General features: G+C 35.6%; 2 protein-coding genes across 3 annotated transcripts; one reads left to right on the forward strand and one right to left on the reverse strand.

The window, feature by feature from the left end:
* Positions 1-41,365: 41,365 nt before the first annotated feature.
* On the reverse strand, positions 41,366-43,960 carry LOC123559503 (ladderlectin-like). Its single transcript, XM_045351387.2, has 5 exons — positions 43,865-43,960; positions 43,587-43,678; positions 42,864-42,954; positions 41,999-42,221; positions 41,366-41,463 (listed from the first exon to the last, which is right to left on the reverse strand). The coding sequence occupies exons 1-5, from the start codon at positions 43,941-43,943 to the stop codon at positions 41,433-41,435; spliced, it is 516 nt and encodes a 171-aa protein (XP_045207322.2). The 5' UTR covers positions 43,944-43,960; the 3' UTR covers positions 41,366-41,432.
* A 3,094-nt stretch (positions 43,961-47,054) lies between these two features.
* Positions 47,055-58,208, forward strand: LOC123538578 (uncharacterized). 2 transcript variants are annotated; one of them, XM_053524451.1, is made up of 8 exons: positions 47,055-47,300; positions 48,098-48,217; positions 51,769-51,888; positions 53,511-53,684; positions 55,548-55,669; positions 56,962-57,089; positions 57,294-57,481; positions 57,775-58,208. In XM_053524451.1, exons 1-8 carry the CDS (start codon positions 47,291-47,293, stop codon positions 57,825-57,827), a joined length of 915 nt encoding a protein of 304 aa, XP_053380426.1. In that variant the 5' UTR covers positions 47,055-47,290; the 3' UTR covers positions 57,828-58,208. The 2 variants fall into 2 exon arrangements, with proteins under 2 accessions (XP_053380426.1, XP_053380427.1); XM_053524452.1 differs by lacking the exons at positions 47,055-47,300; positions 48,098-48,217 and adding an exon at positions 49,002-49,802.
* Positions 58,209-72,089: the final 13,881 nt, after the last annotated feature.

A 72,089-nucleotide genomic window follows, 5' to 3' on the forward strand; every position in this document is an offset into this window, starting at 1 on the left:
TGATAATTTATATATTTTGTTATCCATTACAATATTGTAAGTTTAGCTGGAAGGAATTAAGATGTTTTTGATAACTTTCATACTAATGCTGAATTGCCTTTGTCTCATCGGGTACTGTTTAACTATCCGTTGGTTGCCTTGTTCAAGCATAAGATGTCTGTTACAATTACTTGTAGTACTTAGCTCTTGTTACAGTTTTCGATTTTAAATGTAAAGAAAACAGCTGTGAAGGAGATTAGAATATATGGCGTGTCTGGCCTTATTATTTCTTATCCTTAAATCATCGTAAGTTCCAATTTATCTAGTATGGCGAGTGATGTGAGCATAACAAATAATTTGATGTCATCTGTTCACCACAAAGTGACGTAATTTGTTTTTGGTATAAAAAGTTAGGTACACTTTATTTATTTATTTTTTTAATTAATTAATTTTCAGCCTTAGATTTATTGTAATTGTACAACTGCAGTTAGCAGTATTGAATGTTTCTTTTATTGCAAATAAATATGATTGTTCCAGTAGTTGCGTCCTCATACTTTCGCCGAATTAGTGTAATGAAGATGGAATTGGTTGAGCAAGGCAGCTCAAGACAGAGCAATTAGAGCTTAAGAGGAAATTATCTACAATGTTAACAACAGTAGCCGACATTTATGTTTCATAAAAGCCAATATTTTATTCATAATTTCAAAATCAATTAAAATATATTTGAAGAAACAAAGATCAAGGCAGGTGCCACTGAAGATGGAGTAAATAATCTCAACAAAGGGTTAGCAAAATCTACCTGTATATGACTTAAAAGGGAAAATGCACTTGTCCGTTCAGGCAACCAGTGGAAGGGGCAAATACCACCTCCCACTTTGCCCTTTGATTTGTAATTTTAAAGCAACTGAACTTCAGATTTTACACCAAAAAAGTGCTCCAAGTAATATTTACATAAAAATATGAATTATCTATAATGATTTTATCACCTTGCCACGGTGTCAAGTTTAAATGAAAAGCTACATACTGTGCTTTAACCCGTTACTAACGGTGTAAAAATCACACTGAAAAATCGCCAAAACTAACACATAAGACGAAGTTTACATATTACCTATTTGATAGAAATTATAGAATCTGGAGTTAATTCGCCTTAAACACAAATTTGACCTATTTTAAAACGGAAACCTTATGCCTCTCTTGCCACCCGAGCATGTAACTGTGTATTACTGAATACGGGTGATGACATGTCAGTTGCATACTGTTAGTTACTAATTGCTAGACTAAGTACTGATTGGCATATGCCAATTGCTAATTACCAAATTGCTAGTTGCGAAGTTGTATCTGTGATTTGTTTTGTATCCTTGTTTTGTCAGTATAGAAATGGATATTTTAAGTAGCAACAGGAAAAAAAGCAACTCGAACTGGCAAGTAGCAACTAGCAAATAGCAACTGCTAAGTAGTATTTTGCAATTCGCAAGTAGCAACTGGCAAGTAGTAATTCCCAAGTTGAAACGTGCATGTAACAAGTGGCAAGCCGCAACTACCAAAAGTAATCTGGCAAATGGCATTCAACCAAAAATCTTTTTACCATCTTTGATAATATACTATAGAATGCCGGTCACCACATGCCAGATGCTAGTTGCTACTTGCCAGTTGCTAGTTGCCATTGGCTTGTTGCCACTTGTCACTTGCTAGTTCCTTCTTGCCAGTCCAATAAGGTAAAAAGTGCTTTTAAAATAGTTATTTTGAGTAAATAACTGAAAGAAAATGCCAGTGTCTGAATGTTTGTGAGAAAAAAGACAACATCTGTTCGTCCGTATGTACGTAATTTAAGATAAAAGCTGTATTTCCGTACATTTCCGTACGAAAAATGTCCGTGTTTTTCATTAACTACTATTTAATATATGAATCAGTATGCATAAAAAATGGTACATTATAAGACGTTCCCCCGACAAAACCGTCGGCGTTATATACAAATTACTGTTTAGACAATGCTTGGATTTAATTTATAAAAGTTATTTCATTAAAATATCTTGTTTTTGGAACATTCAACAGTTATTTGAAGGTAATGAAAAACACGGACAATTTCCGTACGGAAATGTACAGAAATACAGCTTTTATCCTAAATTACGTACGTTTTTATTTGCAGTTATTTACCCAAATAAATATTTTATAAGCACTTTTTCCATCTTGGACTGGCAAGTAGCAACTGGCAACTAGCAACTGGCAACTGGCAAGTAGCAATTAGCAACTGGCATATCGTGACCGGCATTCTATACGTATCGTATAAAACATCTTTGAATATGTCTATACCTTTTCTGCTAGACGGGTCAAATTTGAAAGAAGCCAAAAAAGTAAGTTAGTCAATTGTCAAAATAACTTATATTTATAAAGATATGATGGATAGAAAATCACCATTAGACGAGTTTGAGCAAGAATACGCAAAAATAGGTAAACAACAGAGACATACTCTGTAGATATATAATGTTACACATTACTAAACCCTGTATACTATAATCCAGTTAATACACATTTAACAATACTGTCTGCAATAAAAGTTATTCGGATTGTTTATAACATATTTTAACTTTGTATTGCCTAGCAGAAAGATGTAAGCCTATTCCCTTTCAAACACGGGATTCCTACTGTGGCAGCCGGGATTACTACTTTGTTGAACTTAGGACCCTCAAACTTGGCACAGTGGTAATTCGTGACCAGTCGATGATTCTGGGGCAAAGGTCAAGGTCACCGTGACCTTAATTGCCATAAAACCGTTATAACTGGTAACTCTAGGGTCTACAACCCTCAAACTTTGTATGGAAGTTGGTTTCGACGAGTAGATGACCTTGATGTCAAAGGTCCTGGTCATGATCACCTTGACCTTTAGTATTGTATTCAGGTGAGCAGTAAAGGGCCATCGTGGCCTTCTTGTTGTTGATTTGTCATTGTTACAATTGGAAATTACACAAAAGTGTAAAATGATTAAAATGACTGTTCAGACTTATCATGTGTATACAAGCACAAATGACAAATGCAACTTAAGACATTATTTTATTACAAATGCAAAACAGCAAGGCAATAAACCGATTCACCGGCAGCGTGCATAAAAGATGATATTTATAAGCTGTAATGCAGTGTCATATAACATGATACATGTACTGATTTACAAGTAGCGTACTTGAAAGATGCAAAAAAGTCACCTTTAAGTTAGCATTTGTTTCATTAAAATGAAATAAGCGAAGATGCATGTCCCAGGGTGCATGTACTGGCGGATATCCCTTTCCATACGCAAATGCAGTACAATTCCTACATTTTGACTATCAATTTTAAAACTAATTTTTCAGAATGATTTATCTGGTTAATTTTCGCACGAGCAATATCTTCTAGTCCGCAGACTAGGACGTTCCATTATTTGTTGTACTTTGTTTAATTATTATATGATGTACGAACAATAATAGTCCAGCCATTTCTGGTATCCAAGATTAAAATAGTGCTAGTCAACATCGTCTAACGACCTGTCCTCATTTGGCAACATACTGGCAGAAGGAGCACTTGAAAATAACTGCGACTAGAAGTACCTGAAACAAAAAAAAAATCTAAAATAAGATAAACTAGCTAATTAAATATTGTATTTAAGGCTCTAGATACTAGAGAAGTACACCTCACTCAACACCCCCCTCCCGCCCCAACGTTGAAAAACATGATTATATTTATGATTCTAGGATAGAATAAGCTTAGACTTACTTGCCAATTTTAAAGGAATAGTAAAAACTAACAGTAGGATTATGATGCTATACTGGAAAAGATCTTGGGAGTGTGTGGTGGAATTTACTGGAACGTTTTTAGTCTGAATCAGAATCCGAGTAAGGGATTGTATCCTCATCGATGTCTAATAAAGATACTTAGTTTACATAGTATGATATGTTTTCATTATATTACTTTACGGTGAAGATAAATAATGATTTTCTTACAAATGCAATACGAGCTTTATTCATTTTGCAACTCAGTCGTTATACTTCGCTATCCCTCTTTAGTTTCTTCAACAGGCGTGCATGCGTATACGGAAGCTTATCAGGGCCTCCACTAATCTAAAAGTTTCGCGTCAAGTCAACTTGTGTCTTTATGTTTATAACAAAAACATCTGATGAAGGCGTGATAATTAATACTTTATACGTAATTGTTTTTAATCATTACGCATACTTTTTTATCGAATTGCGTGAAATATTTGTCAATGCGATTAACTTCTACACGTCTAACTAGATCTTTCAGCGAAGTCGTCAAGAAACATAACAAAAAGATAAATGTATTTGGTATTTCAACATAATTTACTCGACATGTTACATCTTTTTCTCGAGAACGTTTACTTTAAGGCGATATAATTATGCATGTCACGTGATATTTAAACACGTCACGTTTTATTTCAAGATGATCATATTTAGCTCACCGAAGCTCAGGGTGAGCTATTGTGACCGCTCAATGTCTGTTGTGCATCGTCTGTCTGCCTGTCATCAATTTCTTGTCTACACGATAGCTGTTTCATTTATGAATGATATTAATCAAACTTGCACACAACTTGTACCACTACAAGATCTTCGTTCCTTTCTTGAACCAGCCATATCCCATCATGGGTTCCACAGTTATGGGCCCTGAAAGGGCAAAAATTGCCTATATTGGTCTTGTCTGCACAGTGATGGTTTCATTGTCTACCCCAGAAATATTCTAGGGAGACATATTGTTTTTCCCCGAGTTGTCTGTCTGTCCGTCTGTCTGTCCCGACGTGCCCACATGTAAATTTGGGGTTAGCGTTTCGGTTGAATTTGACATTCTGAAGTTGTGGTCATTCTGGGGTTGAATTGGTATTGTGGGGTTAAAAGTATCAAAGGAAGATAATAGGTAATATAAGGGATTACCCCACAAATCCTGTAAGTTCGTCCGTCTGTCCTTCACAAATCGTGTCCGGGCTGTATTGTTTAAACCCCTTAAAGGATTTTCAAATTACTTGGCACAAATAGTCACTGTAACAAATCATGGAGGCTGGGGGAGACATGTGTTTTTGTTACAAAAACCCTTCTTGTTTGTGAGTTGATTTTAACTAAACTTGCACATACTTTTTACCACCAAAAGATCTTTGTTCTTTTCTTGAACCAGGCATATCCCATGATTGACTCCAGAGTTATATCCCCTAAAAGGGCAAAATTTGTCTAATTTGTGATCTTGTCTGCACAGAATTATTGTTTCATTTATGAATTTATTTTTCAGCTATATTTCAATATGAACATGTGAAATTTCATAATAACACAACACTTCCCCCTCTCCCACCCCACCCCCACATCACAACCCCCTCCCCCACTGAGGTGACCACACCCCCTCTTAAAAAATCTATTGTTCAGCTATATTTTCAAAATAAACATGTGAAAATGTGAAATCTCAAAACAACAGTTCCCCGCATCCCGGCAGTCTGCACCCACTCCACCGGGGTGACATCCCTCCCACAGTTATTTTTTTTTATTTTCCAGCTCTATTTCAGTATGAACATGTGAAATTTCAAAAGAGCACTTCCACACGCCCCTGCCCCCTCCCCTCCTCCCTCCCATTCAGTTATATATGATTGTCCTTTTTAGCTCGACTAAATATATCAAACACTATCAAAGCTTTGATACTAGCTAGATCAATGTAATTTTGTATGTGAATAGATGGCAATATTGAAATTAACACAACACTTTGTTAAAATTCATGTTGCTATGGCAACAGAAATAGTCAAAATATAGTTTTCCCATATGGATCCTTTGATAACAAAAAAATATAGTAGCTAGGTTAATGTAATTTGGTATGTGAATACAGGGAAATATGGAGATTTCGTTTACCCTTCATCTGCCGTCTGTCCATCCGTCCGTGAGTCAGTTCTTCCAGCTGTCTGTCCATACTGATGTCCGGAAGTCGTGATCCCGCGATAACTTTTGAACCGAATAAGATAAGTTGATGAAACTTGGTATATGAATAGATGGGAATACATAGATTACGCACATCAATTTGTTTTTTTTCTTTGGGTCAAAATTCTGGTGGCTATGGCAACAGAAATAGTCAAAATATGGGTGGTATTACAGTTTCAAGGCGGAACCGGTAGGGGACTTTATGTGTTGCGAGCAACACCTGTGCCTTGTTTATTTAATTATGCACTGTTTGTTCTTAGAAAATCCTGGTTAACTTATTATCATGTTGCTCATGGATTATAACAGACTGAAAGGCTTACATTTTACTATCCAGTACTGCAATAGTCGAGCGCGCTATCTAGTGACAGCTCTTGTTCATGTATAATCATGATACTCAGGTGAGCGATATAACGCCATTATGGCCCTCCTGTTTATTTTTTGAAGAGTTAGAAAATGTTTTAATTTTTACCTTTCAAGGAATCAGAATATATAATTTCATTAGCTCCACTATTCAGGAGTAGTTGTGCTATTCTACTCGCCCGGCGTCAGCGTCGGCGGTGGCTTTCTTGGTTAAACGTTTTTCGGTAACCTTTGTTATTCTGTCATATCTCTGTTTATAATGCATATATCTTACTTTGACTTCACATAAACATTGGATAGCATGCATGCACATAAAGTATAAGCAGGGGCTGTGCTATTACCGAAGGTCATCAAGATATTGTACTTTGGTTATTTATATTAAGGCTACAGTTTTTCAATGACCTTTGTTTTTCTGTCATTTCTTTGTTACTAATGCTTATATTTTATTGTGACTTCACATAAACATTGGGATATACCAGTTTTAGAATGGTCAATGACATGAAGATTTTACACATAGGTTACATGTATTTTCAGGTAAATTGTTTGGGCAAGCTTAGTTTTATGGACATTTTTTTGGTAGTTTTAAATATAATTTCTTGGAACCTGAAATATTTCTTAATCATCAACATTTACATGTATGGTAACACCCCTCCCCCCAACCCCCACCCCGCGTCATTACCATATTATTTTCAACAGAATTACACCCATTTCTATGAGATACATAAAATATTTTAGCAAACTTAGTTTTCTTTATGATCATCATTTACTTTTAGTCTAAAGAACCACTGCACCAAGGACCTCCAAACTTCACATGCTGATGGTACTTATTCAGTACACAACATTAGATATTGCATTGAAACTTCAGACACTTCTTCGGGGTCAATAGCTAAGGTCAAGCGCTCAAGTCCTTTAACTCTGGCTTGCATTTTGATTTTTTTTGATTTTGACAAAATGTATCTTCAAGTTTCTGGACTATTATGTCTTGTTTCCAATATCTATTGCATATGTCAACAATTGCATTTATAAGGTTGTGAAATAATATTAAAAACTATTGATCTTATTTTTTGACAGAATTTTAACTCTTCCTTACTTGACTTTAACCCCATGAGTACTAGTTTTGTCTGTGAGCATCTATCTCCTTTGAAGATTTCATTGAGAAATATATCTGTTTTATTGTCAATTGCCGAATATTGGAGCGCACTGTCTTACGGATAGCTCTTGATCATGAATGAAAGAGACTTGTGCTTTATATTTTTACGTCAATGTCTGAAATAAAAAAAATCTAAAAACAGTAATATTTGTTATCCATAAAGTCATTAAATCATTGTCTTATGACTGTCCAGAGTGTAGATGATAGAAAGTTTTAACTCACCTGTCAGTGAGCTTTTTGATCACTTTTCGTTGTCTGTCGTGTATGCAAGAATTGGTGATAATCTTGACTAAATTTGGTCAAAAGTTGCTTCTCGATGATTTCTAGGTCAAGTTCGAATATGGGTCATGTCGGGACAAGAACTTGGTTACCCGGTCAAATCAAGGGGAAAACGTGTGTATGCAATAGGGGCTGCATTTGTTGAACCATAAATTTCACACAAACGAATACGTCACACGTGAAAAAATCGTAGCTATTAACTTTGTCATTTCTTGACAGAATTTGCTGAATATCTACAGTTTGGAAGATTTTTCATGTGGGTATGATGAAAAGAACTTGAGATACTCCTTAACGACACTTTGAGAAATTTGGCCAATCTGCCGCGAGTTTGTGCGAGATTTCGTACATCAAAACAGTACTAAGTCTGTAGAAATGGAAGGACTTCCATGATTCTTTACTGAATTTTACTACATCACCTGATTATGTGCGTACTTTGAGATAATCCGGGTCAATGGTTGGTTATCGGAGAAGATCACCCGACACAACTTGCTTTTTATGAACCAAAGGAAGTTTGGCGATACTTGTAGTGCTTTAAAATAATCTAGAGTCTAGGTCGAAGATTCCAAAAGGGAGAAAAGTCCATTTTTAGCCCACCATCTACCAGACTAAATCGCTTTTCGTCCGTTATCCATCCGTCATTCCGTCCGTCTGTTAACAGTTCTTGTTATCGCATATCCTCTTAAACTACTGAGTGAATTTTAATGAAACCTTGCCACAACGATCTCCCAGTGCCTTAGTTGGCCCTTACTGAGAATGAGGTCACTAGGTCAAATGTCAAGGTCACGGTGACCTTCAACTTAACGTTTTGGAAAAATTTTGTTATTGCATCTCCTCTAAAACTACTGAATGGATTTTGATGAAACTTTGCCACAATGACCTCCCGGTACCCTAGTTGGTCCTAATTGAGAATGAGGTCACTAGGTCAAAGGTCAAGGTCACAGTGACTTGTTGACTGAAATCCGTTTCGGCTCAATATCTGGTGAACTATTTTTCCTAGAACCTTGAAAGTTCCTAGGTTTGTTGTCATGATGTGTAGTTAAGTCCATTCTGTACATAGGTCACTAGGTTAAAGGTCACGTTCACAATGACCTGAAATATAAAATCAGTTTCTGCTCAGTAACTTGTGTACTGTTTCATTTAGGAGCTAGAAATGTCATAGGTATATTGGTCATGATGTTAAAATTAACCCCTGTCAATGTTTAGGGTCACTATATCAAGGTCATAGGTACCTGAAATTTAAAATCAGTTTCTGCTCAATAGCTGGTGAAAGTATATCAACTAGGACCTTGACCTAAACGTTTTAATCAATTTCTGTTCAAAGTCATTTTCAATAAAAAATATGTTCAACAGGGTCTGTGCTATAAAGAGAAAAATCATATAATTTTATGGAAGGAATGTAATACTGGAAGTATGCAAAAATAATCTCCTTACATCAGCAATACATGTATGTACGCACTACTCAGATGGAATCAACCATTGTGCTAAGAGGGGTGTTTTTATAAGGGAAGGGAGCTACACAAATTGTTTTTCCAAACTCTCCTGCAGTGATTACCTCCCCTTACAGTACATAAAATTATTGCCATCACAAGTGTTTTAACCAGATTTGGTTAAGGGGGCAGGACAGAAGTTTTTTTCTTAAAATTGCTTTTTTTCACTAGATTGTCATATTCCCTCACACAACTGTTAAAATAACAAATTAAACTGAATTGTGTCAAAAAGATTTTAAAAATAGATAATTTGATATGAATTTTAACTACGCCATTTTGCAACATTTTCAGCCAGTAGTAACCCCGATTTCACACATTTGGGTTAGTATTGGTTCTTCCCAGGAATGTGGTACCTTGTGACGGCAGCGATTATAATTGAATCAAGGGAAGGTAATCAATGTGTGGAGCTTGATGTTTTTAAACGTTTTCTTTCAGGATGATCTCCCTTTAATAAATGGATTTACTTTTTAAAAAATGGTATGGTTTTATTTTACAAAAACTTGGCAGCACCACAAGAGAGAGTGTCATGCACAAGACCCTGGTCCTGATGTCCAATTAAAGGTCCGGTCACACTTAGATTTCAAAAGTCATTGTAGAATGTGTTTTGAGAAAAATTTTACACCTGTCTTCATATTGTGATTTATTTTGAAACTTGGCAAAGCTATTAAGCACCGTAAGAAAATGTATCATGCACAAGACCTAGGTCTCTGGGGCCAATTTCAGGCCTGGTCATATTTGGATTTCAAATTTCTCCTTTTTACAAATATGTAAAATACATGTTTATTGCCAGAAAAATGGTACATTATAATGGTGTGATAAATCTGTAACATGATGTTCTCCACAGCCAAGTCACGTCGACTTTCCTACCTCGTGTTTCTGAAATAAATCAACAACTTAAGTTGCTAAGCAACAAGAAAGAACATTTGCCATTTTTATTCTGACATACTACCTGTGCTGCAAATGAATAGTTTAATGTCAGAATTGCATCCCATGGTTGTTTAACTTCTATGTTACTAGTAAGTCTCATTGTTAGCCTTTGAGGCATGAAGAAGAAACATTAAAGTTTTCAAAACTCATTGTAGAATCTGAGTTCTGAAATCCAAATGTGACCAGGCCTGAAATTGGCCCGAGAGACCTGGATCTTGTTAATGATACATTTTCTTACAGTGCTTAATAGCTTTGCCAAGTTTCAAAATAAATCACAATATGAAGACAGGTGTAAAATTTTTCTCAAAACACATTCTACAATGACTTTTGAAATCTAAGTGTGACCGGACCTTTAATTGGACATCAGGACCAGGGTCTTGTGCATGATACTCTCTCTTGTGATGCTGCCAAGTTTTTGTAACATAAAACCATACCATTTTTTAATCCATTTATTAAAGGGAGATCATCATACCATACATGTAAATGTTGATGATGAAGAAATAAAAAGTACCAAAAACTGTCCATAAAACTAAGCTAAATATGATCATCTTGATCAGAAAACAAAACCCAAAACATGACAACTTCTTGAACAAGAAATAAAATATTAACTAATAATGAAAGAATGGTGATAATTTTAGAAAACTTACAATCATTTAAAAACATGTCATTTTGATAATGCTTTTAATGTCTGAGAAAAAGATTACATTTCAAGACCTCTTTTTCTATATTGACTACCCTAAAACATCAATTAACGTCACAGCGAAATAAAAATGTCGACAAAACACATCCCATAACTTTTCTTAAGTAAATGATTCTAAAACTGATCACAGTTTGGCTCAAGTGAGCTAAATATGAACATTTTGAACGGGAAACAAAACCCAAAACACAAAATATGACGACTATTTCGCAGTGATCGAAATAAAAATGTCACCAAAGCACATCCCTTAACTTTACTTAAGTAAATAAATCTTAAAATGAACAGTTTTGATTCTTTAACATAAATAAAACTTAATAAAAACTAAAATATAACAACTACAATGTATTTCTGAGTGAAATAAAAATGTCACCAAAGCACATCCCATAATTTTACTTAAGTAAATGATTCTTAAACTGATCAAAGTTTGGCTCAAGTGAGCTAAATATGAACATTTTGAACAGGAAACAAAACCTAAAACACAAAATATGACAACTATTTCACAGTGATCGAAATAAAAATGTCACCAAAGCACATCCCGTAACTTTACTTAAGTAAATAAATCTTAAAATGAACAGTTTTGATTCTTTAACATAAATAAAACTTAATAAACACTAAATTTGACTAAGAGAATTGTCTCACACCATACTCCACTTACAGAAACATTGCACCAGCCTTTAGTTAACAAGTTCCAGAGTATTAACAATATATTGTCGGCAAAGAGGGCATTTCCTATTTCACGAGTGAATCTGTGCAAGCGCACATACACAACAAAACACATGACCGCATGGGATCAATGCCGTGTTTCTATCTCTGTCATAGCATATGCAGCACGTTGTTACATTGAAGCTCACCTGAAAGTAAAAATAGCATTACTGATAAAGTAATGGTACATTCCTATATTTCACCACCACGAATCGCAAGGTATTGTTGTAATATTATATTTAAGAACTTGTTATCAGCTAAGCCAATGTTTTTGTAAAAGACCTGCATGGGCCCATATCCTGACAATTATTGGGTTAAACAATGTCACTGAAGGCGACACATGGCCGCACATAGCTACTTGATAACTATTTTATGTGATGTCCTTAATGCATATAGACGAAAATCATGTGATACATGAGCCACCACACAGTTTAAAATCAATTTGTGACGCTTTCCATGCTACAAGTTTATGTTTGTTTGTTTTGGGTTAACGCCGTTTTTCAACAGTATTTCAGTTATGTACGGCGGGCAGTTAACCTAACCAGTGTTCCTGGATTCTGTACCAGTACAAACCTGTTCTCCGCAAGTAACTGTCAACTTCCCCACATGAATTATCAGAGGTGGAGGACGAGTGATTTCAGACACAATGTCTTTTATCAAATCGTCACGGAAAACATCCACCCCGCCCGAGGATCGAACTCGCGACCCCGCGATCCGTAGACCAACGCTCTCCCTACTGAGCTAAGCGGGCGGGTACTACAAGTTTAAATGTTACGTCACTGATTGGCCATGAATTCAAATGAAAATTACATGTATCAAAAGGGTATTTAATTCTCCAATGAATTTATATGTAATACGTAAAAAAAAAATAACTTCAAAAATTATGATTTTTCTGTTGATTTAAAACTATATCGTGTACTGTATTGTACACCAAGTTCTTGAATACATACATTAGGTGTTCCTGCATTTAACTGCAAAGATACAGCTGCTTGAGAGGATGTAGCAGGTTGTAAGGGTGTGGCTGGCTGAGAGGGTGTAGCTTGTTGGAAGACTTCAGCCTGCTGAGGTGCGGCTGACTGAGAGGGTGTAGCTTGTTGGAAGACTTCAGCCTGCTGAGGTGCGGCTGGCTGAGAGGGTGTAGCTCGTTGGAAGGCTTCTTCAACTTGCTGGTGTGCGGCTGGCTGAGAGGGTGTAGGATTTTGTTGCAAGGGGGTGACCTCATCATCATTATGTAGAAAGTCCTGGTAACTAAATGTATTTAGCTGATTACTGACATCTGTAGACAATCTCTGAAATTAGAAAAACACACCAAAAGGCTTCAAGTATGGTTGAACATTTTAAAACACAGTCTGCCCCTTTAATTGTAACCTGAAAACCGGTCTATCTGAGCAAAATGTCTGGATTGGGAGCACTCCTATCAGAAATAGTCTATGTGACAAGCCTTCGTAATAAAATCATCGGATAGTTTCAGCCGGTAAGTAAACAATTACAATGTGTGATCTGTCGTCACCTTTGATTTCTTCATTTAAACAGAACATCATCATAATTTAAACAAGCAAATTCGTTGAATTGATATCCGCCGTCAAACAAAGGCAATTACAGCAGTCCGTGGTGGTGGTTAAGGTCATTGACTTCAAATCACTGTAACCTCTCACTGAGCAAATAAAATCACTAGCAAAACTGAAAAAGTCATTGATTTTTATTTTTACTTTGACTTGTGACCTTGACTTCTAAGTTACACCATCTCGTTCTTTTTGTGAATATGTGTCTTATATACAGTTTATTAATTGTGCAAAGTTGTTTATATCAATAAATCAATAGCAAAAGCTAGTGTTAGGTGTTAGTTCTCAGATTTTCCAGTCACTTTTATCTAAAATGCATTTTGAAAACAAGTCAACTTTTTGGTTGGGTTTAATGTCACACAGCCACAATTTTAGGTCATATGGAGACGTTCCAGCTTTAATATCAAGTCAAGAATAAAGTACTTACTGGCCTCTTGCTGAAGTTGATGTCTGGTAAGGAATCAAAATCAGAGTCTTCATCTGTTGAAATGCTGCTCAGTGTATACTAAAATGACATGAGGAAAACTATATGTATAAAGCTACCTATAGTGTGTACCAGGTATTCGAATCAGACTGCTCGACTTAGACAAAACAAGTAATGTCACAGAGGTGACAAATGCCCCCGATTTGCACTTATTATGAAGTAAAAACTTTGACCTGATGACCCCAAAGTCAGTAGGGGTGGTGCAGCCAATGAATACCATCAGCCTGTAAAGTTTGAAAGTCCTGGGTGCACTGAGTGGTTCTGGAGTAACGGGCCTTCATGCAAAAAGTTAACACAGGGTGTGACGAACGGACAGTTGAAAAGGAAGATGCCTCCCTTTGGGGGCATAAAAATACAAGATACTTGGCGGATGTGTTAATTAACAAATACCATTATTCAATCTATTACAAAGGTAGGCAAATGATACCAAAGATATTTTAAATAATAGAAAATGTTATTAGGAATTCATGGAATTTAAAAAAAACACTGATCTTTAATTCTCTCACCTGTGCCTTGGACAGCAAATATATTCTTTTTTGTTGCGTTTGTATTTTCTGCACGCAACTGTGTAATGAAAATCCTTCCCTGTCAATAACTTCACCTTTCACAGTTCCGAGGAGAAGATCCATTTTTTCCTTCCTGCCCAATTTGGATTTTCCTTTCGGGAAGTAAATTTTAGTAGCCTTCTCTAGAATGTCGTCATATGTTGCATCATCTCTTAATACCACATTGTCAGTGGAGGATTTTTCTCCTTTGCTGGATCGAACCTGTTTATACTTAGCATCTTTGTACGAATAATTCAGCCATCCGATAGTTAGTCTAATGGTGGAATGTTGTGGGTTTCTTTTCTACAAATATAAATTAAATTCAAACAAAATGAACTAGAGGTCAGAGACCACCAATTCAAAAAAAGTACAGGGAACTTACTGGGAATGAGGTAAGTGTATACCTGGGAATAAGGTAACGTCTGTGCGTTCTGATTGGTCAGTCATGTAAACAAACCCAGGAAGTGATTATTTTTTCAAAATTGATATTTTTTTCACTGCATTTACAGTATTCTATTATACATTTTGACAAAATTTGCTACATTTTATGTGTATTGAAAAAAAGTTTTATCAAACGAATTTCTCCCGCCATGTCAATGATGTAAACAGGGGGTCATCTCATTCACACGAAAATTACTTAAATAAAGTATCACTATTCATATGTTTTTCGTCCGATATTTTGGTAGAACTAAGATGGTTCTTTAAAAACTTGTAATGAGATATACATGTTTCGATGTATGGAAGGCCGTACACGCCATAATGTTACAATGTAAGTCTATGGGAAAACAATTGGTGGTCTCTAACCTAGAAGGATTTTTGTAACAAAAACATCATCATCATCATCATCATCATCATCCGTATAATGGACAGGACTCCAAAGCTGGAATGTACTTCGTCCAGATGAGGTTCGGCGAGACAGTCACATCTCTCAAAGGCTATGTCGTTCGGCCTGACAATGGTTGAAGTCTCTGGGATTTCCACAAGACTATGAATGATCTTATGCATCATAATCAGCCTTTGGTCATGTCAGCGGGTTTGGAGCTGTTCCCAGCCGAGGCTGTGGACCATTGCAGTGACGCAACATATGTCTCCCCCAGCTGCCATGATTTGCGACAGTGACTATTTGTGCCAAGTTATTTGAAAATCCTTCAAAGGGTTAAGAACATATAGAGAGGACACAAAATAATGCCAAATGACATTTGACCCTTGCGTGTGACCTTGACCTTGAGGGTAGGTAGCTGGAACATGCGTTCTGCACATCGTCTTGATGTAGTTATCATTTGTGTCAAGTTATTTGAAAATCCTTCAAGGGGTTTAAAAGTTACAGACAAGATTTGTGAGAAAATTACCTTTGACCCTTGCGTGTGACCTTCACCTTAACGGTAACTGGCTGGAACATGTGTTTTGCAGATCGTCTAGATTTAGTAATAATTTGTGTCAAGTTATTTGAAAATACTTCAGGACGTTTGAAAGATACAGCCCGGACATGATTTGTGACTCTATGACATTTGACCCTTGCCTGTGACCTTGACCTTTATGGTAGGTGGCTGAAACATGCGTTCTGCACATCGTCTTGATACAGTGATCATTTGTGCCAAGTTATTTGAAAATCCTTCAAGGCTTTTAAAAGATACAGCCTGGACACGATTTGTGACGGACGGACAGACAGACAGACAACTCGGGGAAAAACAATATGTATCCCCTGAAAAAAAATCTCTAGGCATTCACTACACTTGAGATAAATTTAAGAACAGAGGCCAAAAGGAGAGGTTTTTGAAGGACAGCAAATAAAACAATTATGACATCATAATGATTTAAATGAGCATAAAATGAATGGCTCTGAGATATTATATGAACTTACAAGTGAGCTACTTTTTTTCCGTATGTTTTCAACCAACTTGGCAATTTCTTCCGACTCTGAAAATTTAACAGAAGAAAATTAGATCCGACAATTTAACAACACAACATCTTTCTTTCAAGAGTTATCTTATATGATTTTTTCTTACCATGGAAGACATAGTTAACGTTTCAAACCAATCTCATTAGAAGCTGCTATGGTGTATTTTTTACATAATAATTAAAGGGAAGTAATTTGACATAAATTGGTCTTAAGTTTTTTGCCCTGATTGTGTCAGTACAATGAATGACAATAATGAAATTTCATAAACATATAACTCCTATAAGTACTTACTGTTATAAATGATATGAATGAAACTAACATTTTTAAGATGATTTACAAATTGCTAAAATACGGTAACAAGCTATTTAACATTTTTATTTGTTTACTTTTACGGCACATAGTACCTTTAAGAAAATATGTCTATTCGTGTATATTTTCTGTATGGGAGAGAAACTACATTCATGCTTATCACTAAATAAAATATCGCACAAGTGATTCATGTCCCCCATGTGCATTTTTCCCCCAGAGGAATAGTTTGTTAGACTGAGAAAGGTGAAATCCATTTTTATTCCTGCACAATTAGGCGATAGTAGTCATTGCTACAAGTTTTAATTAATTAAATGGATGAGGATTTCCAGTCACAATATTTTAAGGGTCATAACTCTGGACTGGGTGAAGCAAATCCATTCTTTGTTCTGCACAATTAGGCATCAATAGTAGTCATTGGAATTATTTCCATAAAATAATGAATGAGGTCACAGTGTTTCCCAGTAAGTGCAAAAGTAAGAAAGGGCCGTAACTCTGGAACGGGTGAAGCAAATCCAAACTGTTTTTGTTCCTGCACAATTAGTTCCTAAAAATCATTAAATAATGAATGAGGAGTTCAGGTCACAGTATTTCCCAGTAAGTGTATAGTGCAAAAAGTAATAAAGGATCATAACTCTGGAACGGATGAAGCAAATCCAATTTTTTTCTCTCCTGCACAACTACCCATCGGTAGTAGTCATTGTTGAATGTTTGGATCAAATCCATCAAATAATGAGTTCAGGTCACAAAAATGTGTGACGGACAGAATGACAGACAAAGTGATTTTCCAATATGGCGCCCAACCTATGGTTGAGGGGGAGCATAATAAGTATAAATGATTCACTCCGATTATTTACCTTTATTGTTGTTAATAGTACATGTAGTAGAAGAGGATGTTCCAGCATTATCTGCAATGAATAGAAAATAAAAGAATCATTAATACTGTCTATAATCCCCAGTGCAATGCCAATTCTAAAGATCCTGTTTTGAACTGTCAATTCTATCATGACCTATTCAGTTAACTCTATAGACAAAGAAGAAAACAAGACTCTGTGTAAATGAACGTTAACACACGGCTTTTAAAAGTAGTTCATTGTTCAATTTATCCTCCATTAATTATTTTTATGAATGAAAGTGGCGTCGCTAAAAATTGTCTTCAGGGAATAATAGTGTACGTCACATAAAAGTTGACGGAACCAAATTTTTTTACTTACAGCTGAAATATAGGTTAATGCTTCTTTTTAGGTACCATACTCTGGACAGTCATATGAGCCACATGATGAGAAAACCAACATAGTAGGTTTTGTGACCAGCAGGGGTTGGTAAAAATAAACCTTGATAAAATCAGGCCGAGTTCGAAATGGGCATCTCGGGTCAAAAACTAGGTCATAGTCAAATCAAAGAAAAACCTTGTGTATGCGATAGAGGCTGTATTTTTCATTTAATCTTCATGAATATTGGTCAGAATGATAACTTTGATGAAATCTAGGCCGAGTTCGAAAATGGGTCATCTCGGGTCAAAAACTAGGTCACTAGGTCAAATCAAAGAAAAACCTTGTGTATGCGATAGAGGCGTATTTTTCAATTAATCTTCATGAATATTGGTCAGAATGATAACCTTGATGAAATCTAGGCCAAGTTCGAAAATGGGTCATCTCGGGTAAAAACTAGGTCACTAGGTCAAATCAAAGAAAAACCTTGTGTATGCGATAGAGGCTGTATTTTTCAATTGATCTTCATTAATTTTGGTCAGAATGATTGCCTTGATGAAATCTAGGCCGAGTTCGAAAATGGGTCATCTCGGGTCAAAAACTAGGTCACTAGGTCAAATCAAAGAAAAACCTTGTGTATGCGATAGAGGTGGTATTTTTCAATTGATCTTCATGAATTTTGGTCAGAGTGATTACCTTGATGAAATCTAGGCCGAGTTCGAAAATGGGTCATCTGGGTTCAAAAACTAGGTCACTAGGTCATATCACGTAAAATCCTTGTGTATGCGATAGAGGCTGTATTTTTCAATTGAACTTCATGAATTTTGGTCAGAATGGTACCCTTGATGAAATTTAGACCAAGTTCGAAAATGGGTCATCTGGGGTCAAAAACTAGGTCACTAGGTCAAATCAAAGAAAAACCTTGTGTATGCAATAGAGGCGGTATTTTTCAACTGATCTTCATGAAATTTAGCCAGAATGATTACCTTGATAAAATCTAGGCCGAGTTCGAAAATGGGTCATCTGGGGTAAAAAACTAGGTCACTAGGTTCAAATTGAAGAAAAACATTGTGTATGCAATAGAGGATGTATGTTTCAATTGATCTTCATGAAATTTGGTCAGAGTGATTGCGTTGATGAAATCTAGGTCGATTTTGAATATGGGTTATCTGAGGTCAAAAACTAGGTCACTAGGTCAAATTAAAGAAAAATCTTGTGTATGCGATAGAGACTGTTTTTTTTCAATTGATTTGTATGAAATTCGGTCAGGTTGATTGCCTTAATGAAATCTAGGTCGAATTTGAATATGGGTTATCTGAGGTCAAAAACTAGGTCACTTGGTCAAATCAAAGAAAAAACTTCTGTATGTGATAGAGGCTGTATTTTTCAGTTGATCTTCATGAATTTTGGTCAGAATGATTGCCTTGATAAAATCTAGGTCGAGTTTGAACATGGGTCATCTAGGGTCAAAAACTAGTCATATCTAAGAAAATGCTTGTTTTATCGCAAGAGACCAATTTTTTGGTCCAATCTTAATGAAAATTGGTCAGAATATTTGTTTCCATGAAATCACTAGGTCAAACATGTTTTACACTGTTACGGAGTGTTTCTTAGGTGAGCGACCTAGGGCCATCTTGGCCCTCTTGTCTTGTATAGAGGATGACACATGTTGTGGTTGCATACGTGTCCTATGGACATAATTGTAATTCTAGTAAATAATTCAAGTAAAAGGTGAATGAGAACATTTCGTTTACGATTATCATAGGTAGAATATATTTTAATGTTATATGAATTGTACATCGGATTTATTTTGTGTGAAAAGCATTATTGCTACTTCTTTCTGTAGAATCTGTAGCAAATTCTACATTGTTGGCTTACAAGTTGTTTCTATATAGAGATTTTTTTGTCTAGCTTTGTTGTTGTTTTACTATACTAGGTATTGTTGTTAGGTATTGTTGATAAGTATTGTTGTCTTTATATGTAAAATAAAATATGAAAAAGATAAACAAGTATTCATTTATGCTTTGTTATCCCCCGCCGATGAAATCGGGAGGGGGGTATTGAAATGGCGTTGTCCGTCCGTCCGTCCGCAGCCATTTCTCAGTAACTACTTGGTAGAATTTCATGAAACTTGAAATAAACATGAACCAAACTGCAATCATGCCCGTCAAGTCCTTTTTGCTCACCTGCGCGAAAGGTCCTGGTGAGCTTTTGTTGCCCCCCCCATTCTGACGCTTGAATGCGGTGTGCGTCGTCCGTCCGTAAACATTTCCTAAAAAAAATCTTGAAAAACCACTGGGCCCAGAGAATTACACCACAATTCACAGAATGATCCCTGGGTGGCCCCCTTTCAAAATTATTCAAAGAATTGAATTCCATGCAGAACTCTGGTTGCCATGGCAACCGAAAGGAAAAACTTTAAAAATCTTCTTGTCCAAATCAACAGGGCCTAGGGCTTTGATTTCTGGTATGTAGCATCATCAAGTGAGTCCTTCACCGTAATTTTCAAATTATTCCCCCTAGGGCTCAATATGGCCCCGCCCGGGTGTCAATGGTTTATATAGACCTTATTTAATTTTTTAAAAAAAGGATAACTTTTGGAAAATCTTATTGTACAAAACCACATGGTATAGGGCTTTGATATTTTGTATGTAGCATCATCTAATGGTCCTCTACCAAGATTGTTTAAATTATCCCCCTAGGCCCCGTCCCGGGGGTCACATGGTTTTAATATGAGCTATATAGGGAAACTTTGAAAATCTTCTTGTACAAATCCACATGGCCTATGGCTTTGATATTGGTTGTAGCATCATCTAGTGGTCCTCTACCAAGATTGTTCCAAATTATCCCCCTGAGGGTCCAAATATGGCCCCGCCCCGGGGGAGGTCCCAAGTTTTACTGACTTTATTGGAAAAAAAGTTTAAAAATCTTCTTGTCTGAAACCACAACTCTTAGACTGTTGATCTTTGGTTTGTAGGCATTGTCTTTGATCTCTACAAGATGGTTCAAATATCCCCTAGGGTCAAATATGGCCGCCCGGGGGTCAATGGGTTTTTATCGGAGTTATTTAAAGGGAAAAACTTTGAAATCTTCTTGTACAAACCACATGCCCTTGGCTTTGATATTTGGTATGTAACATCATGTAGTGGTGCCTCTACCAAGATATTCAAATTATTCCACTTAGGGTCAAATATGGCCGCCCCGGGGGTCCCAAATTTCATTCTAGACTATACATAGGAATTAAGCTTTAAAAATCTTCTTTTCAGAAAAATACCATACGGCTAGGCTTTGATATTATTTGGTATGATGCATTGTCTAGTAGTCCTCTATCAAATTTGTTTTCAAATTATGCCCCTGGGTTAAAAAGAGGCCCCATGGGGTCACTTATTTTGTTATGTGAGTATATAGGAAAAATACTTAAAAATTTCTGATCCCTATTTCAACGGACCTATTTGATTTATATAACCTGATGAACCAAGAATATGGTGTCACTTGATTGTGACCTTGACCTACTGACCTACTTTCTTGTTTTTTAAGATACAGCCTTGAAATATTGATGACTTACACACTTTTGCACACAGATTAGCAGTATATCACAAAACAACAGATTCTTTTAGTAAATGAACAGCACCATGACAAACAACTTATATGTCCAATACATGTTTACTGTTAAAAAAATGTGAACAATTGTCAAAAACGATGTTTTACCTAGTTATGTAAAAGTTTAAACTACTCGCATGATGTTGCAAATGCATCAAAACGAAGACCTGTGAACAGCTTTTTAAAAATTGGTGGTTTTTTTAAAGCCGATGAACTGTCCAGATGTGTGGCCCTTCCATGCAGTCCTTTCGGAATTTTACATATATCAGCAAATTGGTCAATGGTATTGTAGAATAATATATTGTTATACGCTTTTAGAAATTTTCATGTAAAACACAATGCTTTCTTTCTGATGATTTGATGGACGTTTCGAACTTTTTTTCTCCAAAAAACATAGTTCCTATACTTAAACGAATTTCATTGACCATGAATGTGACCACTGATTTCCCTCTGTTTGAATTATGCCCATGGGAGGTGGAAAAGAAGGCCCCGCCCAGGGTCCACTTGATATATGAGTTTTATAGGAAAAAATACTTCAAAAAAGTATCAGAACATGTTTCCTGGAATGTTTATTTATTAATTACCCGATGACGCCATTATGTAAGGGGTCACCCGATATGACATTGACCTACTGAGCTACTTTCTTGTTTTTTAAGAGACAGCCTTGAATTTGGATGATATGTAAGTTTTAATACACTAATCTTAGAACTGACTTTCAGTGACCATGAATATGACCTACTTACCTTCTTTCTTGTTTTTGAAGCTTTAGCAAAGAAATTTGTTCAAGGGAGCAACTTAACTCAGGTGAGCGATATAGGGCCATCATGGCCCTCTTGTTTTTTTGATTGGTCAATTTCCCTCAGAGTTACTGCCCTTGATTTAATGAAAATGTCCGTATGCAGCATTTGTCAGTAATATAGATGATTTCACCAACTTGAAAATAGACATGAACCAAGGATACGTGATGATGCCCTTTCAAGTTTTTTTTTCGATTGGTCATTTCTCTTAGAGGTTATTGCTCTTGATTTAATGAAAAATGCACCAAAAATATCAATCCGAGCCATTTCTCAGTTACTAGCAGGTAGAATTTCATCAACTTGAAAATACTATGAACCAACATCCTTGATGATACCCGTCATTTCCTTTTTTTTTTTATTAGGTCAATTTTCTTGTTAGTGCCCTGTAATTGTTTAAAAATCACAGCTCTGTACTATAACAAACCAACAATTGGAAGAATTTCATTAAACTCCTTTCATTCTTTTCCATGAAATTTATTATAACACTGTGATGTTGTATGTACCTACACCCCCCTGGTCGGCCACCTTACCTGGTCTCAACCCCCTCCTCCTCCCCCCCTTTACCCCCCCCCCCCCCCCCCCCCACAACACACCCAATTTATTATATTTATTTATGTATTTATTTTTTCATTTTTTAGTTTCTATCAATATTTATAATCAACATGTAAACTGTTGTATCTTCACGCCCCCACCAAAAAAAAAAACATTTCATTTTCTGTTTTATTTGCTATTTGACTAATGAAATTATTTGCTTCTTGGTAACTTTCTTAACTTTTTTGCTGGATTATTTTTTTTGCCGTTCCTCACCACTGACCCTTTCGGCGGGGGATACCAATTCATCGAATTTGCTTGTTAATGTTTACATGCCCAAGAATTGTGTAATCAGTGTTCTATCCAACTAATGAGCCAACATTTAAGTGGTCCACTGTCAAGTCTGCTGCCTTACGAGTAATAATGACCAAAACAGCTAACTTTCAAGTAACTATTTTGACTTATTTTAGTGATCGCATCGCAGTTAAGGAATGCAATTATGACCAATAACTGTCCAAGCTTGTGTTTATTATTCTTCTTGCGTTACCATAAATGTTTGTTTTGTTGTGTTTTGTTGTGTGTTTTTTTTTTTTTTTTTTCGAAAAAAAAGCCAAAAATGCATAATACGGTAGACTGTGTGGTTTTCAGTCAATAACTGAAAAATGTTCGGTCCTAAAATGGTAGGATTTGTTTGTTATCAGAATATGACATGTATTTTTGGGGGGACAGCAGATTATTGTCAGCTTACAAACTGCCTATGTTCAGAACATGGCCGTTAATAATTGTTTGGCTTCCTGAAACTTTTCAAGAAAATAATAGAGCCCATTCGTCATAATGTCTGTTTTGATAATTTTGTCCGAGCTATTTCAGAGAAACCTCAATCTGGGATTCTTGGAAACTTACAAAGAACCTTCGAAAATTATGAGGAGATGAGCATGTCCTGGGTACATCCTGTTTGAATTATTTATATCTTGGTTCTTTAAGATGATTGCCTACGGTCAGTAGTGACACCTATTTTTTTTAGCTCGACTATTCGAAGAATAGTCTAGCTATTCTACTCACCCTGGCGTCGGCGTCGGCGTCACACCTTGGTTAAGTTTTTGCCTGCAAGTCATAAGCTATATTTAAGGCATATAGCTTTGAAACATTTTTTTTTCTAGGTCAATTACAACTCTCTGGGTCAAGGTTCTATACACTCTAACATTTATTTGAGCATATTATGCCATTTTTGGACCTTATGAAATTCTGGTTTAATGTTTTACATGCAAGTTACTGTCTCAAATAATGCAGATTTGATAATTGAAACTTAACATTTGTCTTTGGGGTTATAAACTCGTTGATAGCACCAAGCCATAAACTCAGACCATCATTTTTGGCCAAATTATGCCCCCTTTTTGACTTCTTAGAATACATCTGGTGTACGTCTTGCGTGCAAGTACATTACAACTATTCTACATGGCATCTAGACTTTGATACTTATTATTTTCTTTTTCTAGATCAATTACCTACCTCACTGGGTCAAGTCCCATAGCTCTGACATGTATTTGGCCAAATAATGCCCCTTTTGGACTTGGAAACTTCTGGTTAAGTTTTGCGTGCAAGTACATACAGCTAATTACTAACAGCATATAGATTTGAAAAGGTATTTTTTTTTATAGATCAATTACCTACCTCACTGGGTCAAGTCCCATAACTCTGCATGTAATTTTGTTTTTAGGCAAATTATGCCCCTTTTGGACTTAGAAATCTGGTTAAAAGTTTTACATGCACGTTACTATCTCCAAAAACTACTACCAGATATTGAATTGAAACTTCACATGTTTCTTCGGGCTATAAAACTAGTTGATAGAATCAAGTTCCCATAACTCTGACTTGCTTTTTGGGCAAATGAAGTCCCGTTTGGACTTAGAAATCCTGGTAGAAGTTTTGTGTGCAGTTACATTCAGCTCTTACCAAAAAAGGACATTATAGCTTTGAAACTTATTTATTCTTTTTCTAGGGTCAAATACCAACCTCATGGGTCAGGTCCATAACTTTAACGGTATTTTGAGCAAATTTGCCCCCCTTTTGGATCTTCCTTAGAAAGTTCTGGTTAAAGTTTTACATGCAAGTTACTGTCCCAGAACTAATGGCGATAATTGAATTGAAACTTACATGTTTCTTCGGGGTTATAAAACTAGTTGATAGCATCAAGTCCCATAACTCTATATGCATTTTGGTTCAAAATATGTCCCTTTCGAAACTTTAAACGCTTTTGTTATGTACGTTGTGCGGGTAATCATTTCCTGCTACTGTGACAATATTTCGAATGGTCGAGCTTGGCTGTCTTACGGACAGCTCTTGTTTTGTGTGGGGGTCAGAAGGTCAAAAGGCTCATTTGAACAAGAGGGTCGGGATAAGCTATTGTGATGGATTTGTGTCTGTCGTCTGGCTTTAGCTTTTTACCTTTAAATGATTTCTTCTAATGAACCGCTTGATTGATCATTAACAAATTTGGAGTTAAACATGCTTGGTGCCTGCTTTTTCATTTTCTTTTTTTGGCAGTTTCTGTGATATGTAGGCTCCGTTACCTCAGATCCCCTTTGTTTAGTATTGCCCATTGTTTTCTCATTTAGGACAAACACATTTTTTAACTGGAGACCATACGCCGCTTTTCATGAAATTACACAAAGGTGTAGCATTGAACGTTCCATGAAATTGTGCACCGCCGTATGAACAAATCTGCGGATGTCTCTAAATTGTTTTGATGTTGTTTTTTTTTGTACTTTTAACATGTGTAAATGTTGAGTTCTGTTCAACCCGGGGCTAGAGGGTGTGGACGGCAGCATGCATTTCTACTACCGTCCATGAACAGGCTCACTCAAACCGAGCCTGCAACATTTTCGTTTTTGTTGTGTTGAGCGACCTGTGGAGTTCCCACTTTTACTATTTTGTGAGGTCTTCTCCCAAGCTTGTCAAAATGGTTCCATCTGACTGATTTTCGCGACCCCAAGAAATAAGAAAAAGCGTTTTTAACAACTTCTCATGAACTACTAGAACGACCATCACAAAACTTTGGAAGTAGCATCCTAGTAGATTCTCTCTCAAATTTGTTAAAATGCTCCCGATTGGCAAATTTTATGATTTACCACAGCTAAAAGTAGAAAACGAGATCTAAATGACTTCTTATGAAAGGTTTAGTGGATATTCTCAAAAATTTTGTAAATATCGTACTTATAAGGTCCTCTCTAACATTTCTGCAAAATATGACATTAAAAGTAGGATGTTCACCTGTTTAAACTGATCTTCTTGTCTTCTTAAAACCAAAGCATGGTTATTGAAATAGATGCCATTAATCCTTTTACATGTACCTGTCTACATGCTATTAGAGTAAGATTCTTTTCCACTCTTCCTAGACATTCTTACAGCTATGATGTATGGACAGAAGTACATCAATTTTTCATACACTTTCCAACATTTTGATGGACCTTGGCACAGATGTTCACCATCATCACCATGTACCCCGGATAATCCTACTTGTCAAGCGACCTAACTCAGTGCCAACATGGCATGACAGAAAGACGATGTTTGTAGTTAATTTCCTTGTCTTTTTTTCGTGTGTTTTATGTGAGTATGCAATGTTAGCGTAAAAACTTTTGATAGTCCATATATCTGTATTGATAACATGTTTTGTGTTACTAAATATTTTCAATCGAAATGTCAATGATGTGGCTGGAAAATCATTAAAATGTACTCAAAAAGTCTTCAAAATGAACATGTTTTATGTTTTAACTGTTTTTTTTAAAGTACCAGAAGATATTGCAAGTAAGACTTCTTATAAATGCATTCAGTTATAAATATTCTCCCTTTCCACATGTTTAATTGTATCAAAGTTGAAATCGATTTTTATAGCTTGTAAAAATTGTCTTGATATATGAGGGTGGGTTTAATTTGCGGATTAATTCTAACTGGGAATAGGAAACCGTGCTGGATAAATACGATCTTAGAATGGACCAAACACCTAACTAAACGAAAACTGCTGTTTTGTCTGTGATTTTATGGATGCTGATGCTCGAAGTTCTTTGATCTACCCACTCTGCAGGATGTGGGGTTTCCTATGTCCAATTATCCGATCGTGTATTTTTTTCGGCGGACAGTGCATTTTTCATTCTGTGTGTCCGCGGACCAAGCATTACTTTTTCAGGTTTAAGATGAGAATAGTAAAATATCATTTAGATTGTGTGTTGCTTCATGGGTTATGGAGGTGATAAAGATAATGTGTTCTTTGACACTAGGTCTCGCGCACACTGTAAACTCGGTGACTATGTTTAAAATATCAGAGAAGATTTAGATAAAGAGATTTTTTAAGTCGGGGAAATAGTTTAAAATATAACACTAGCTTAAATCTCTTTTCGACAAACACATGTATAATAAGCTCTCAACATACGTTAAAACAGCAGTATAAAATGCAAAATATGTTAAAGCACATTTAAAGCAAATAAAAATTGGCCAAAGTAGATAAAAAACAAATAAAAATTTCCATAATTTTTACGCCATTTAAAAAAAAATAGCCTATGTTAGCAAAAAAAAAACGAAAAAGAAAATTTACCCCTAAGATTTGCCTTTTTAAAACCCCAAATAAAAAAATTGCTGCACTCCAAAATTAAGAGTCACTTTTTACAACGCATTTAAAAAAAAAAAAGGAAACTTATCATGCTAAAGGGAAAAAAAAACTACTTAAAGAGTGAAGAAAACTTTTTGCCATCAGCAATGCTTCTGTAACAAACAAAAAAAAAGGAAACAGGGTTAACAGAGAACTAAAAGGACATTTAAAGAATCAAAAAACGTAAAAACTTATAAAAATTTTTAGCAAGTTTGTGTAAAATTCAAATGTTTTGGACAAAAAGTCACTGTAAAAGGAAATTTTTGACCCAGTGTCAGCCAAAAAAAAATCAAAAGCCACAGGATGCAAGTATGCGTGGGTGTGTTTCGGGCATGACCCAAAGACCCCGAAACACGCTTACGCGATTTCGCTTTTATAAACGTTAAAGGAAAAATATTTAAACAGTTTATTTTACCCAGTTACTGGAATGCCTTTTTTTTATTGCCTAAAAAAGCTCGATTCCAGTTTTTTTGCGCTTTCTGAAGGTTTAATTTAAAAAATCAGAGCAAGTAAAAATTGCTATGGACAAGTGGATTTTAAAGTGCCGTGGACAGGAAAAATGTAGGTCCCCACCCCCCGGTCCGTCAGCCCTGATCACCCCCCACCCCCCCCCATCCCCCCCCAACCACACTTTTCTTCCCTATTTACCGTCTGAAAAATCATTTTTAAAAATTTAATCATAATCTAAACCCCATTTAAACAATACCAAAAAATTTTCCCATTGCCCCTCTATAAAAACTCTTCACTTACGATTAAAAGATTTAAAAACAAACACTTTCTTCTAAAACATTTTTGTGTGTGTGTGTGGTGGTGTGTGTGTGTGGTGTGTATGTGTGCGTGCGTGCGTGCTGCGTGCGTGCGTGCGTGCGGCGTGTGTGTGTGTGTGTTTTTGTGTGGAGAGGGGAGGAAAGAGGGGAAGGGGGTTGGGGACTAAGAATTTTCGAACATCGGTGGTTTTAAATAATTTTTTATGTAAAAAATAATTTTGACTCTTATCTGAGTTATTTTTTAGGGTTTATTCCAAATTGCTTTTGCATATAAAAAATTTGAAAATATTTGACTTAGTGGGCATACATAAAAACATCTTAAAATTAATGACAAAGTTTGAAGAAAATCCCGTAAAGTAATTTTTACAAAAAATCAGCCAGACATGTCAATCATTCATTTTATGAATATGTCAGTTAGGTGTTTACCCGTCACACAATTTCGGAAAGTTAGGTTTTTATCCCCTTCCCCAGTAAACTGAGTTGGTTTTTATCATCAAAGTTTGGTTTTTACCCCTTTTCTCCTGTCAGTAATTTGAACTGTATTGTGTCAACTGTTGTGGGGGTTTAAACGGGTAAAAGGGCCTAAAAAGCAAAATTTTGCTTTCAACCCAAAAAAATGTGAGGCTCAAAAGCATTGAAATTTTTTTTTTAAAAATTTTTTGTAAAAAATTTATGAAAAAGTTGCCCTTTTGTCGTTTTTCCACCCCAATAAAAAGGTTTTATATTTAACTGATACATTTTGAAATAAATATACACTTGTCAATGGAGTAGATTAACAAGGAAAAATTCCCTTTTTAAAGTAATTTCAAGAAAACAAAGTTTTTACCGGCTTTTCATCGCCATGTTGGCACTGGTTAGGGTGCTGAACGGTTAAGATTTTCCGGGGTTTGGGGTGCATGAGACGAAGTGCCAGCCAAAAAACCGTTTCTGATCTAAAATCAAGGTCCCTTTGGGGTCAAAGGTCGATACAAGAATGACAACTTCGTCAGTGCCCTGGAGGAATTTTGAGTAACTTGTCCAAAATTTTTCTCCATGAGACAAAATTCTTTTGGGGATAACTTTAAAACTTTTAAAAGACTGATTTTTATTTTGTATTTTTAAAAGTTTGAAAAAAGGGGTGCTTCGGGTTTTGCTTTTCTTGTTTTAAAATTTCTCGATGTTTTGTTCCCTTTAGTGTCTTCTAGCCCGCCCCACTTCCTTTACAAACCCCAACCGTACAAAAATCCACAAGTCTTTAACCCCCTTTGTTTGTTGTAAAATTTGAAAAACCCCCTCAGAAAGGCTTGTGGGAATTTTTCACCAGGACTGTTTTTTTCTGGGGGGCTCGGGGATGGTTCCAAAAAGCTTGAAGCTTTTATCACAATCGAGCTAAAAAATAAACTAACTTATTGGCTTTGCCATCCGTCCGTCACACTACACTTTCCATAAATAACTGGAGAACTATTTGAATAAAACTTTCAAACCACAAAGTTTATAGGGATAATGAGGTAAATTATCCCCATTGTTTATTACATCACTTTATCAAAGGTCAAGGTCACAGGAGCCTAAACATGGAAAACCATTTCTTATCAATAACTTGATCACCTAAGAGGACATGCAGAGTAGACGAAACATTATCAAAGCCAAAGTCACAGGGGCGAGAATCCATCAACTTGTCTACGAACCTTTAAATTTCATAGGGTTATAGGACTTATGGACCCCTATTCTTTACTTATTTTTTCCATCAAAGGTCACAGGGGCCAGAACATGGAAAAATTTAAGCCAATAACTTTTGAACCACTTAAGACAGCATGTTTAAACTTCATATGATGATTGAACATGCACAGTAGATAACCCCTGTTGATTCTGGAGTCACTCCATCAAAGGTAATGGTCACAGTGGCTTGAACATGGAAAACTATTTCTGATAAATAATTTGAGAACCACTTAACCCAGAATGTTGAAACTTCATAGGATGATCGGACATACAGTTGATATTTCCTCTCACAGGGGCCAGAACATGAAAAAAAACGTTTTCGATCCATAACTTCAGAACCACAAGACCCAGAAGATTGATACTTCATGAGATGATTGGTTATAGCAAGTAGATGACCCCAATCGCATTCCAGTCACTTAGCCATCCGTCAGTATCTCTTTGATTTTCACTCCCCATTTTGTCTTCTTACCCATTACTACTGTGATTTGGGGGAGATAAGCGCCGGAGATAAGCGCTTAACTACAAAAGCGTCTTCTAATTTCTCTTATATTTTCCTTGCATCAACCCCTTCCAAAAATGTTTATGCAAGCTGTGTATGTTAGGTAATCAATCTAGGACCGCCATGACTCTCTTGTTTTATACATTTAAGTGCATTGAAAGAACAGCCGCCATATAAAATGTCTTACACTACAAAATAATGCCCTGCTTACTGGCCATTGAGAAACAAACTATTACAATAATCTTTTCAGTGCCTGGAGCATTTCCTCTCCTGTAACAGGGGATAATGTTTACACTTACCTGCTGGTACCTACACCACAAGTATTCAATGTGTTTACCAGGTAAACAGAAAATTTGCATTTAGAGATGATTTCTGTAAAAGCAAACCATGAAAACATCTATTCTCTAACTTCTAAAAAAGTACCATTTTAAAAATTAAACTGTTAAGTTTCTCTCCAAGAATTTGTCTTTTTATTGGGATTTTATAATACAATAAGATTAGTCGAAGAAACTTTATAAGATGAATTTCTTCAAAATCCATTTTGTACTTCACAAGTTATTTCAGTTTCTGTATGGTAGAGGTGACTTTGAATTACAGTCGTCGTTTGTCTTCCCCAAACTTGAAAATGACCTAATGCCTGCTTTCAAATCAGTATAGTGAAAAAGACAGCACAAATCAAAACTGACGTGATGGTGTGTCCTTTGACTTTTCTTGCACCTTTGTGGATGTACTTGGAGAACTATGTGCCATTATTCGATTGAAAATAAAATGGGTCTAAGTTCCGCCTATGATATCTCCAGACGAAATATGTTACAAGATCATTCTATGCATATGTTGATATTATGTCAATGATTCGAGTCTAGATATATCATTGGCGGATTTAAAACTCTTTTTTTTTTCAGATTTAAGCCTCTAGTGCCCCATGTAGCAAATATGCTAGACGAAATATATTATATCCATAAACTATTTAATTTCCTTAAAAATCAGTTATCTGACCAGAAATGTATTTTCACAATATAGGATAAAATATCTAGAAACAAATTTCACTTTCAATCTTTGTATCATTTGAGGTTACTCGTGACGTCACCATGGCTGCCTCTCTTACCAAACCATTATATGACTTTATGGCGTGGAACTATTTTCATGATAAATTCTTTCCATGTTTAGAAATAGTATCAGTTCATTGCATTAGCTTTAATTTAATCAGTTTGGTAATATGAATGTTTCGTTTCAATTGTGTACAAATGGTTTCACTTGGCTGCTTTTGAGGCCACCAGATTTAAAAACTGAAAAAAACAAAAACACAAAAAACACACACACACACACACACACACACATTTAAAACAAATTATCACAAACAAGAAATATCTTTAAAAATGATGGTTGGCGAATTGTAATAAGGAAAGAAGTTTATGAATTTTTCATCTAACATTCATCTTTCATCTAACATTTTTCAAATTGCAAAACTAAACACCGCACTTTTACAATTTAAATGGTTCTCTTTAATTTTTCGCAAAGGTTTCGTAGGGTTGCAATTTTGTTTCGTTTATCCTTAGACAAATAATTACAGCAGAAGATTCATGAAGCTGTTCATGAGAAGAGGTCATTAAACGTGTTTATATTTTTAGCTAAATTGGACCCTATCCCCATTTGCAAAAAAATAGCAGGAGACCTTACGATATTGTTACACATCGAGTTTGATAAAAATCCATTACATTTTAGTGGTTAATGCGAAGAATATTGAGTTTAATCGCTAAAGATTAAACTGTTTATCTAGCACAAAAGAATTATTAGTTATTTGGTTTTTAATATGATGACGTAATATAAGGGGAAGATTAGCACGCGCTTACAGCGCCCTCTATAATGAGAAGATAGCACGCGCTGGGAGCGTCCTCTTTCTCGCTGACTTCCAACGAAGGTAGACGTGCTTTTAGTGCTCTGTCAAACTATTTCAATTTAAGTCTCTAAAGAAATACTTATAAGTTTATATTTTGTGATGTATTAATGTAAACACTCTCTAAATGTGTTGAGAATATTTTTTTAAATAATTTGGTTGCACGTTTGAAATAAATTGAATTAGTTTTTACAATTAGATATTTCGTGGCACCACGACTTCATTGATACGGGATAAAAATTGTATCATAATATGTGATTTATGATAAATAATAAGAGTAAAATAACTATGCAGTTATTTAACAATTTGAATAATAATAACAATAAAACAGCAACAAAATAAAAACAGTAAACATACAAATAGATTCTAGATCTATATATATATATATATATATATATTTCTCTTTTACATATATCTACACCATGCCGAAATCCAAACGTAATAGATCCTGACCTTGGCGGACCAGGTACAAAAAGAAGGCACGCACAAACCAGTGCCAGCTGATAATGACGACGTCGGGCTGATAAGAACTCAGCCACCGGCTTCAGCTAGTATTTTGTTACAGACGTTAAGGAGGTAGGTTACCTTGTTACCAGGGTAAATTCAAATTAGTTGAACCGCAGCAATTTTTTGTATTTTGTGTAATATCATGTTTTAACAGCTACAATCTCAATTTCGTTTTTCTCTGGCCCTTCAAGTTCAATTTTTATCCAGGTTTAAAGAACATGACCCTCCAAAGGTATTTTATATTGAAAGAAGAAGGAAAATACGGATATTTAACACTTTTCAGTGTATTTTAGTTTCACTGATATCCGTAGAAGTCTGCATAATTGATAATTTTACTAGTATGCGCGTTAGCTTTCTAATATAAGCTTAAAATGTATATGTCGCGGGGCTCGTGTTTCCATGTAACGCATTTTCTCTCATTTTTAAACAACTATGTATAAAAACGGGGTTTTCGACGGCTTCAGTGCCATTCTGTTAATGACCAACATGGAATATTGGGTAATATTACTAGCAAAATACCAAGCACTTTACATGGTACCCTATTTTTCTTAAAGTTTAAAGTAACCATGGCAACAGAGATGTTTTAAAATAGCTTATATCTTGCTTTTTGTCGCAATTTCTTATAAAAAATGTTGAATAAAATTATATTTCTTGTTAGTGTAGCTTCAAAACATATTATTTCAAACGTAAGTTATATTTTCGTGTTATTTGTATTTATTCAAACAAATTTCACAGCTTAAAATACTTACAGCAGTCCCTTTGTCTTGCATTTTTCATGGAAAAATCGTTCAGCATGTGCTATTATTCTCATGGATGTTGTTGTAATGAAAATAAAAAGACGAAGCTGTGTTCCTTAAATAGACCAGTGTCAACGCTTTTGAATTTTACATTTAGATATATAGGTCACGGGCTTCGTTTCCATGGTAACATCAATTCAATTCAAGAAATCACAATTTTCTACTGAAATTTGAACAATTTTAGAGTTTAGTTTTAGTATATAACTAACAAATTATCAATGAAAACTGAAAAATAGGTATTACAAATCAAACTACAAGTTTTTTTATTTGAAACTGGCCGTAACAAGTAACCTTTCATCCAACTATATTCCAAATAACATCGGTTACCATCATCCATTTTCTTACATTCCGCATAATATTTCAATATAACTACATAAAAGAAGCAAAATATTGATTGTTATTCAGAGCGAAAGACTCATAAAAAATGTTTCAGCAAATAATAGCTGTTTGAAAAAAGTTCAAATAAAAAAATGCACAGAATTACGTACTTTCAAAATAAAAGCTATTAATTTTGCGCGGTAACTGACACGTAACGTCATGACGTCAATGACGTCATTTTAAGGCAACATTGTTTTGAAGCGTTTCTGCGGCAATTTATTCATTATTTCTGCATTATTAAACCGTAAAGCATCAGATCGGAGACAGGTTCATGATTTGTTTTCAGAAGAATGAATATACAAACACATTTAGTTTGTCGTAAACGTCGTCGTAAATCGTCACGTTAGCTTCCGGTTGGACATGCGCACATACAAATATGAAGGTAACCTACCTCCTTAAATGCCGCATGAGCAGTACCGGATACATACCAGGTGATATGATCATAATTCATAATTTGTTTAAATAGTATGATTGGTGCTCATGTCAGTCTTTAAAATGAGAAAGAATCTGATTTGTTCATTGATTTACAGAACGTGTTACATATTAAAACCGAAGAACTTTCCAAGAAAAAATTCAATTGTCAATGATATGAGTGTGAGAAATGGACCAACGCTTTTATCATTTTCATTTTCATTTCCATTTATGTGACCAAGTGTCCTGAAGAATATCTTAATCTATCGCAAATAAAATAATAATGCTTGCTGCATCTAGGCATCCTGGCAATTAGATCTCTGTGATTCTAGTTACCTCCCCTAACTGTCCGTCCACAAAGTCACAAGCAGCTATTATTTAAAATCGGCGTAATTTAGGTACTTCAGTCTTTCAGACATGAATGCAAGCATAATGATGATAAATGGATCTATCAAATTTATACTTGTGCTTGTCTTGTGAAATACACGATATAAGCTGTCCTGAGCACTTCGTAGTACCTGTAGAAAGTCAGTCATTGACCTAAATTATCGATTTGTTTTGCCATTGGTGTCGTCACATATTTATTACGTCACTTGGTGCATTTCATTTATAGTCATGTACCGTACACTACAGGATGAGCACAACGTCTCAGGCTGATTCTAAATGTATAAGCGCAATATTATTTGTACATTACTACAATTAAAAGTTGAATTATAGAACATTGAAAAAACAAATATTCAAAAAAAAAAAAAAAAATATTCACATATTATATTCTCATGTGCGTGTTCCTTCACGAACACCTGGAATAAACATTGGTGAACAAATGGAGTACAACTCCACACTGTGCTAAATGCTGTACGTTCATGCATATATTTGATAGCAGTTTTTCTATAGTTTTTTATGAAGAGCATGTCAAATAGCGTTTCTGTTCACGAGATAAATGTATTACTAACGGCAAATTAAATATTTCTTTCGTTTTTCATAATTAATCTAATAATTAATATATTTATTTAATTTGCGACCCTCATAATTTATGTCCATATTTTAATACCTTATGATAACGCCTGTGTTCGGACGTGTCTGAGTTGGACGTAAAATCAGACTGTAATGATTACAGCAGTCGGCTAATCACACCCTTATTCATGTGATACGCAGACCGTATTCAGTTACTCTATTTTTGTATTTGACCAGGTATTATTATATTTATTAAATGTACTTACCATTTTTAGATATATCAATATTCTTGCTAAATATACTGAGCGGAATAATATAGCTTTTAAACTGTAAACAGCATCAATAAGGATTTACGCTTAGTCTGAAATTTCGCTCAGTGTAACTGCTTGCATTATGTAGTCTGATTTGCAAACGTAAGTCACATGGCATGGGTCGGTCCAGGTCACGAAATAGTTCTTTGTACGGCATTTGCCAGAAAAAAAAATGCTGAAAGAGTTTGATAATATTTTAAACAGCTCATTGTCCATATGCCAATGCATGCCTAAAAAGCGGTTGTAATCACACAACTTGTCTTTAGTGTACCAATTATAGACCCTCAGTATATAGTCATGTTAAGCATTCTTAAAGTCGTAATGCGGTAAAGATGGTACAAGAAATGGGAAATCTGTACTTCTGGCATAAGCTGACATATCATCCGCATTTAATTATTAATGTCCCATTTGGCCGGGAGACTTCGATCTGTTAGGTATTAAATCATGTGAAGGCTAATGGGACCCAGAAAACGGTACCACAAGGGGTGTTTTGCTCTTGCTTCATATTCGAAAAAGTATCGAGCTTTTTCAATGGTTTGTAAATTTTGATATTTTTATGGTTAATTCTTATGACCTAAGGCAAAAAGCAGCATCATTTCATCCGGGTAAAAATGGACTAAGATCTGACAATCATGCGCAGGTAGATCTTTGAATAAAAGATCCGCTAACAATAAGTTATGATACTCACGACATTAAATGGTACTCATGATTCTTGAGAAAAATATTCAGTTTAAAGCAATACTTGTGAGCGGAAAAAGAATGTGATTTGTGACACTATTAGTTCCGACTCATTCAGGCAAAGCCTTCATAAAATACTTGGAAAAGTATAATACAACGATAAATTATTATGAACATTTTTGTAAACAAGGATGAGAGAGCGCTGGCCACCAAGTCTCGAATCTCGGCTATAATGTACAAAATAACTTCCTTGACAACACAAAGGAGGGAGCCGATATTTTTGCAGTAACGCGATCCTAAAGATCTGGGTCTGCAGATCATAATTTTATATCATTCACGGCTTCCTCTTGCTTGGCTTCGAATCGGAGTTTCCTATTTCATACAAACGTTCAGACAGCTAATACAACTTTATTTCAAAATCTCTAAAACCGACAAAAGGAGGATCGGTTCTGTTGGTGATATTGCGATTAATTTATAAAACAGGATTTGTATAGATAATGTACAGACGTATTTGAAATACCGATCTAAAGCAAATGGTCCTCTTTTTGTCACTCTAGGCTAACCACTTACCAATTTATTGCTGTCAAAAGGGCCTTGAATTTTTCTGGATTAGAAGAGCGTAATTTGAAATCGCATATATTTAAGATTGGGGAAGTCACCACTATGTTTAAAGATGGCTATGGGATAAATGAAGTCAGTCGGAAGATAGAGGTCTAATGCCTAAAGTTCCTACATACGTTAAGGTGCGAGTCCGTTAATGGTTCGTACATCTTAAAATAAGTTAAGTGATGAGCGGCAGCCAGACCCTATTCCAATGTTAATGCTATATTGTCTATGTAATACTGAGTCCTATATATCAACACATATAACATAGTAGCCTATGAAATACGGATACGGGTGTATACTTTTTTATGTATATATATAAGGATAAGGATGTATATATAAGAATAAAAATATATGTAAGGATATATGTATCAGGATAAGAATGTATATAAGGATAAGGATATATTATGTAAGGATAAAGATATATTATATGGATTCATATAAGGATATATATATAAGGATAAGGATGTATATATAAGGATAAGGACATATATATAAGGATAAGGATATATTATGTAAGGATAAGGATAAAAAAGAAGAAGAAAATTATAAATATATATAGCCCAAAATTTTCAAAATTATAAGGATAAGGTGATAAAAGGATCTGCCATATTGCCATTAATATACTTTGATGTATAGGCCCGGCGATCCGCATTTGGCAAAGTAATCTGTCCATGTTACCCCACGCTCTGTTACCGTTGCCGGAACAGAGCGTAAATTCCAATAAATCCAATTCCCCTGCCCTCAACCCTCACCTAAATATGTTTATTCATATAATTGACTACCTATATATATGGTGCATGACATACATGACACCTGCTCTGATACAGTTGCCGGATCATAGCAACACGTATTTTGATAACATCCACTTTAAATATTAAAGCGATATTTTGTAGATTTTATGTTTTACTTGTTTACTAAGTAGCTACATAGACCCCACTTCAAGCCTTTAATACAAATCGTTTAATTTCGAATTTGCTTCACAGAACTATCTAAGTTATTAATCAATACTTTATTTTTCTAAAATACTTGTTAGCGATATTTCAGGCTCTATAGTTGGATAGAAGGGTCTACACTAATACAGTATGTGCCATACAGGGCTTTCCAATCGACTAAAATTGAGAATCTTGGCCTTATGTCCATATGTGGGTCAGTTTGTTTGCGGAAGGCTTAATGGTATGAAATGGCATAATGTGCAGAAACAGCCCAGCACATTTTGAATTTTAAAGATCCTCCAGAAATTTTGATTTTGCATTACACAAAACCTACAATAGAAATAATTTGGGAACTGAAAAAGTTGTTCTAGACACCGGAACTTGAAGCTACAGCTTACGCAAGCTTTTACCCACACCCCGTCCATTGCCACGAAGAACATGGCGCTACATTCAGTTTAATTCCGTTGCAAAAATAAGACAGCGGGTCAATAATTGTAGTACCTATGTAAAGATAAAATGATAATAATAAAATAATAATAATAAATGGAGGTGCATACATTAGATATATCAGAAGACAGCCCAGCGATTATTATGATATGATATTATGCTGAATACAATTTCAGATGCAATTTCTTTACTAGTTACAACGGAAACATGAATACCCCTCCACGTCATAGTGTTATTTGGTTACAGGCCATGGCTGTTGGCTTCATTTTTATGCTTTCCCGCTTTGGCGGAAGGTCCACTTACAATGCTCGTTTTTTGTAAGTGTACCTTATGGCGTTTTAACGCATAAAAATCCGCTCTACTACCGTTTCCGGAGCAGAATTTTAGGTACAAAGACTTCTAGATTATCATCATTGCATTTATTCATAAAGTTATTCAAAATTATATATTCACAGCCATGGCCAATATATGCCACTATCTAAGAATAAATTTCATCAAACTTTATTTGTATTCTGTTTCTTTTGTTGCTGGATAATATTGAGTTTAATCGCTAAAGATTAAACTGTTTATCTAGCACAAAAGAATTATTAGTTAATTGGTTTTTAATATGATGACGTAATATAAGGAGAAGATTAGCACGCGCTTACAGCGCCCTCTATAATGAGAAGATAGCACGAGCTGGGAGCGTCCTCTTTCTCGCTGACTTCCAACGAAGGTAGACGTGCTTTTAATGCTCTGTCAAACTATTTCAATTTAAGTCTCTAAAGAAATACCACCCACCCTCCCCCAGGCATATCTACCTTTAGCTATAGTGGTCTCTAAAAGGGCCCAAGTTTCTATATAAATAAATTTGGAAGAGGACCTTATAATGATGCTCCAGACCAAGTATGACAAAGATCCACCAAGCTGTTCATGAGACGCTGTATAAAGGCATTTCTAGTTTTAGCTCTAGCAGCCCCTAAAAGGGGCTAAATGTCCAAGCTGAACAAAGTTGGCTGCAGACCTAATAAAGATGCTACAAATCAATTTTTACTAGAATACATGAGAAAAAATCAATTAAAGGAGTTTTTATTTATTATTTTTATTTATTTCTCAAATAGGCCAACTGATCCCGCTTTAACAAATGCATATTTGCTATTCATGAATCTTTGGACAATGACGTGACACCTATAAAAAAGTGAAGGTCAAGCAAAACATACATTTGTAATTATTTCAATATTTCTGTTTCATAAGCAAAGTTTGACCGCAGTCATATCACATAGGTAACCTGCATGCAGCGTACCTTTATTTCAGAGTAGTGAGATTCAGTCATTATATAGTATATATATAATAAAACACATTTCAACTCTGTTCAATATTTGCATACCATACTAAAGAAAAATATTCATATATAATAAATCAGTTAAATAATTTATAACAAATATATCAAAGCAAACAAGTATTCATTTTAATATGCAATCTGAATAAGTCACAAAAGCAAGAAACCTTTTCATATACAGACGACAATTGTAACAAGAAAAATCTTTTAAAAGCACTTCTCTATATAAAAGACTTTTATCACACCCTTATTCATGTGATACGCAGACCGTATTCAGCTCTTTCTTTAATTTGATATATGTTGGTATTTGAACAGGTTTTATCATATTTATTAAACTTACTTATCATTTTGAGATATATCAATATTCTTGCTAAATATACTGAGCCAAAGTTAGCTTTAAAACTGTGAACAGCGCCGTTTAGGATAAACGCTTTGTCTACATTTCACTCAGCGTAGCACAATCAACAGAGTGAAAGAAATTGACACTCTCGTCCAATCAGGCAGAGTGTTGCATAAATCTTCCATTTTGATAAATTATCTATAATGCGTTATCAAGTAGTTTGATTTGCAAACTGAAGTCACGTGGCATAGGTAACGAAAACGAATTTAGACGGCGTCGCCGAAAAATCCGCAGGATCTTCACAATGGTTCCACTTTACCTCTTTAAGGGGCTACCAGAGCTAGCATTAGAAAATCGTTTGAACAATTTCCTCTCACGAACTGCTTGATAGATCATCACCAAACTTGATCTGTCGCATCCTTGTATAGCTTCTCTCGACTGTGCTGAAAAAGGTTGCTCTTAAGACTCTTTCGGAGCCGCCAGAGCCAAATAGAAATCCTTCTGGTAACTTCATCTCGTATGCCACGTCATGGATATTCATCACATAAAATGTAAAATCTGAAAATTGCAATATCTGCTACATGAATTTCTTGTCTGATGATGAAAAAGGTTTGTAATTTTTTGTGTGCTTTTGTCAAAGGCTGCAATGTGACTGTAATTCGCAATCTTTGTGTAGTTCGGTCATACACTTATTGTCGTACACTTATTCAATACATACACTTTTTGTAACAGTTTTGTTTACGACCGCAAATGTTCCCACTGATAGCCCTATTGTTTACCTGAAATTACGTCAAAGTGCAGAAGCACATCAAGGTGATATACATCTGAAGTATGACGTCATTCGGATATTGAAGCCAGAAATAAACAACGTTTGAACTAAATGAGTCGTCATCGGCTAACATATGCTTACTTATTTAGAGACTTTGGCAAACAGCAACTGATATTTACAGGCTACAACACAGGAAATAGCTGCTCTTCTTTATTCTATATAACATTGACATCTCTCCAATGGCTACATCACACATCAGGGGTCATTTAAATTTCTGTAACTTACATTTTTTGAAAAATATTGTCAGTGCTGAATAAGATCAAAGAAACATGGAGCTCATGTTTTTTGCAAGAAAAATATTTTCAGTCAAATACACAAACTGCAAACTCAGCTTAAAAGTGTATCACCGAAATTGAAGTGCTGGTGTATGATCTAAGTGTCTATGACAAATTTTGTCATGTCATTATTTCATTATGAAATTGCTACCTACATGCCAACTATACATCTGTCATGTGATTTCCAAAAAAAAAAGATTAGGAAAATAGCTCTACAGAGCAAAAGATAACTGAGGACTATTTGAATCCATCACTATACCTTTTTATTCGCGTCATTTTTCTATCATGGAGAGATGGAAGTAACACCACCAAAATGCATAAGATAAAAAGACCATCTGAAAAGTGGGCATCGCCTGTGAACGGTCAATAGCTTGGTATTATGTAAAGGAAACATGTAAACACACGTTAAACTCACATATACCCAAGTCCTCTGCAGTAAAGGAATTACCTTGTGTATATTTAATCGCCGATATTTCCCGTAAAATACGCGGTACTCCCTTCAAATATACCACCAATAAGTCACCTGAAATAATCACAGGTGCCCGTCCAGTATTGGTGCCCATATAGGTGCCGCCCCGTCAAAAAAAAAAATTAAAAACATATGGGCACCAAGACTTAGACAAAATATATCATACACAGTCAAAAATACAGTGTCTTTATTTCACTGAGGCTTCCAGAAAACATGAACTTCTTTTGCGGCGTTTGCAATCAGCCTACAATAGTTTCGTCCGTGACAACTCTGAAATAAACAGACAAATTTATTTTATAATATTCTTTGAATAGTTTCGTATTTAACATTTCTTCGTGCTACGTCGTATCAGCAATGTATAATTTCAACTACGCTGAAACGCTTTAAAACACATTTCTCGACATCCAAGGTTTACAGCTAAAAAATTAGAGTTTATTAATAAATATTTATCCCTCATCCCAAACAAACGAGTTCGTTCAGGGATGGCTATATTGGGATTATTGCTCTGTCCGTTCGTATCTCCGTCCGTTCGTCCAGAAACATGTAAACCCAAAACAATCTGATTTCGCTGCACAGATATAGATCTATTGAAAGTCGACAATTTAGATGAAATTAAAAGCACTATCCTAACACGACCAGCAAATAAGTAGTTATTCTGCGCTAAATCACGTTTGGGAACTTATTATTACTTAAGTAACATAACCATATCTCAAAAAATATCATTTAGTTATTTACCTTTTATCACATTTGGAACAATTAAATAACTTCAGTCAAGTTTGACTTGATACAATGATAAATGACATACTCGGATTTACACAGTGCATAGTTATGAACTTCACATAAATTATCATCCCAATCCAAACTAGCACTATTGAAGATAGCCAGGCAGTGCTGTCCTCCTAGATTGTCGGGTTCACCTTTGGCCCAGTTGAAGAATGTTAACGGCTCGAGAGTTTCTGGTGCAACCCACACTCCTTCCTGCAGTAGATCCGTGCCACCTATCCATATCTGACCCGTGGATATGTTGCCTTGAATACAGCGTTTGAAAAAAAAAAGTAAGAAAAACAAACATGTACTTTAGACTTCTTTTTACGTAGTCGTTGTGGTAGTAACGTTTCTCATTTAACCTACATTCTAACATGGCTCGGTTTGATTGCTAGTTAAACAAAGAAGGATATAAAGCTCTGTATATATAATAAATAATTGATAACAAAAGGGTGTTTTAACTCTAGATCTACTGACGCACGATGGGCGGTTATATGTCGAGCATAATAATTTTACGAGTGCGCAGCCTGAGTTGATTAATTTACACAGCCGCTATTCAGAATAATTCGACTTCGTTTGCACTCTAACTGAACTATTCCACAAGATGCATTACCATTTCCTGTCCAGGCGTGTATAAACAAAAGCTGACGAACTACTTGGCGACATACATTTGCAAAGAAAGAGTTTTATCATATTTGATCAAAATTTTAAAATAAAAAACATACGTCGTACGAAATATTTTACGTTTTATTACGCCCGCCGTATAAGCGCCCATCGTATATACTATAAAAATATATTTGTTTTAAGTTATTTCTTAAACAACGAGTCAATTTACTCGTTGGAGATGTTATTCGGATTAACGTAACTCAGAATCAGTCCTCATATATAAACAATCTGTTACTCACCATGTTTTTGTCTCAGCATACCCTCTACAAAACTGGATTCATCAGCGTCTTCTATAACTGCCAGGGAACCGCCTAACGCTTTGCAATATAGCTAAAATTAATACGATTTTCAAATGAATTAATCTTAAACGATTACAAATTTAAATTTAAAAAAAATAACTGTACAAAACTAAAGGCACTTTACAAATAAAGTATGAGAAGTGGAAGGCTGCAAATGTCAGGATGCACTAAGCTAATTCCAGTTATAGTATACTATCTCTGTCTTTAAAAAAAATCAGTGTAGCAGCGTTTGTTATATGTCAAAAAGCATTAATTATGGTGGCTGATTTCTGCAGTACCGTGTTGGCATGTAGGTGAGGCGAAAACGTCGGCACGACATAATTATTCGTCGAGATAACGTATATGTCGTTTTGGCGCCCTTGATTTTCCGTCCGTGTTTTCATGACTTCGCCCCGCCGAAACGAAAACATGACAAATACCTTAGTTGCCGAATGTTTCGGTTTTTTTCCGCGTCGACACCAAAACACAAAAAAAAAAACTGGTTCCCTTTTTATTGCCTAGCGCCAACCAAGGGTTATCATTTTGTACGTATTTGATGTGCCGCGGTCAATAATCCCGGAACTCGACAGGGTTGTTCTACGCTGCCGAGGTGGTTAAAACTGTACTCCGTACTGTCAGAATAAAGGAAGAACGGAAACCTGACAGCAGGTAAAAGTCAATTACCTGAGCTTCAGCCCACGATGCTTGTAATTGCAGCAGAGCATAGCAATACTCCCCATATGAAGAGTACCCAGTTTTACAGCTTGCCCCTTTGGCTACAATATAAACAATTTAATAAACTTTTCTTTCGACGATCTATATTTACAGAACAACTTTATAAAATAGAACAGAAAAGCATGGAAAACATTTCCAACATTGGTAAATTAACAGCAAGACTGTGAAAAAAAAGATGATTAAATTTAAAACAATGTAGCCGTAAAATGGTTAAACATGTAACCTACCTAAACATACGGATGAAAAAAATAATAATACGTGTAAAATCCCCATTTTAGGTCGGCGAATAATACTAAACGAGGTCATTAAAGTTCGTTGTATGATAAGAGAAAGTGTTCCATAAAGATTCGCTAAAATGTGAAAATGCAGCATAAATGTGCAAAATGAATAAGATAAACAGAACAGATTCAGACCAATGTACGATTTCAAATTAAAGATCATATACAAGATGAATTTCATTCATCATTTCGAGTTTTAGTGTAAAACTGTGATTGATTTTTTAAAATTCTGTTTGTTTGTTTACGTTTCGCCAAACATGTCCTCTAGACCGGATGTTCATTAGGGAAGGTCAAGCAAGTTTTTTCTGTAACGTTGACGAAAGCATAAAATATGTTGATAATCTCAGCAATATGGAATATTGAGACAATGTGTCTGGTGCACGATGGAAGATAAATTATCGTTTGTTCAATAAACTAGGTACCCATTCACCGAACTGCGCGTTTAAGTTAAGAACTGTACGATTGAAACGGGTTAGTGCACTTTCCCGTTCATGACCATGGTTCTTATAGAATACCTAGGGGTAGGGTATGACACGTACGGAGGCATTTTCTTTCTGATCTGGTGCCAGTGTACTGGCCTTAACACAACCAGTGGAAAAACCACCGTTGGTGAGGTTTTTCTTTTAAAGTTTGTGATAGACTAGTTATCTGTAAGTTAGTGTGTGAGACATGTAAAGATATAATACATGTTAACTTTCTTTTTGCGAGGACGGTGCGTAAGGGGATGGGATAGAGGGTGGGAAAGAAATGTGTTTGAGGTATGATAGATACCTTGAAATAAAATAACATAAAATTTAGGTTTTAGAAGATTCTGCGAAATTGAGACGCGTCCCTTAAGATTTTAACAAAGATTATAAAAAATTCTTTACCCGCTGACTTGACCTTCGAAACAAAATTACGAATGCCCGAGAGCACCTCTTATGTTGGGTTTGTTGATTAATATGCCAGTACATGTAGTTAAGAAATAGTGAAACTAAGGCGCTTGTCATAATGAAACACCATTAAATGTCTGGCCCCTGTGATTTTGACTTTTGGGGTACCTAAATTCTTCAAGAAAGTAATATTAAACAAGAGTCTCAAGCCGGTCGTGTTCGTGTATGCCATGTTTGTATTCATATTCTTCTAAATTCTCAGTGGTAGTATATCATTAATTTAAATTATTTAATATTTATTGAGAACACTCGTTAGAAAATTCAATGTCTGCGAAACTTCTGCTGTATAAACGAAGAAAATGCTGTATGAATAATGAACGGACATGGTCGAAGTCATCCGTAGTGAGCAAAATCAGTTTGAACCTGCTTTCTTTTTATTTATTTATTTTTGTTGTTGTTGTTGTTGTTGCTTGTTTCTTTGTTGTTGTAGTAGTTTTTGTTGTTGTTGTTTTATCGTTGTTGTTTTTTTCGTCCAGCCGAAGTTTTCCACAAAGTAGAAAACAGTTCTAATTAAAAGTAGTTATTTTGATCTTTTCAAATCGAAAAGTTTACTCTAGGACTATGCATCTGAACTTTCTCTGGAAACATGTCTAAAACCGAATCGGCTTTTCAATTTTTAAATAAGTATATCTGTAGATGGTAACGCACAAAATGTATATTCCATTGTTATTCTGGCAGCTAGTGTGATGAAATGAAAAACCAATGGTTCTTTTCTGAGTCTCTATAAGGAATTGTCAGTAAATTTAACTCACTCCTGCCATTTATTATTCAGAAATAATGTTTTCTGCACATGAACCTCCGTAGGTGCAAGTTTACATCCAATCCTCTTCAAAGGGGACTTTTTCATATCTTTAATGTTTTAATTCTTTTTTTTTTTTTTAAATATGAGGTGATCGGTTAGAAATTTATATATCAAGCATGTTTTGCAAAATATTCTTAGACATGTAGCCTTTCATTTTCCTAAGTTTTGGTAGAAATTAGTTTAAATTGTATCAATAGACTTTAGTTTTTCCCCCCAAGTCATATAGTGAAAGAAAATGCGTGTATATACTAATTAGAAGTTTGACAAGTTTTTCCTTTCCCGTATTTACATTAAGGTGTATGAATCTTTCTATTAATAGGTAGAAAGCGTCATTTCCCATGTCTACTTAATTAGGTGCACTTGTCAGAAGCGACATGATAAGTAAAATATATTCATTTCATGTCTCGTGAGGTGTTTATATATACTTCAGGACATTAAGTAGGAACCAAACTTAAACTGTCTTGTGAATTGTAAAAGAAGATGCGCGTTTATTCCCTTGTTGTTTAAAAAACCCCACTTCCCAGTGCCTTTATTCCCTTATTGTATAAATATCAAACTTCTTGGCGCGTTTATTATCTTGTTGTATAAATACCCCACTTCCTTTTTGCGGGTTAATTCCGATATTGCAAAAATATCAAACTTCTTGGCGCGTATATTCCCTTATTGTATAAATATTTCATTTCCTGGCGCGTTCATTCCCTTGTATAAATACCCCACTTCCTAGCGCGTTTATTCCCATATTGCAAAAATATCAAACTTCTTGGCGCGTATATTTCCTTATATTGTATAAATATCTCATTTCCTGGCGCGTTCATTCCCTTGTATAAATACCCCACTTCCTAGCGCGTTTATTCCCATATTGCAAAAATATCAAACTTCTTGGCGCGTTTATTCCATTGTTGTATAAATATCTCATTTCCTGGCGCGTTCATTCCCTTGTATAAATACCTCATTTCCTGGCGCGTTCATTTCTTTATTGTATAAATATTCCACTTTCCGGTGCGTTTATTCCCTTATTGTATAAATATCTCATTTCCTGGAGCGTTCATTCCTTTGTTGTATAAACACCCGATTTCCTGGCGCGTTTATTCCCATATTGTATAAATATCCGATTTCCCGGTGCGTTTATTCCCATGTTGTATAAATATCTTATTTCCTTGCAAGTTCTTTCCCTTATTGTATATACCTATCCAACTTTCTGGCGCGTTATTCCCTTATTGTATAAATATTCGATTTCCCGACACGTTCATTCCCTTTTTGCATAAATGCCCCACTTCCCTGTGCGTTTATCCCCTTAATGTATGAAATCGTGGCGACAATGAAGCGATACTAAACGTGTCTAGTTGACAACTACAACAATAAACTGTATTTCGCTATTAATGATGTGAAGTATATCAAAGAAACCCGACTTTGAATAAATACTATAATGTTTCTTCAGCTTAAAATAATAATGCAAGATCACGGTGGTAGTCATGTTTCGCAAATAGATCGTTCATGGAGTATTAACGTTGTTAATTGTTGTTTAAATCTTGTTGAAAATTCAATGCGACGGATTATTTTCTTTTAACTGGCGTGGTTAGCGTAAGAAATTAAAATCAATTATTAAAAGGTTAAACATAGGCGAGAAACTAGGACTCAAGTATGCCAGCAGGTATGTGTACATTTAAAATTCCAATACTATATTCGTTTTTCTGTGTCCATGTAGGTCATACCAGTTGAAATAGAATAAGAAGTAAGAGTCAATGAATTGTTATTCGTGATCATATATTTTACCGTTTGCCTGTTAACGAATTATTTCGTACCCTGGTATTACCGGGTATTTATAACTTCTTTAAACAGACGTCTATATACGTAATTTTTGCCAGTTAACTTTTATGATGTTGCAACAAAAATGTATGAATTATATATTTGCATAAATTTATCAAATTACAAATGTTTTTGACGTTTAATTTCGCACAACGTTACACCCAGTCTCACACCACTGCATATATAGCAGTAAAGAGATCAGTCAGCGATCCAGGTCAGGAGTTACTTAATGTCGTCTTGTTATGCTATGTTTTCATTCAATAAATAAGGGTGTTGCTTTCAATTATTCATCGCAGTTTTTTTTAAACTTGAATCGCACGAGCGATCAGTTGCTTCCATTCTTATTTGTAAGGCCCGTAATTGATAAATACAGGTACATGTCAGAAATATTTTCCCTGCGACTTACATGTACAGTTCCTATCATATTTATGTACTAGGAACCAAGGCGCCTCTATAGATTCAATCAGTTCAATTAGCCAATCAGATGTGTTAATCAGTATTGATAAATTTCTACCATTTAAACATAAAATGTGACCCAAACATGCATAACTATTTTATTTACCAGTGCTTTGTATACACTAGAAGGTACTGTTAAATAAAGCAGCAGTATGAATCTAGCTTTTGATTTTCTCGCTTTTTCAGGTTGCAATGATAATTTCGATACTTGTGATGATATCAATTCTTGGTATTGCTACAACAACACAGTCCGTCAGGATTGCTGTCAAACATGTGAAGACTTCTTCATCCAGCCAGTTGTCCCTGGTAAGTAAAACAAGAACGCTGTCACACACAATGCGACGGCAACACAGTACACAGTGATTGCTGTCAAACATGTGAAGACTTCTTCATCCAACCAGTTGTCCCTGGTAAGTAAACAAGAACACTGTCACAGACAATTCGACGGCAACACAGTGATTGCTGTCAAACATGTGAAGACTTCTTCATCCAACCAGTTGTCCCTGGTAAGTAAACAAGAACGCTGTCACACACAATTCGACGGCAACACAGTACACAGTGATTGCTGTCAAACATGTGAAGACTTCTTCATCCAGCCATGGCAGTTGTCCCTGGTAAGTAAACAAGAACACTGTCACACACAATGCGACGGCAACACAGTACACAGTGATTGCTGTCAAACATGTGAAGACTTCTTCATCCAAACCAGTTGTCCCCGGTCCCAGTTGTCCCTGGTAAGTAAACAAGAACGCTGTCACACACAGTTCGACGGCAACATAGTACACAGTGATTGCTGTCAAACATGTGAAGACTTCTTCATCCAACCAGTTGTCCCTGGTAAATAAACATGAACACTGTCACAGACAATGCGACGGCAACACAGTACACAGTGATTGCTGTCAAACATGTGAAGACTTCTTCATCCAACCAGTTGTCCGTGGTAAATAAACAAGAACACTGTCACACACAATGCGACGGCAACACGGTACACAGTGATTGCTGTCAAACATGTGAAAACTTCTTCATCCAGCCAGTTGTCCCCGGTAAGTAAACAAGAACACTGTCACACAGCCCGGAAACAAGGTACGTTGTGATTCGCCGTGAATGTCAAACATACGAGGAAAATGTGATACAGGCGATCGTGGTGAGTAATGTAACATTCAGTGCTAACAGTTAAGCAGAAAGTGTTTCCCCTTGATTTTGTCAGCTGATATATGAAACAGGACCATAACCCTATAGTGCCTCGCTGCATTGGTAAATACCGTGTATCAAGGCAATATGAAAGACAACCGTATAACATGTTGAAAATTGACTTCATTGATCAAATTTTAATGTTAAAATGTTGGCGGGGCCAATTCTCAACTTTGTAAAAGGACCTTTTGATCAATATTTAATGTCGAAACGTTGACGGGATCAATTCTCAATGTTGAAAAAAGACCCATGATGGGGTCAGTATTTAATGTTACCCGGCGTTCATGGAATATGTTTCAGGGTTACTAAAATGTAAATCATATCAATGTTGCAAAATTGATTGTTCGCACCCATAATAATGTGCATCGTTTAAGGTCGACAGTCAATGTGTTGCTTAAAACAGACAGTTGTTATGTCCAAGTATACTAATAGATGTTGTTGCTTCCGGCTATTTGAATATGCTTGTCAGTATATAGATACAGATCTTGACCTGATGTTGTACAGATACAGGTATGTCTAATGTTATAGTATGTTATTTTAATTAAAGTGGTTGAAAAACTAGTTCACTGTGTAAAGTTAGTGTTGATGCTTGTGATGATGCGTCATGTTAAGTTTGCATAATTTGTCGAATGTCAGACAGTTCCGGTTCTCACTAGCATGAATACAGCACCAGACAGTAGTCCTCAGCATAAAAGACAAGGTTTGGATTTTTATAAGTTATGATGGGATTTCATAAGATATGATTTTTTGCTATCATAAACTTTGGATTTTCATAAGATATTATTTTTACTTATCACAAGCCGGTTTATATTTTCATAAGATATGATGGGGTTTCATTAGTTATAATTTTTAGCTATCACAGACTTTGGATTTTCATAAGGTAAGATTTTTGGTTATCACAAGGTTTGAATTTCAAGAAGTACTTGGCATGTTCGTTGGCTCTCGCCTTCCTCTGGTATCCCTAAAGGTTCTTTTTTTCTAACAAATCATACTACATATAGCTGTTGTAATATTTGGTATTTCTTTTGTTGATAACAGGCCTCGTTTTCGACAAATAGTCAAATTATTATTAAAAGGAATATAAAGATGTATGTTACAAACGATCAATATGAAAATTACTACTTGTTTATGGTATTTTGAATATGTAACAAAGAAGAGATTAAAGTGAAACGGTCCCTCGGTTTTATATAATAGAACTTACATCTACTGAAGCGGTATAAGACGCTACTTGTGGGTGTTTCCTACTTGTGAAAGCTCAAAAATTTGGCTCGTAGTTAACATGTGAATGAAGTTCAGTGCTCTGTTTTGGGATAATTTTTAGAAAATTATACAGGATTCTTATTTCTTTAATTTAAAATATAACATATAATGCACGGCAATGTACACCGATTCTTCTTCTGTGCCTAACACTACGGGTTCCGTGCCTAACACTACGGGTTCCGTGCCTTACACTACGGGTTCTGTGCCTTACACTACGGGTTCCGTGCCTAACACTACGGGTTCTGTGCCTTACACTACGGGTTCTGTGCCTTACACTACGGGTTCTGTGCCTTACACTACGGGTTCCGTGCCTAACACTACGGGTTCCGTGCCTTACACTACGGGTTCCGTGCCTTACACTACGGTCAGTTTCAGCCTTTCACTACGGTATGGTACATCAACGGGTTCTCGTGCTTATAACTTTTTACAGGTTTCTAAGATTTACACTACTGGGTTTCCGTGCCTTACATTCTACCTGCTACTTAGCCATTACACTACGGGTTCCGTGCCTTACACTACGGATCAGTATTCAGACTATTCTAATACTCTGTATGGAACATCAACGGAACCCGCGGGTAAGTCTTCTGTGTTGTTTTTTATATTCTTTTTTTCACAGATATTACTCAAAGATTGTACAGGCTAGCTGTGGTTTTCGCGTGCTATCGTATCTTTCTTACCATGATACTTTCAGACTAAACAAAATTATCGGATGATAACTTTCATGTGTCATGCACATTTTCAAGTTCTTATTCATGCGGTTAAATCGAAACAATGGTGGATTATCATATTCATTAAATGCAGACAACAAAAGCATATATCAGGCATAATTTGCATATTAGTTTGATCGTATCTTATCGCATACCTTTATTATATACATGATATACAGACGTAAATATGAAAACAGCAAGCGAGTCCTTTATCATCGAAATAAAACAGAAACAGACACTTTAAACTACCATAACACATACAAAGTATGATTTATACCTTCCGCTGTAGTGTTTTCATTCAAATTAACCCAAAACAGGTATAACATATATACATGTTAATTTTCATAAATCGAAAATTTGAATTCTCAGCATAGTTTCATGAGTTTAGTGTTTCACTGATTTTACCTTGACGAGTGACGTTTTAATTACTGTTGCTACGTGTGATACGGTAGAATATCGCGACATTAAAAATGAAAATCACCTAAGAAACAGTTTCATTTCTGATGCATTCTAGTTTTGTTTCCTTATGTGGTTTTGTTTTTCTCCCAGACACGTGGTGCGGTGGCATGCGACACGTGTAACGATAACCGCCGGTTGCATTAGGTTTTATTGAAAACACGACCAACTGCCAAAAGCACAATCCTACATTTGTATATCCATGTCGTTCTCATAGTTTGTATATGTATTTTTTCCTTTCAGGTTGTGAGTACGGTGATCGCGTAGATCAATGTAATGTAGATAATGGACGACGGTGTTATGATGCCAACATTCGACGAGACTGTTGTAGCACGTGTCAGAGTTACGAAACGTCCGTTCCAGGTAAAGTTTGGTGTACATATATTATATGTGACAAGTGTCAGTCCTATGAAACACTAGATCAATATACATTTTACATAGGTAGCTAGGGCTAAAGCTATGAGTCGCTTGACCACCGGTGTGCATACATGTAGCACTTGGTCGTGCATAACATCTGGTAAATAGGCGTACACAGAGAGTGCCGCGTTGTCAGAGCCAACGATTATACAAGACATTAGATTCAGGTATAGTCAGATGTGCACATATGTGACCAACCCACTTATATTCCAAATTATATCAATGTTGAAACAATGTTTATGCCAGAGCCCGTGAAGTGAGTGTTCACAACCGTCAATTGTTTGCACAAGCTGGTCCCACCCGTAACTGGTTACCTCCCCCCTGACGCTAGATGGTAGCGATACTAACAACATGTGGAGTTGTGTTCTAAAGCCACTTGTCCTAAAATCTTGAATTTCGGTGAACTCTGACGTTTTATTAATCTGGTTTGTTGTAGAACAGGCCGAACTGCTTTTGTTTTGTAAGTGTTATACTTGTAATGATTAAAATGAAACTGTGCAGAAATACATATTAGGCACATCATATAATATAAAGACATATCAGTATTCTGCATTCTGTGGAAAATTCGTTTCTCGATAGGTTCGTCCCAGCAGTGTCAGACATTAGAGATGTAAGTATTTCCGAAAGTAAGGGTTTTATTGCGTGGGTATTTTAAATTATTACAGTACTAGTCTGTTCTAATATAATTGATGGATTTGAAACTGGAAACAACATGTTTATCACAGGTTTTATATAGCTAGTAATTTCACAGTAAAAAATATCAAATATATTCAACTACAAAACGTAAAGTAGATATGAATATTATGTGGGAGAACGTGACAGTACACGTGAGGGGAAGGGGTAGGAGAACGTTGTACTAAATCTTGTACAGCGAATGTTACACAGACTTGATCAGATGCAATCGCATCAACTACTACTGTCTGAAATTGACCTATCCAAGACACGATATGTTCTTGAAGCTTGTATAATAGTTTTAAGTGGTTGGCACTGTCGAAAGCTTTACAACTTGAAATCTAGAAGAATGAGGTCAATCTTTATATCTTGATGATTCGCCCACTTATTACGGAACCCATGCAAACGTTCTTAGAGGAATTTACGCTTTGAGAATTTTGTGGAGAGGTTAGACACAATAATGTGCTCTATGAAGTTAAACTGAACACATGCTAACGGTAAGGGCCGATAACTTGATAGGTTACTACTATCACCTCTCTTAACTTACGGTAAATATTCGCTTTCGTCAGATCGAATTTTTTTTATCGTTATATTAGCACAGATAGCAATGAAACTTTGCTTGAGTGTACATCTTGTTGTCGGCTGGATTTTCTATAAACAACGTTCTGACGAAAGAAACATCGAGTGTTCGAAAGACAAAGTGTCAGACTTTAAACTCTCAAGAATACGGACAATTGTCCTGAAGCGTCGGAAAATCACTTTTGGGGGCATCACGCGGTTTATTTTAGTTAGAGAGGAGAGGGCTGGACACGTTGTTGCAGACACCCATTGGTATCAGTGTTTACCTTGTGTTTGTTTGGGCATGAACAATAAGGACTCCACTTCCACTGTTTCAGGCTGTCGTTATGGCGACAAGGTTAGTAACTGTAAAGAAACAGAGTGTCCTAATTACTCACCACAACGTCTTGCAAACTGCTGTGATACATGTTATACAGGCACGTGGTCAAGTACTTCATCAAGCACGGACAACTTAGTAACAAGTGGCACATCAGAAAGTTCCGGCGTTCCTGGTAATTTTGTAAATAATTGCATAATATTGGTTAATTAATATAGCGTTTGATAATATAATTAATTTGTTATTGCGCGTAGTAATTGGTTTGGTAATGCATATATGTACTAAAACTAGAGAAACATTCTATAATATTCCCTATATGGAATCATAAACAAATGGTATTTGAAAGATACATTTATCGCCTTGGGCTGCAGCAGGAGTGTTACTACTGTTCCTGCGGGGGAAAAAAAGACAACAAAAACAGAAAATTCCGATTATTATATAACTAGCTCTGTATAGATATCGATAACGGTGAGTTACTATACGAGTGTTTCCTGAACAACTATTTCTCGTAATTCATTCAATAATATTACGAGTGTTTTCCAGACTTAAAAATGTTGCACACAGAAGGCAAGTTTCGGTAGAACGATCTTCTGTATAAACAATGACAAATAAATACCCTTTGAATAATAAATGTTCAATTATTAACACAAAATACAAAATACTTGATGTGTGATATATGAAAAACATGAAAGCACGACATGCATGATACAGTTAATAGCTAGAAATGATTGATTCTTGACATAGAAATATGTTCCGTCTGGAATTAAAGATTCTTGCAACAAAATTATTCAAACCTGTTATTGACATGAGAAATTTAATTATAACATATTATTTATGTGTTATTTTATAGGACCCTAGTGATGTACGTAAATTTAATTTCTCCTTCAAATTGATAGATAATATAAATTAAAATTAAACTGTTTCCGGTGTTTAATTGTTTTCAAAGTGAATTCTGTAAATGTAACATATTTCAGTCGGGAGTTGTACAATTCTAATTAAATGCACGTTGGTATAGGGTACTAAATCAAATTAATTATATGAAATGATTTAGAGCTAGGCGCTAAATTACTTCTACCGGGTCGTAGAAACTTTAGCACGAGATACATGGTAATATTCGCGAGACGGAAAGCCAAGGCGTTAGGTTAACTAAATAGGCCATATCTTGAGATTGTAAATAAATTAAAATGAGTTTTTACCAGACCGCGTGGCTATAAACGGCTTGACCCGGTAAAGTAAGGTATCAGATCAAGGTATGACCCCGCCGGAAAGTAAGATGTCAGGTCATAGTGTAACGCCATAAAGTATGTCAGGTCAGGTCATGTCATTACCCCGTAAAGTAAGGTGTCTGGTCAAGGTATGATCCCCACCGGAAAGTAAGATGTCAGGTCAGGTCGTGAACTAAGGTGAAAGGTTAGGGCTTGACAAGGTGTCAGGACAGGGCGTGACCCCGTAAAGTAAGGTGTTAGGGCAGGGCATGACGCCGTAAAGTAAGATTTCAGGTCAGGGTATGACCCCGTTAAGTAAGGTGTGAGGTCAGGGCGTGACCCCGTTAAGTAAGGTGTCTGGTCAGGGCGTGACCCCGTAAAGTAAAGTGTGAGGTCAGGGCGTGACCCAGTAAAGTAAGGTGTCAGGGCAGGGCTAGACCCCGTAAGGTTAAGTGTCAGGTCAGGGTGTGGTCACGTAAAGTAAAGAATTGGGTGTCCTGTAAAGTAAGGTGTTCGGTGATAAACTATTCTGGCAGGTGTATTTGTGTATTGGTTAATAATATATTATCAAACTGACTTAAATAAGTATCGTCGCAGTTTTACCGATATTTTTCCTGGATCGAACTCATCGTGATAAGGGACAGCTGTTCCAGTCAATCATAGAGCCGGTGCTAGGGACTGTGAGTGGCGCTACACATTCCCTTACCTCAAACAGTCTGCTATTATTTTGTTTGGTTGCATTCTATATTTTCAAAGAAACTTCTTATAGATTTTATTTACTACTCGGCCACGAAGGTCTGAGATTTATACAATTATAACCGTTTATATTGAAGGGTGGACTGTGCCAGTAGCAGCTAGTATAGGGGGTGTTTTAGTGCTGGTTATTGTGATAGTTGTCGTCGTACTGTGCAGGAGAAACAAAAAATCGGACAATCTCTCGCCCATAGATGATCAGGTAGGCTTACAATCATTCGTCATAGATGAAAAGGTAGTCGTACCCAAAGAAGATAAAATAGGCGTACAGTGCCTTGCCCATAGATGATAAGGCACTAAAAGGGACTAACACCAAGGGCATAGATACTTATTTGATTGAGTTACCGGGCAACTGACACTCCAGAATGTAACGCAATGTCTTATTATGAAAGATGTCCAGCCAGAACTTGTGTTTAAATACTTTTTGTACCGACAGCGATACTGGATCATTAATCTGGTATACAAATAACATTTGCAGGGATTACTCATCACATGTTTTATTATTATACATGTTACACATTCAAATATTCTTTCAGATACATATGGCGTGTCGGATTTTCCGCCTTTATACATTAACAGTCGATTCACATTTTAATTTTGTATTTTAAGTCTTGAGAATTAACCGTCGTGTAACCTTTTAAGCTCGACTTTTCGAAGAAAAAGTGGAGCTATTGCACTCGCCCCAGCGTCGGCGTCGGCTCTGGTTAAAGTTTTTGATAAAGTCAGATATCTCTGTTACTATTAAAGCTGACTTGAAACTTAACATAGTTATTTACTATTGAAGTCTACACCAGGAGAAACAATCCCTATAACTCTGATTTGAATTTTAATGAAGTTATGCCCCTTTTTGACTTAGAATTTTTGGTTAAAGTTTTCGATAAAGTCAAATATCTCTATTACTATCAAAGCTTTTGACTTGAAACTTAAAATATCTATTTACTATCAAAATCTTCACCAGGAGAAATAATCATCATAATTCTGATTTGAATTTTGAAAGAGTTATGTCCCTTTTAACATTGAATTTTTTGTTTAAAGTTATTGATAACATCAGATATCTCTGTTACTAACAAAGCTATTAACTTGAAACTTAAAATAGTTATTTACTATCAAAGTCTATACTGTGGATAAACAATTCCCATAACTCTGATTTGAATTTTGACAAGAGTTATGCCCCTTTTTAACATAGAATTTTGGTCAAAGTTTTTGATTAGGTCAAATATCTCTGTTACTATCAAAGCTATTGACTTGAAACTTTAAACAGTTATTAACTATCAAAGTCTACACCAGGAGAAACAATCCTCACAACTCTGATTTGAATTTTGACAGAGTTATGCCACTTTTTAACTTAGAATTTATTGTTGAAGTTTTATAAAGTTTTTACTGGCAAAGCTCTAATTCAGAGTCAAGCACTGAGAAAAGTCGAACGCGCTGTTTTACGGACAGCTGCTGTTAGATATGAAAGTTTATAATAAGATGGTTTCTGAACTGTTTCAGATGTACAATGAGTATAAGTTAAGTAAGAGGGCACCGATGGCCCCGCCCCGACACCCTAGTACAGAGAAAGGTTGGGTAGATGAAAGTAAGGAAACGGACTACGCTTACATCAGTCCAGACCACGTAGAGTAAGTAAATAATTGTATCTGAAGACCAACCAAATCAAGACCCTTTGATATTTTCAATGATTTATTGGGTACGTTAGGGGACACTGACAACCTTTATAGAAGTCAAATCATTAATTTTGTTTAATATTTACCTAAGTACAGATATTTGTCAACACTGAGACTTTTCTCCTATGTTAATGCAGTTGTATTAATATATTATTGCAGAGGACCCCAGTCTAACGCCCGACGAACAGGCAGTGACCCGCTTCCACCGACGCCAGCGGAATATCTTGACCTCACGGACGCTCACACAGTTGCCAGTGATTATGATTCCAGTTGGAACAATGACGTATCACATGATGTACAGAACCATGATCGAGCAACGTCAAATAAATATGAAAAATTCCCCGGATGTAAGTAAAACATATATAACATATAGATCTAGTTGACATCAAAATAAATGTTTTAATTAAACATATTCACCGCATAAGCCGCCTCTAGGGATCATTCATATTTTCATGAATTGTTTTTAAAGTGAAGTGTTTGTCGCCGAAATACACATTACTCCGTTCTGTCCGAAATACCAAATGTTCTCATCTGAACGTTTATTAATTAATTCAGAATAGTAATTATATCAACATTGTAGTTAGAAATGGAGGTGAAGCTGCAACACTTGGGGTTTATGTTGTCTCTTTAACTGTTACAGCCTCCGCCTATGTCAACCAGCCGGAAAACGGAGACGTTTCATATAAATTGTGACGTACCGGGTAGCTACATAACACTCCAAGATGAAATGTTGCAGACAAACTGGATAATAGACCCTCGGCTTGAGAAGTTTCTTTCCTTGTTCAAAGCTCTGCTGGTCAGAGAGATGACTTTTTCACATAATACTTTCATGGAGTACAAAAACTATATTTGAGGTTACTCCATCATGTAAAACATTTTACTGTCAACATGTCACCATATAATAACGGATGTGACTTATTTGTTGGCAAACTCATGATGTATGCCGCCGGAAGTGTCGGTCGTCATGGTGGAATAATCATAATTGCTCAGATTTAAGAAAAAAAACAACTGTTTAGTCAGTAACTGAACTTTGATACTCGTATTGAAAAGGGCATTAAAACTTCTTCATTGTGATTTGTTTTTTTTTTAATTATTTCATTACAGTTGTAAGTTATTTGCGTTTAAATGAGAACCGCTTTATTCCTTGACATTTTAATTTGCAGTTTTGCAAGTTTGCAATGTAGTCCAACAGTGAAACAAGTTACCATGATAAGTGACGACTACCTTTGAATCTGTTTATATTTAATACGAAAAACTATTTAGCAAGCTAGTTGAATGAACGACACACGGACACCAACAACATTTTGAACCGAGTAGCTGTAAGGTATCAATATAGGTTAATTAAGGGAAGGTAAGCAGAACAAGTCTGATTTCGTAGACCTCGCTTACTGCCCATGTTGAAAGTTAGGCACGGAATTGTTTTGCTTTTCGAAATGTGTTTTATACAAGTTTATCCTGTCTATGATAGAACGAGGCTTATATATCATTTGTGTAAATGTGTATGGATTTCTATAATACAATTAAACCAGGCGTTCCTTTGTGGTACATTGTTATCAAAATGAATGAAATTGAAAATTTAGTTGCTCGACCGACGTAGTTTGCCAATGAAAACACGCCGTAATATCTCACGAAATTAACCGATTTGTTGCATAAATATGAACAAATAACTGATTAAACGTTATAAATCCATTCTGAGGTTTAAATCAGGTTCGCGTCTGAACCAATATGATTTCCTCGGAGAACAATGAAGCAGACCTCGAGGACTTTTACAATCATTTCTTGGAGTCTGCGTTCTTTCCTGCGTAACATACACGATCATTTCTTCCAACAGTTATAACTTCATTAGCTTGTGCACCGGGAATTCAAAATTACAAATCTTGCTTTCCCAGAAGTTTAAATCCTTCAGTATTCATTTTAAATTAAAGATACGACGATATAAGTAAATGGTGTTCGAGATGAATATTTCGTGATTCCTTGAAAGCTGTGCGTGTTCATGGGCCCCGATAGAAATTAAAAGTTATTATATAGAAAAAATATCATTCTGTCAAATCATTTCAGTTTTTAATCACAATCCAGTCCTGAGATAGAGTCTAAATGAATTAAGACATTTTCTAAAAGCTGTCTCAGAAGAAAATATTATGACCTTTTTTGCAGAATTCGTTTTCACACTTCCAGTTTGACAGTTTGATGAAGACTTAAATTAGATTTATTATCTTTAAACACACATTGTTTACCTCCATCAAAGTTCTAACAATTTCGGTCGGTCACATGGTGACCCTTATATTTATGTAGAGGACCGGTGGATTTTCATGTAAGTGATCGATAAAAGAAATCAGTTAATAGGTTTGTAAGTTACTCCTTCCCCCACCCCTACCCCGCCCCGCGGAAATGTTTATGTTCAGTAACAAACCCATATATAGACATTGGCTAATTCCGATAATCTCCTCCGCGTTCAACCTGTAAAACAGCAAAATGATCATGTTATCCCACCGACACCTCCTGAAGGACAGAGTCTTAGCTAGTCAACGAACGTTTTGAAATATTCCCAAAGATCATGTTCAATTTTATTGGAATAATTGTTGATATGCAAACCATCAACATTATTATCATCGTCATCATCATCATCGTCGTCGTCATTGTCGTCGCTTTCGTCACTTTCTTGCACGTTCTTAACAAATCATCACAAAGTATCATAGCTTAGCACATCTGGTTGAAAATTGACCTTGACACATTAATTTCCACCTTCAAAGATAACTTTCGATAAAGTGTATTGTGGTACCAGCGGACCTCGAAAATGTTTTGTCAAACGTAACCAGTTATGAATAACATTTTTTATTATTGTTTGTCTTTTTTTTTATTCTCAAGCTATCTCATTAAAAAATATAGAGGGAAGGTTATACAGTTCCAAAACCGACGTTCAGTACCAGGGGGTGGTGGTGCAATTTTCGAAATGAGCGTTACGGGGAACGACATAACCTCGAAGGTGCTTTACATTAAGTATGTTGTTTATTACAATGCAGATTTTACTTATTAACTCAACTCAAAAACACTTCTAGTTTTAAGCTCGACTTTTCGAAGAAAAAGTAGAGCTATTGCACTCGCCCCGGCGTCGGCGTCGGCGTCGGCGTCGCCGTTTGTTAAAGGTTTTGATAAAGTCAAATATCTCTGTTACTACCAAAGCTATTAAATTGAAACTTAAAATACTTATTTACCATCGAAGTCTACACCAGGAGAAATAATCCCCATAATTCTGATTAGAATTTTGACAGAATTATGCCCCTTTTTAACTTTGAATTTTTGGTAAAAATTTTTGATAAAGTCAAATATCTCTGTTACTATTAAAGCTTTTGACTTGAAACTCAAAATAGTTAATTACTATCAAAGTCTACACCAGGAGACACAATTCCCATAACTCTGGTTTGAATTTTGACAGAATAATGCCAAATTTTAACTTAATATTTTTGGTTAAAGTTTTTTGATAAAGTCCAATATCTCTGTTACTATCGAAGCTTTTGACTTGAAACTTAAAATACTTACTTACCATCAAAGTCTACACCAGGAGAAACAATCCCCATAACTCTGTTTGAATTTTGACAGAATTATGCTCCTTTTTAACTTTGAATTTTTTGTTAAAATTTTTGTTAAAGTCAAATATCTCTGTTACTTAAAGTTTTTGACTTGAAACTCAAAATAGTTATTTACTGTCAAAGTCAACACCAGGAGACACAATTGCTATAACTCTGATTTGAATTTTGACAGAGTTATGTCCCTTTATAACTTGGATTTTTTTACTTGCAAAGCTCTACTTCAGAGTCAAGCACTGAGAAAAGTCGAGCGCGCTGTCTTACGGACAGCTCTTGTCTAATAACTGTCCACGTATACATGTGTTTTATTGGTAAAATAAGCTCATAAAATAGTTTGTTTACTGAAAATAGACCAATAAAATTGCTTAGATTTATGAATATTGGAATTAAAGTGCCCTGTTCAGTATAGATGATATTAGAATTTATCTGATTAACGTAAGGATCAAACAGCAGTCGATGAATCAGATGTACTGTGATTTCTTGCCTAATTTGCCTGTAGCTGTACTATAGTTCGGTGTAATTAGTGTCGAGATTATACCGAGATTATACCACTGAGAGTTGTTTATTTGTCTCTACAACTCATAAAATTAAATTACATATTAATATATGAAGAGGATTCTATTCACCGCTGTACTCTATGACCATTCACTATGGAACAAGATACTCCATTACACACACGAAACAATTTACCCTTATAGCTTATTTTTCTCATGTTTTTTCAGTGATCAGACTCATTTAGAATACAGTTAAGTAATTAGAGATTTTTTGTTTATATTAAAAACACAGAACTACATACAATTTCAGCTTAGTAATGTAATGGGCTATGCCATCTCGGTGGATACATGAACAACGTCAGCTCAGTGGAGACTGGTACAACGTCAGCTCATTGGAGACATGTACAATGTCAGCTTAGTTGAGACATGTACAATGTCAGCTCATTCGAGACATGTACAATTTCAGCTAATTGAAGACATATACAATGTCAGCTCAGTGGAGACATGAACAACGTCAGCTCATTGGAGACGTACGATGTCAGCTCAGTGGAGACATGTACAATGTCAGCTCATTGAAGACATATACAATGTCAGCTCAGTGGAGGCATGTACAACGTCAGCTTAGTGGAAACATATACAATGTCAGCTCAGTAGGGATATGTACAACGTCAGTTCATTGGAGACATGTACAATGTCAGTTCATTGGAGACATGTACAATGTCAGTTCAGTGGAGGCATGTACAATGCAAGCTCATTGGAGACATGTACAACGTCAGCTCAGTGGAGACTGATACAATGTCAGCTCATTGGAGACATATACAACGTCAGCTCATTGGAGACATGTACAACGTCAGCTCAATGGAAACTCGTACAATGTCAGTTCAGTGGAGATATGTACAAGATCAGCTCAGTGGGGACATGTACAACGTCTGCTCAGTGGAGACATGTACAATGTCAGCTCAGTGGGGACATGTACAACGTCAGCTCAGTTGAGGCATGAACAACGTCAGCTCAGTGGGGACATGTACAATATCAGCTCAGTAGGGACATGTACAACGTCAGCTCAGTGGAGACATGTACAACGTCAGCTCAGTGGTCAGATCAGTGGAGACATGTACAATGTCAGCTCAGTGGAGACATGTACAATGTCAGCTCATTGGGGACATGTACTATGTCAGCTCAGTGGAGACAAGTACAATGTCAGCTCATTGGGGACATGTACAATGTCAGCTCAGTGGGGACATGTACAATGTCAGCTCAGTGGGGACATGTACAATGTCAACTCAGTGGAGGCATGTACAATGTCAGCTCAGTGGGGTATGTATATGAATCGGCGGTGGAGACCGAATTATTTCAGACACAATATCTTCCATGAAATCGTCACGGCGAACATACGCCTCGCCTGAGGGTCGAACTCACGACCTCAAGATCCGTACATCAGAGCTCTCCCAACTGAACTAAGCGGGCGGGCTGTAATCAGTTGCCGTGGAATTTCCTGAGGATTGCATACTGCAGCACCTTATATAGGTTACTGTAACAGTAAGGCGTATTGTGTATAGAAGGGGTCACAAAATATGACATTTGCATTTTCAACCACTTAATCGGTCATTAATTTGAAGATATGGGAATACTGACTAAACTTTTAAATTTTGCAGGGGTACATGTTTAGAAATGATGATTTTCTGAGGTTTATTAATGAAACAAATATGTTAACATTTTGCGGAAGATTGTCAATGCACCAGTCTAACACATGGTCCTCTAACATAATAATATAAAAAAATCATCCCAATCACGTAACATAGACAGTGAAGTGAAAGACATGAATAAAAGTGATATATTATGAACAAATTAATTCTTAGTGGCATAAAAATTAAATAGTACAAGGAACAAAGATTAAAATAAGAAAAAAATATGTACAAGTGGTGAAAAAATAGTACTAGTATGTTACTAGTTTGTAATCCGCGCACCAAAACCCTAAACACTCTTATGTGAGAAAGGTACGGGAAAGCGTTGGATTACATTTAAAGAAATAATATTATTATTATGTCAGAAATGGACTAAACAGAAAAAAACGCATGATATGAAAATGTGAACATTGATCGGATGAATAGAGTGACGACTTAAAGTTCGAGTACTATGACATTGATAGCCGCATCATCCACAAACTTTTGGTGCCACCTTAACCAGCATACTAAATCGTGGTCCGGGCTTGTGTCTATCAAGTTAAGACACTAGTTTTAACAGTTCAGTCCATTGCTTTTTTAAATACCATTTCATTACCATTATGCTTGTTATACTTTATATATTGTTTATCAAATTAAATGTATCATTTATATAATTATTTGATGCAACTATAAAACCGGCGAATTGTCCGCAAAATTCCTCTCAAATAAATTGTCCTTCCCAGTAGAGAGCAGTCCAACCGTTTGCCAGAACTTTAAATCAAACGTTCCGTGATCGCAAGACAGATATCTAACAGTTTTTCTTTCTTCATCTGCCACAGTGACTGCCAATCTTCAGTTACCATAGTGACTGCCAATCAGTTTTACAGCCTTAATTTCGTGACAGTTATGAAATCATTTCTACAATTATCGTAAATCTCGTTTTTTTAATAAGAAGATAAACTCGAAATACGTCTGCAGAATTAGGATTTTTGCCAGTCACGTTACCCTATCGCGAGACGTTGTATTTCCCATGAGATCTGTACAGGCTCGACGAAGTGAGCAACGGATTTTCCTCAAAGACGTCGTATACCAGTGTTAGAAAAATCACCTGAAAATGATAATAGTATTTAAGGAGAGGAATCTGGCAAATGCATGCATAAGTTTACCGAGTAAGTTTAGTGGCACGATATTTTTAACCTGTTTTTTTTTTTTAAAGTCGTTTTCCATACCAGTTCAAGTACGTTCAAGTACGAGAAGTATCCGCAGTTTGAAACTTAAGGTTTTGGCAACATTCAACATATACTTTACAGCATTGGGTTTGTAGGGGACTGGTTTTTCGAATTTGTGTGATTAATAACCCAATACATAAAGCAAATACTGTGGATCATTTACGTTTCCTTGGGAAAAGATCTTGCAAATTTCTTGGGGCCTTCAATTGGTGTAAGATTTTATCATTTACCATAAACTCATAATGTTCAGAGCCCCGCTGGAAATTTGTCCAATTTAAAAAGGCAAATAGAGGGTGTTTACTCTTTTGCAGTAATAAGGTATATTGATACCGTTGATAATTGTTCTGTATAAGGCAATTCTTCAAGTGGCGGTTTCCAAAGATAAAAGCATAGATAAAATGGTTCTGTCAAAAGAATTGCGACGTGAAGAAACGTTTCTGCAGTTGTTATAGCAACACTATGTTGCTGCCTTTTGTGGTCAGGACATAAATTCACTGATACGAATCAGTTATTACAAGGAATTGTGTGCTGAAATACCAAGATCTATATATGCAAGATCTGGTAGAATATTTAAGTAGATTAAATGCATTTCTAAATGACATGGCGGACCACCCAGGCGTGCGTTTTTGATCATTGGGAAATTAAGATAGAAAAAATGCACCAATGCACTTTGCCAAATGTTATCAGTGAAATTGCATGTTATCATTCATCTCCTTGCAAATGATACAATATCTGCTATTGAAAAATAAGACATACATCATTTTCCGAAAAATAAAACAGACCTCTGATAACTATGTGTCCACGGATGAAACATGAATCGAGATGAAACCGACACCAGCTTAAACCGAATATATTTTTCAATATATTCAACAATATTGAAGAGTGCCTCTTTGTCGAAATAATGTTTATTCAAAATAAATTTAGTGTTCAGTTTTTTTAAATATTCCTCACACAAAAAAAAAATGTCTTTTTTTTCGCGCTCGTGCTTCTGGTGTGTGCAGTTCCATTTTGGTTTGATTTCAAAATGTATAACCGTCAATGTTGTGTTTGACAGATATGACAGTTGCTGAGTTGCTGAAAGTCAGAGGTTAGTCCACCACGAAATTATCACTTTCATGTAAGTGACGTCAAGGGAGGTAACTAAGAGTCACAATTTGGGACAAACTATTTTACATAAATATGTATGTGTATTTTCACAGAATATAAATTATTTTCATAAAATAACAGTGATACTGACAGAAAAGTATATTAAAACTATCTAATTAAAATTGCACGTTCAAGCTATGAAATTAAAGGTTTGCGTGTTTGACCTGTTCCAACCCATACTTCAAGTTAGCTTAGTATTTCGGATGTTCCTTTAAATTGAGGCCATGTTTAGGGTGATTAACATCTTGCACGTTACAAAGTCGTGAAACGCTTCTGGAATTTGAACATTTTTGTACATTGCTCTATTTTGAAAACATAGAATGACTAACACTCATTAAAAGGAATCGCCCGTACGGACAGCCTGTGGCGACTTTGAGAAACAAAGAAGAACGGTCAGGAAATACTAGAAACACTGAAAGATTTTCAGTAACATACATGTCAGCACAAACATAGTTATAGCACATTTGTATTTATCTGCTTTTATATATTTAATTGACAACATGGATTTGATTTAAGTAAAGACAAAAGTTTCAAGGAACCGCCCATACAGCACTCCACAATAGGATAGGGGTATGTGTATATCTAAGTTTTAGTAGATTATATTGTAACATTTAGAAACTTACTGTAAATAAAGAACAGACTCGAACGTGCTTAATTTCAGTCCATACATGCGGATCAAAATTTGGGATAACAGAGGGCTATTTTTATGATTGTATTGTTCAGTGTGCCTATATATATATATAGAGAGAGAGAGAGATTTTCAGAAAGCGTTCGATTAAGCGGATATATATATTTTTTGAAACGTTTAGCAAACTCTGTTATAAAATGGTTAAGGCTATCAAGACTGTATGTGATTGTGTTAGATCATATATGTGAAGTTAAGTGAATATAACTCCTAAATTCCTAATTGTTTGATGTAAGATTCTGTCTAAGACAGGGTTGTATACTATCAGATTTAGCATTAGAAGTGAAAGCAATAGATCAAGGAATTTATATAGGTGACGGTTCTACTTTTTCAATTCTTCAATATTGGAGGAAAAATAAAAGAAATATTTATCTAACATGTTAGTTAATGCAAACAAAAATAAATATTGTGTAGTTTAGAGACCAGTCTATTATATGCACACCTTTTGAATTTAGATGTTTTAATAATGTTATCAGTATAACTAGTTAATATGTCTAACAAGGTTTGATTTTCGATCATAATTCAAATTACCATGCAACAGCAAAATATTTTGTCTAGTCAGCTGGTAAAGGTCCATGCCTTTCAGTTGATATATTTTACAGTATTGACGGAATGCCACTTCACTTGTATACTAAATTCTATAACAGTGCTTACATAGTTAGCCAGTACTAGCTGCGCATACTCGTGCAATGCGAGGTTTTCTGGGGACCGGCAAATAGACACAATAACACCTGATTTAGCAGTAATATAAAGATAGCTCTAGCTGCTGTAAGAAGCTCCAGCTGGCTATGGTACAGAAGGAACGCCAGTAGCTGGGAGCCAACCACCAATGGGTAATGTTTGGCCAATATTACTGCCCTACCATCTCGAACCTGTCCTGGGATGAAAAGGGCGAAACAGGTGTTGACAGATGGTTCCCAGCTGAGGACATTGGTGGTAGCAGCACATACGCTGTATGAAATACACATTATATGGGTTGGAATCCACCTTTAGTGCCTCAAATGAAAGTGTTATATATATCTCTGTGGGTATCTTTTTCTCAAATAGATTTTAAGATTGTTTATTATAAAACCTGGCAGTATAGGGTAAAAAGTATTTTAAATGGATATAATTGTATAAACATTATACTAGCACTTAATTGTCACAACTTATCTGTACTGACAATTTAAATAAATCGTACTTTTTTAACAGTCAACTATTACCGCATGACATGAATGTATCTCTATATGCAAACTTAACCATCATTTTAAAAGTTTACTGCTTTCCAAAAAGCAATTCTAGAACACAGGAATAAAAGTTCTTTTGTTATTCCACATTCCTGTAAATTAAAACATCAAATTGGAGGAGTGATATTTCTTTTAAACAGATGGATTTTCCTGTTTGGAAAATAATATGTCTTTTCTGCATCAGACATCAAGTTAAAATTTAGTTTAGATTGACAGCGAACAATGGAATAGGGGCTACAATGCCAGTTTCATAAAATACGTACATTAACGAGTACAATGGGATAGGGACTACAATGCCATTTTCATAAAATACGTACATTAACGAGTACAATGGGATAGGGACTACAATGCCAGTTTCATAAAATACGTACATTAACGAGTACAATGGGATAGGGACCGAGTACAATGGGATAGGGATACAATGCCAGTTTCATAAAATACGTACATTAACTAGTACAATGGGATAGGGACTACAATGCCAGTTTCATAAAATACGTACATTAACGAGTACAATGGGATAGGGACTACAATGCCAGTTTCATAAAATACGTACATTAACGAGTACAATGGGATAGGGACTACAATGCCAGTTTCATAAAATACGTACATTAACGAGTACAATGGGATAGGGACTACAGTGCCAGTTTCATAAAATACGTACATTAGCGAGTACAATGGGATAGGAACTACAGTGCCAGTTTTATAAAATACGTACATCAGCGGGTACAATGGGACAGGGACTACAATGCTAGTTTCATAAAATACGTACATTAGCGAGTACAATGGGACAGGGACTACAGTGCCAGTTTCATAAAATACGTACATTAGCGAGTACAATGGGATAGGGACTACAATGCCAGTTTCATAAAATACGTACATTAACGAGTACATGCCATTTTTCAGGACCATGTTTGGAATACCAGAGTCTTTATTCATTTTGCTTTATTAATGAATCGATTCCGGATCTAATATCTGATCAATTCTCTCTGGTATTGTCCGATTTGCATACTATACATTCTTTTTCTGGTGCAGTGGGCTATAACTCCTGGATATAACTCCTGCAGTGGGCTATAACTCCTGGAGGTATATCTGGTGCAGTGGAATATAACTCCTGGAGGTATATCTGGTGCAGTGGGCTATAACTCTTGGAGGCATATCTGATGCAGTGGGCTATAACTCCTGGAGGTATCAATCCAAATGTCCAACATAAAAACTTCCCTCCTACACTTTTGACACGCCCCCCCCCCCCCCACACCACCACCACCACCCACACACACACAGAGTCGTACCTTTACTTTCCAGAATGCTACATAATTCTCATTACTTAGATTACTCAGTCCGAGTATAGTTTAGCCACTGCCGCTCTCTAAATATATAGCGTCTAATGTATCATTCCGCCGAGACTTCATGGTCCTTCATTTTTTTCTACTGGAGTCAACGGACATGACGTGTTCAAAACACAGTAGATGGAATTATTTATTCCTTTACAGCAAATTAGTAGAAACAATGTGTTATCTAAATGATTTTATGACATGAAGCATGCCTTCAGATTCATGTTTTTTCTAAATTTAGACATTATTAGATAGAAAAGTTAAAAAAAAAATATTTTCATTTGTTGATAACACAAATAGTTCCAGTTATTTCGCTTCGCTGTGTATTCATGAAAACATTCTCGTGCTCTTATAATATAATTCGAAAGTCATGCAGGAAAATGTGATTTAAAACAATATGTGATTTTAAATGTACTTAATGTCAAGAAAATAATAAAACAATTGATTTTACAAATATTTTACAGACGTCGCTATCTGTTTAGATACCAAGTTGGGAAGGGTTGGGGGTGTCCCTATTTAAAATAAATTCTGCGTGCTACATTATGTACTTTTGTCAATGAAGTTGACAACTTTTTGTACTGCATGATATAAGCTGCAGATGGAGTTAAGCAACTAAACATTACGTTTGAAACCAGTTTAGCACTTTACCATTAAAATCAGTGACTTAGAAACGAGACAGATATTTCATGCAATAAAACCAATCATAAAAGGTTTGAAATACTTAAAAATTGATAAGATTTATTCACTCTAGCGCTAACTAATTGCAAAATAGTTCTTCCAAATCAAGAACACGTCTGGTCGCAAAGCCTTTGATACCCCGATTGACGCAAACAAATGTCTAACTCCCAAAGGAAAATAAATCTCGGATGCATTGTTAAAGAGCTCGGTTTAAAATACACGCTTTAATAGTTAAAACTTACTGAAAAGACGAAAGACAAAAGTTTAGAGAACATTGTTCATGTTAAGTCAGTTCGAGGCATTGATTTTTCATCGGCTTATTGCAGGCCAGTACCGTATCATGAATATTTAACAGTTTTTATGGAATTCTATATAATAAAAGGATAAAACGTTTGCCGTGACTTTGGCAAAAGAATTCTTAACTTTGATAAAAAAAATACTTTGTTACTGGTGATGTTTTAAGCATAGGATTTTCTAGGAACTTGTAATATTTACTATGAAATAATTATTGTAAAATTAATTCATTCATTTCTAGAAATGGAGTACTAAAGAGACGTAATAGCTTGCAGAAATATCGAATTGTTTCTAAAGTTTTTTTCTGTATTATCTTAAATTATTATTTTACGATGCCAAGGTCGTTTATGGTGAGAGGCAGGAAATGCCGACAGTGCCGGCAACGTAAGCAGAGAAGATATCCCGACCAGTTACCTGCCATAGGTATGTCTCTATTGCTTTCATATTTTTACGTCCTTTTATTCCTTGAACTACAAATACTACTACCTGATAAACTAGATGCTTCCATTCCGATTCCAACGTGAAACATAACGAGAAATATTTATACACGGAATAATTCAGCTGATAATTAGTTTGGAAATTTAGCATCACGTTGGTGCTTTGGATCAAACTCCTCTGACCGCGGATACTTACGGCTTTGGTATAAGATGGAGATGTTACAATCTTTCAATTCGATAAAAATAATAACCTTTTATATTATGTGAGACAGTGAAGGTTTTTTATAAAATGAAAGTAAAAAATTACCAGGGGAAAATATTTTTGCTGTGCTAGAAATTAAACATTGAGTTTTATTTTAATGTTCTGTCTTCCTGAAATGTAATTTTGCTAATCACCTTACAATTATCAATGTGTAACTATTACATCATTAATGATGATCTGTCAAGAACAATCAACCTAACTCTTTATAGCTTCACAAGTATCAAACAACGAAGTGAAAAGAAATAACTCGTGCATATACCTTGCTAATATATATAACAGAAATGTAGCTCATATATTTCAAAAACTTATCTTTTTTTGTAGTATGTGAAAATAGTCATTTATTAACTGTTTATACAATTTATAAAATGTCAGCAGATACTCCTGACCCAAAACATACATAACTGTTGATACTTGACCACAGGAAAGCCCGTTCTCGTGTTTTATTCCTTACACAAGTAATTTATTTTAAGCCATTTCACCAGTTCAGATTTGGTAAAGTGTGGAACGTCCGTTTTCTCTTTACTAAATTTTTTTCTCTTTTGTATCGCAAAGTTGATTAAAAATCGTTTCAGCTTCTTTAAAAAATGACACTCAATTTTCAACTTGTTTGATAAACAAAAAAGGACATTTAATACTTTTTCATAAAAAAATTGGGGAAAACACAAAGTGCTTACCGGACAGCTGATGATAACGTCTTTAATGTATAAAGCATGGTGCTGTATGTACAAATGTACATAAAATGTACAAATATAAAAAAAAACAGATTATATTCACCTAAAATAATTTTTTGCCAGACTTAAATATATTGTATTTATTTGAGACTCTTTAGCAGTACTTGATTGAAATTTCAGTTAAAACAGTTTTAATTGTTTTATATAAAATGACCAACAAGCAATTAATAAATCACTGAAAAAGAACCAGGAACATGGGCCTGACTTTCCCTATTATTCTCTAAGCCATTTGATAATTTCCCCCTGAAAATGTAAATACATGTATGAACTCCGTAAATGTTGAATTATGAATTATAAAAGGAGTTTGCGTTGATTATACTGCGGAACATTGTTAAACTGACACGTGCATTTCTCGCGGGGACAATCATTTTCAATAAGAATGTACGCTTTCTTTATTTGCATACATAAAAATCTCATTTTCTAGTTGTTTGTTGCCTTAAATTTATTACAGCTGGGAGATTCTCGTTAGAGAATGATTTCTCTATAGTATTCATATAAATCAGTGTACAGAATTAGTAGTGTTCTGGTAAATGCAGAAAGATTTTACACATTTTAAGAAAATTACGTTTCCGCTATTATTGCCGATTTAAAAGTTACTTCGAACGCCTGTTGTATAATAGTACCATGGACTCAAAGAATAAGATAATGAAATGTAGACAATTAACTGTTCTGGAGTGTAAAAATATCTCTGTAGTCGTACAGCAAGCTCATTTTCGTTGTCGTAGAAAGTTGAAATGACTAACATGTAACTCTGCACTTCATCTTTAAAAAGGTAGGCTTGAAAAATGTATTTGTGATATATAGGGTTCATTGGTTACATGGCTTGTTGGTGACTGCATACATATCGAGGGTTGAGCGCAATACTGCCGTAACTCCTTCTTTATTTAATAGGAGTTACGACAGTATTGCGCTCAACCCTCGATATGCTGACCAAAGAAATCCATACTGGCCAGTACGAAATATTCTATATCAGGTAACAGCGAAGTTCGAGCCATATTTGGATTTTCGAGACATAGTATATCCCGTGCTCGGTTAGATCTACTAAAACAAAATACAAGTTGGAAATATCTGTCACAGGGTGACTATTGGAAAATATTAATTTGTTCCGCGTAATGTTAATACGTTCTTTCGTTCATTTTCAGCCATCAGCCTATCTTTTTTATCATGTAAAAAGTTGAAAAGTTCATTTTTATG

Source organism: Mercenaria mercenaria, chromosome 15 (assembly GCF_021730395.1).
Source record: "Mercenaria mercenaria strain notata chromosome 15, MADL_Memer_1, whole genome shotgun sequence".
NCBI classification, from domain to species: domain Eukaryota; kingdom Metazoa; phylum Mollusca; class Bivalvia; order Venerida; family Veneridae; genus Mercenaria; species Mercenaria mercenaria.

Excerpts from the sequence above, each read along its gene's own strand:
- LOC123538578 (XM_053524451.1), top strand. Across the intron at positions 48,218-51,768 it reads CATCCAGCCAGTTGTCCCTG|GTTGTGAGTACGGTGATCGC; the intron begins GTAAGTAAAACA and ends TTTTCCTTTCAG. Across the intron at positions 53,685-55,547 it reads AGAAAGTTCCGGCGTTCCTG|GGTGGACTGTGCCAGTAGCA; the intron begins GTAATTTTGTAA and ends TTTATATTGAAG.
- LOC123559503 (XM_045351387.2), bottom strand. The coding sequence starts at position 43,943 with ATGACCTCGTTTAGTATTATTCGCCGACCTAAAATGGGGATTTTACAC. Across the intron at positions 42,955-43,586 it reads CATCGTGGGCTGAAGCTCAG|CTATATTGCAAAGCGTTAGG; the intron begins GTAATTGACTTT and ends TATTAATTTTAG. Across the intron at positions 41,464-41,998 it reads TATGCACTGTGTAAATCCGA|AGTTGTCACGGACGAAACTA; the intron begins GTATGTCATTTA and ends TGTTTATTTCAG.